At 33.6% G+C, this 72,089-nt stretch overlaps 5 protein-coding genes across 5 annotated transcripts; 2 read left to right on the top strand and 3 right to left on the bottom strand.

The window, feature by feature from the left end:
- Positions 1-14,136: 14,136 nt before the first annotated feature.
- EMB2421 (FAD/NAD(P)-binding oxidoreductase family protein) lies at positions 14,137-19,952 on the bottom strand. The gene is made up of 11 exons (XM_078325625.1): positions 19,603-19,952; positions 19,179-19,261; positions 18,658-18,793; positions 17,615-18,111; positions 17,379-17,426; positions 16,956-17,130; positions 16,451-16,563; positions 16,057-16,153; positions 15,595-15,814; positions 15,293-15,452; positions 14,137-14,726 (listed from the first exon to the last, which is right to left on the bottom strand). The coding sequence occupies exons 1-11, from the start codon at positions 19,808-19,810 to the stop codon at positions 14,334-14,336; spliced, it is 2,130 nt and encodes a 709-aa protein (XP_078181751.1). The 5' UTR covers positions 19,811-19,952; the 3' UTR covers positions 14,137-14,333.
- Positions 19,953-21,955: 2,003 nt separating this feature from the next.
- On the bottom strand, positions 21,956-26,986 carry LOC144575375 (DNA repair protein recA homolog 3, mitochondrial-like). The gene is made up of 8 exons (XM_078325483.1): positions 26,647-26,986; positions 26,346-26,406; positions 25,551-25,768; positions 24,763-24,850; positions 24,299-24,471; positions 23,877-24,023; positions 23,187-23,321; positions 21,956-22,564 (listed from the first exon to the last, which is right to left on the bottom strand). The coding sequence occupies exons 1-8, from the start codon at positions 26,698-26,700 to the stop codon at positions 22,169-22,171; spliced, it is 1,272 nt and encodes a 423-aa protein (XP_078181609.1). The 5' UTR covers positions 26,701-26,986; the 3' UTR covers positions 21,956-22,168.
- A 2,507-nt stretch (positions 26,987-29,493) lies between these two features.
- On the top strand, positions 29,494-30,147 carry LOC144575450 (uncharacterized). Its single transcript, XM_078325598.1, has one exon. It carries the CDS (start codon positions 29,494-29,496, stop codon positions 30,145-30,147), a length of 654 nt encoding a protein of 217 aa, XP_078181724.1.
- Positions 30,148-39,428: 9,281 nt separating this feature from the next.
- Positions 39,429-41,382, bottom strand: LOC144575449 (serine/threonine-protein phosphatase 7 long form homolog). Its single transcript, XM_078325597.1, has 5 exons — positions 41,311-41,382; positions 40,227-40,313; positions 39,875-40,121; positions 39,474-39,789; positions 39,429-39,432 (listed from the first exon to the last, which is right to left on the bottom strand). The coding sequence occupies exons 2-5, from the start codon at positions 40,305-40,307 to the stop codon at positions 39,429-39,431; spliced, it is 648 nt and encodes a 215-aa protein (XP_078181723.1). The 5' UTR covers positions 40,308-40,313; positions 41,311-41,382.
- A 16,491-nt stretch (positions 41,383-57,873) lies between these two features.
- Positions 57,874-59,479, top strand: LOC144575658 (hydroxycinnamoyltransferase 4-like). Its single transcript, XM_078325868.1, has 2 exons — positions 57,874-58,339; positions 58,483-59,479. Exons 1-2 carry the CDS (start codon positions 57,938-57,940, stop codon positions 59,380-59,382), a joined length of 1,302 nt encoding a protein of 433 aa, XP_078181994.1. The 5' UTR covers positions 57,874-57,937; the 3' UTR covers positions 59,383-59,479.
- Positions 59,480-72,089: the final 12,610 nt, after the last annotated feature.

The raw sequence follows: 72,089 nt of genomic DNA, 5'->3' as shown, positions 1-72,089 counted from the left end.
TCAATATTGTCTAATTTTCATTTCCAACTCTAATATCAAAACATTTAAAACTATGTTTATAACATTTTACAATGCTACTCGTAAGCATGTAAACCTTTGTTTGAAAGCATTAAAATTCTAAATCTGCATAGTTTTAACACCTAACTACTTTTGTCTTCAAGTCAAAAACGAAAAAATTTCTTTCACCCACTTTTTTTTATTTTTTCTCTGATCATTATAATTTTTTTTTCCGATGATCCGTGATGAATTTTACGAATCTAAAAATACGAACGTTTTCTATTCGATTTTATCTTTCAAACAATATTAATGAAGAAATACTTTTGAGTAATTTTAAAGTCATTTGTTTTTTTTTAAAGTAAAACTCATGAGCACTTTAAATTTTCAAGTTTTTAAATCTCGGTCTACAATCATTAAAATTTTCAAGACTTTGTACATGAGGTTTATATGTTTTGTAAATGTAGTGTTATTGTTGAGGTTTATATGCTTTGAAATGTTATTGTTGAGATTTTAATTCTTTGTACATGAGGTTTATAGGTTTTGTAAATGAGCTTTGTAAATGCAGTGTTATTTTTGAGGTTAATATGCTTTGAAATGTTATTGTTGAGGTTTTAATTCTTTGTACATGAGGTTTATATATTTTATTCTAGAGATTTAAAGTGTTATTAATGAGGTTTATATGCTTGTGAACAAAGGTTTAAATTATTTTGAAGCAAAATAAAAAAAAATTGAAAGTCACAGAGATTTAAAGTGGTAAAAAAAATGATGATACAAATATAACTCCAAAGTTATTCTTCATGGATCTCATTTGAAAGAGAAAATCGAATAAAAAACGTTTATATTTTTAGATTCGTAAAATTCATCACGAATCGTCGAGAAAATAGATGAGAATGATTAGATAAAAAATTTAAAAAAAAGTGGATGAAAGAAATTTTTTTATTTTTGGCTTGAAAATAAAAGTAGTTAGGAGTTAAAACTATACATATTTAGAATTTTAATGCTTGCAGAGGGAGATTTAAATGCTTGCGAGTAGCATTGTAAAATGTTATAAACATGACTTTAAATATTTAGATATTAGAGCTGAAAATAAAAGTTAGATAACATTCAAAGTTTTTTCTGTTAAACTACTTATAAAACACACTCAGAAATTTTGTTTGAAATACAATTATCATGCTTCTTTGTAGAAAGCTCAGCGAAAAGTTCTATGCCTTTGGTACAAATTGAGTAATTGACGTACTTAGCATTTCCACACCAACTTATAATTGAATAATATTTGTAATAAAAAGAGAAACACATAGTAATATTTTTCATTTTTACAAAAACTTAATAATCAACACCTAACGGCATTCGTGGGATTTAAGAGTCAAGAAATTAGAATCCAGTACTGCCATACTATTGGTACGGAGGACGTACCTTCTTTCTTTTTATAGCCTCAAATTCTCTCTCTCTCTCTCTCTCCTTTAGTTGAAGCCCGTAGGTAGGGATGTAAACGGATCGGATATTATCCGATTTCATCTGAATCCGAATTCGAAAAATTATTTAAATTATCCAATTTGTATTTGTATTCGAAACTATCTGAATATGTATTTGAAAAATCGTAGCATATAAGAATACAATTAGATTTTTAACTATCTGTAAGTATCTGTATCCGATCGTTTACATTTATAAATCACAACAAATGTACTCTATGTTCTTAAATTAATTTATTAAATTACATATTCATATCAACGATTTATTAAACTGCATATACATATATATTTTGATGAATAATATAAAATTATGACATAATTAGCGACTAATGTTTTGATAATATGATATATATTTTGTAATCAACAAACTTATTATGAAAATATTAAATATAATATCCGTATCCGTCCGATATCTGATCTGTATCACATTTAATTTCTAATCCGTATCTGTATATGAAATTATCTGTATCCGTATCCAAAAAATTATAACGAATAAGAATACGGTTTGACCACGATCCGAATCCGACCATTTACACCCCTACACGTAGACATTCAAATTCACTAAAATGCTGACATGACACCTTAAATTAATTTTCAGTTTCAGAAATGTTTTGACCTTTGACTACTCATTTGTTTTAAACATAAAGTAAATTTTCAGTTTCAGAAATGTTTTGACTTTTGACCACTCATTTGTGAGTGACACGTCGTGTTCATCATCCAATCAGACGGTCTAAAAGTTATGGTAAAAGCTGAATAATTTCCAGCGCGAATTGAGGAGAGCAAACAGATCCAAAGTCTGAACTGAAGAAGGACATCCCTGACACGTTGAATTTAAGCCAATATAGATTCCTACTTTTTTCTGAGAAAAATCAGGTACTTTACCTTGTCCAGATGAAATTTCAATATTATGTGATTTCCAAGTTCAAATTTAGACATCAAATTAAATTTAGGATAAATTTAACTGGAGGTCACCAATTTGTCATTCAAGTTTGATTTATTATTTTTTAGTCACTCAACTTTGTTATTTGTTCCAATCAAGTCATTTTATACTTTCATCCAAAATGCTAACGAAATATACTCATTTCGTTAGTATTTTGAACAGAATATACTCATTATGTTCGTATTTTGGACGGAATGAGTATATTCCATTAATATTTTGGACGGAAAAGCATATAGTGACTTAATTGAAATAAATGACAAAGTTAAGTAACTATAAATGGACAAATCAAAATCGAATGACCAATTTGTCACAAATGACAAAGTTTAATGACCTTCAGCGAAATCTATCTTATGTCTAAAATTTTAACAAGTAATTTTTTATAACACTGCATTTTTTTTTGTTGTTGACAAAATATAACATCCTCGTTGTGTGGTTGACATGTCTACAGCTAAAAATAACAATTAATTGCCTGCGGTATTAATTGTCGTAATCACACGTACTAAGAATTATAAATATAATTTAATTTGCATTTTTTTTAAATAAACATATTTGACTAATTGTTTCAAAATGGAGGAACAGACAAACGAAAATATTTATTTAAAAATGTCGTAACAAAAACAATTTTTTCTACACCTCGCCCGTCTCCACCGATTAAAATAGATCCATTCATCCATTTCGGAGAAAGATTCTCTGTTGCAATGTACAAGGGAACACATCCTATCCCATATCACTGACGGATGGGGTCCATGGCTTGATGTCCATTAATTTTTCTGGGGCATAACATAACAATCACATGTAACTAGAGTGGAAAAACGTGCCGTGTCGTGCTGTGATTAACACGTTGTGACAATTTAATCACATAACATGCCGTGACCAAACATGGCTTGCATGACTCGCGTGACAATTTAATCATAATTAAATTTGGTTTATTCAAGATTCACCAGTTAATCAACATCTAATGGTTCTAATTACACGTGACTCGCGTGACTACATGTCATTATTAGATTTTTCATGTGACGTGCCGTACCGTACCAAAGTTTCAAAATATAGTCATGGCACGCAAATGATCACGGTACAAAACATGCAAGTCACAGTACGTAACTGACACACGTGCCGTTCCGTGATGGAGCTGGCTTCGCCATGCCATTTTTTCCTCTCTATATGTAACAACTAACAAAAACAGATAGTTTATAAGATGTTGGAATCCATTGCACTCGACATAATTATTGTTTTATGGCGATAGTTTTACATATAAAAAGTTGAATTAAGCGCGTTGTGTCTTGTGTTAGTTGGAAACTTGGAATCAGGAGTTATGGGACGGCGGATTCGTCTCTACTCTCTACTCTCTACTCCCCATCATTCACAATTAATTTGCAATACAGATTCTCTGAGGGAGGGACAGAGGCGTAATACTATTTTGTGGATCACTGACAGGAAATATCTCCGACTAATGGCATAAAATTATAAGGGCAAATGACTCGCCACATGTTACCGCAGTCTGTTGGTTTTACTTTTAACAAAAATCAGATTTTTTTTTTTGTTTAAATAGACCCAATTTTAATTGTTTTAATAGAACAAGCACCATTGAATGATTTTTATAAAAAAAAAACAATTTCATCAATTTTAGAAATTGATAGAGAGAGGAATAAGTATAAATGACCAATGTAAATTCTTTAGAACAACATTTAAATTTGATGGAGTTTTTTTTTTTATAAAAAAAACAAATTGATGGTGATTGTTTTATTAAAATAATTAAAACTGATTTTTTTTTTAAAGTCCAAAAATCATGTATTGGGTCAATACATATTGGTTTAAGAAATTTTATTAATTTTATATATTTTCAAAGTTTAATCAATATATAAATCATTTGACTTCACAATTGTAATGCAACTTTGCAAGCCTTTCAAATTGGCTAAGATCTCACCGAAAAACCTTGAAATAAAAAAGTTGACTCTATTATTTCCTATATCATTTAAATAATCATATATGTGTACATCTTTTTCTGACTTGATGTTCATGGGACCTATTTAAAACATTAAAAAATTGCACAATGCACCCCCAACTAAAGGAAAATTATTAGTGAGAGGGACCGGACGATTTCCTTTGTAAAAAGAGCACTGGAATTAAGCAAATGCTGTTTCCTTTTCAGAATGACATCACAAGTTGACAAGTGCCACGTGGATTCCTCTTGGCTCCTCTCCTCCACCGACAGTCATTAGTCATTGTCAGCTAGTAACTAGGGAACATAACCCAACTAATTTGTCTCTTGCCCTTCACGGCTTCACCTAAGTTTTGCTTCTTCTTTTCTTTGTTACCTTACCAAAGCATGGTAAGAACTAACAAGTGTGAGTCAGAAAACAGAGGAGGGTTCAAATGTCTTTATTTTTTGTGTCTCCACTATGTCTTCATCTTTTAAAACTTTAATAACTCAAAATTTAAAACTTAAAAGTCAAAATAAAACCGTTAGATGTGATCTATGTTATTTTCTCTATGTGCTCATAAAAAAAAATATCACATTTCAATTTTGTTTTTATGTGAATCATTAAGTTCAAAAATCAACGTCTAGAAATCATCCAAATTAGTGTGTTTTTTACAAGCTCTTGATGGCAATAAAAATAAAATTGAAATGTCATAATTTTTTACACGTGCATAGATAAAATGACGTAGATCATATCCAACGATTTTATTTTGACTTTTAAGTTTTAAATTTTGAATTATTAAAGTTTTTAAAAATGGAGGCACGATGGAGGCACAAAAAATGGAGGCATTTGAACCCTCCTCCAGAAAATATATGATAGATTATAACAAAATTTTTAAGATGGAGTGTAATTATTTTAAACACAAATATATTTATTTTTATAACAAATATGAAAAAAATAAAATTGGAGTATAAGTCGCAAGTGTCTCCTCTCAATCCTAATGGCTTTGCTAGCTCCTCATCGTAAGCATAGTGATAAATGAATTATTTGGGTTCAGTTCGGCGAGATCAAAAATTCGTGATTCGGAAATAATTAAGGAATGATTCGAAATTATCTGAATTAGAGATCTTACTCATGCAAGAGAGCAAAAAAAAATGTTTTGGAAAAAATTCACGAATAATTCGGATTTAATTCGATCAAAGTTTGATCAACCAAATAATTTGACGTTCGGTTCGGTATGACAAAAAAAAAACGAATTATTTGAATTTAATTCACGAATAATTCGTAAATCTTGTAACTACAATGGTAAGTGGTAAGTGGTAATAGATGATCCACACATTATTATCTACGACTATAATAATAAGCTAAAATTTCTTTTTTATTACCGTGAGATAAGAATCAAAATTCTTAAATCATAATTAGTGTTTATATTGAGTTTCGAACATAAACTTTTTCATACGGTGAGGAATATTTTAACCTAATTATATGTAAAAAAAAATAATACAAAATTTTCACATATACATCTATTGATAGGTACGAAGGAGGAACTTTCAATCAGAATATATAGGAAGGTTTTAAATTGATAGCTTAGGTGAAAAAATGACAATAAATATTTCGATCCATCAAAGAGAAAATTATATTCTGTCTTATGATGACAGCATTATCTTTCACAAAATCAATGTGAAAATTAGGCATAGAAACAAGCACCAAAAAAGGGGGCTTAAACAAAACACATCCTTAAATGAAAATAACTACAAGTTAATTGTTTTGATTTTTCATTAGCAAAAGGTGAAACACGGAGCACCACACAAGGCGGCGCCATAGAAGATTTGCACCGAATCCAGTCGGCATAAGATTCTCTCATATAATTCATATTCATTTCATCCTAGTTTGTGTGGTTCAGAATTCAGAAAGTTGTTGGGGGGGTTTAAATATCCCTAATGATTGTGTACCTTTTGCCACTATGAAACAAAGGAAGCTGCTTTGACTTTGAGCAGCTTAATTTTCTCTAAGAACAACTCTGTTAATTATTTTTGTTGCTTATTGACTGATCTACCCTTTTGTAACCTTGTTTTTATGCAATTACAAAATTTGATAAATCATAAAAGAGAACTATTAATTGATCAATGCAATAACTTAATTCAATCAAAAAGTAAAAGTAAACCGACACATGGATAAGACAAGATTAATTGAAAACTATAGCATAAGGGCAAATTAGTCATAAAGAAAAAAAAGGTTAATGCAATCTTTATGCCCATCGCAATATTTTTATGCAATTTGGTACGGAAATGGAATATATATAAGTCCACCATCAAATGCAGACGTGTTGATTCAAATGTGGCAGCTAACTTGCACATATTGACAGAATATGTCATAATTTGGTGGGTCAAATCCAATCCAATCCAATCCAATCCGAATCATATAATTTGAATTTAAGTGCAGTTTTTAAGGGTATTTTCATTGATTAAAATTTGGGAACTTTTGGTTGAATAAATGAATAAAAATGTGCATTCCTGTGTGTGTCCTCATCCTGTGATTAATGTCGGTAAGGTAAACCAACATTTTTTTTTGATTATATGTCAATAGTATCCGGTACTAAATACCAATCATACCTGGCAATAATATATTATGAAAGCACGTGGAGGAGCATGTTGAGAAATTAAATGAATTGCTTACCGATTGTTTCATGTTAGTTGCCTTAAATCAATTCTCCAAAGAAATTAAGTATGATTTGAGCAACATAATGATGTAGTAGTAGTGGGACCAAAGCCATGTGGAAACAAGTCGCATTAGTGTTTCCAAGTCAATGGCTGCTTTGCCTTTGTCTCATGAATTTATCAGACATTTTTTTTTTTAATTTTTTTTCCTTTTTCAACAAAGAAATGACACCATGTATGGGGTAAAGATATTGACGGAGTTGTTTTGGCTTCATGCAGCACAATAATCATATGTATTTTCATTTTGGCTCTATGGTTTGTACACTGTATAAAGTCAAAGCAGCTCTGTCAATATTTTAGAGGCTATTTATTTCATTCAAAATCAGGGGCCTTGTATATAAATTGTGAGCAATATTCTGTTTAAAATTTTCTTATGAAGTATCCATGATACAATTTCCTTTTTGAGTATCAGAATAAACAGGGTAAATAGCAGTAAAATATAACTTAAAAACAAGTTTAGTTTGAATTCATTTTTGGGGCTACAGAAAAGGACAGCAATGACAGAATTGCATTATATATAGTTTTATACGAGTAGAAGAATATATATATACACACACACAAAAATAGAGGGTTGTTTCCTGAAGAGAAATCTTGTCTCTGTTATGTTGGATGGTGTGCTGATATAGTACAGCAAAATGCTATAAAAAATTTGATAGGTTCTACCAATAACATGCTATCAAATTATGAAGATCCCTCTCTGAATTAAAACTGCTTAACTAGAGATCTCTCTGGATTCAATCCGATTAAATAAATGTGGCTGAATGATATTTATTTTTTATCATATAAATCTAATAAACAATTGCTTGCAATAATGTGATTATTTGTTAGAGCTTGTTTGCTGGTACACAACATAACGGTGGTTTAGTTTGAAAGGAAATTCAATGAAGATTCGCAGATGTGTACAAATAATGGTTCAAAGATTGATTGTTGCACTGAATTTCTTTTAAAAAATTATGTAAATTGTTTTATCTACAAATAAAATAAATAAAATCGAACTGCTGCTAATTATTTTCGTTTATTTAGAGCTCTTTAACTCTCAATACTATATATTTTAATGTAATTATTTATGCGTTGTTATGAATGCATTTTCTTTTACTCTCAGCTTATGTCATAGCTTTTGCCATGGTTTCAAGGTTTCTTTTCCTAAACATTATGATATATCATCTATGGTTATGATCAATGTTCTAAATAGCGATTATAGCACTATAGTTTTTAAGGTCCGAAAAAATTATAGTGCAAAGATATTGTTATTCAATATATAGCAAAAATAACAAAATAGGCAAGTGACAGGAAAAACAATTAAAAAAAGGGGCATGATAATTGCCCCCCCACTCTCATCCCCTCATTATCTCTCCAATTTTATTTGTTCAATCTCGTCCACATTTCTCATGATTTATAAGGAATTTTGTAAATCTAAAACCACGAACGTCTTCTACGCAATTTTATCTTTCAAATGAGATCCATAATGACATACTTTCGAGCTCGTCATCACGCAAGTATTTATATCTCGTCATTTAAGTATTTATACATAGTATTTTATACATATGACACTGCTGACATTTAAAAATATTAATATCAAGTATTTATACCTATGCACTGAAGTATTTATACCTATGTGGTCAATTATTTTTGTTAGAGAAAGGTTGACGCAGGGACGATTGGGAAATGTTGATGCGGAGATGCGGGGTCCACGATTAGGGATAAATACTTACAAGTATAGGTATAAATACTTGCACGATGAGATATAAATACTTGTGTGACGATGTGTTACGTTACGAAATCTTTACAATAAAATTTCAAATGATTAAAAGCAAGAATTGAAAATCGTGCTAACAAAATAGAAGTTTAAACCTTAAATTATGCTTCTCTAAATAAGCACGTCAAGTGTGAATCAAAACCGCATTGAAATTTCAAGATTCTGACCCTTTATAGGCTCAGTGCGTCCGCACTGGTGGGGAGTGCGGATGGCTGACCCGCACTGGTTCCTGTTTTCCTTAGATCGTTTTCTGAATTTCTTCTCAGTGCATCCGCACTGGGGGTGAGTGTGGGTGGGTGATCCGCACTGACTCCAGTTTCTTTTTCCAAAATCTAACTAAGTCCTGAATGCGGGTGTCTTGACCCGCACTGAAATTCAATGCGGACGCAGTGCACTCGGACTTTTTCTTGTTCAGTGTCGTTTTCATGAAAATTTGACTAAGTACTGAGTGCGTCCGCACTGAGGTATTCTTTTCTGTGTTTTTCAAGCTGCCGAAATCCGTCAAGTGTTGAGTGCGGGTGGCCGACCCACACCGAAATTGAGTGCGTCCGTACTGAGGGTGATTTTAACCCAAAACCCATATTTTATTTTTCTTCTTTCTCTCTCCCTCCGCCCCTTTCTCTGTTTTCTGTGTGTGCTTCGCCCAAAGAGAGAAGAAAAGAGAGAAATAGCTCTCTCTCCCTCCAAACCGCACCGAACCTCGGGAAATCGAAGGTGGAGTCGAGAAATTGGTCGTAGATCTCTCCTAGCTCTCCTATTCGGTATTTCTTTCTCTCCTTCTCTCTCTCTCAAAACCCGAATTTCTCGATTTCTCAGATTTTCATTTTAAACCCGAGATTTGTGTTCAAATTGCTCGTGGACTAGTTCCTTTACACTTCTTGCTTGTTTATTTGTCAATCTTTTTCCCGATTTCCTTTCGATTTGGGATTTCAATTTTTAGGGTTTCCGTGCCAAAACTGAAATTGGGCATAATCGTAAATTGATTAGTTTAATCCAACCGATTAGACTTGTAATCGGTAGGGTTACCTCTTGATCTTGAATTGCTAGAATGTTTAACAGCTAATTTGAGGTTTTGACCAAATTAGGATTAACCACTCGGTAAATTGAATTGTTGCGGGAACTAAAATAGTGAACCGGTAAAGGAAGTGTTACCAAAGTGAAATTGTATATGGTTTAGAGGACCTAGATGTAAATGTGTGAGATTTTTAGTAAGAAAAGAGGAATCAAAATAATCGATACCAAAGCATAGGAATTGGTTAAGGAATATATAAGCCATAATATAACTCAAATAGACATCTCGACCGCTGAACAACGGTTAAACCAAGTGTATGTGTAATGTAGGCGCAAGCTCGGTCGAGCAAGAGTTCGCGGGACATTTCGAGACGTCTGATCCATAAGTATGCGATACGCTCGTCGTAAACAGGTGCGGGATTCTTGGACTTGTTTGATATTTCATTTTCAAGAATTAAATTGTTTATTCGTTTGTCATGTTGAATGCCTGATTGTTGCATCATTGAATTGCATAATTCATTTGCATAGCCCAATCAAATTAAACTCGAATTATGGTGAATGAAATGATTTGCATGCTTGTATGGTTGTCATTTGTGTCGATCTATTATGATATGATTTTGATTAAAAGTCACCACGGATTATGTATGTGAGCGGATTTACGAAGTTGAGCTGTATAGCTGACTTGGATCCGACGAATTGTGTGTGTGAGCGGATTTACGAAGTTGAGCTGTATAGCTGACTTGGATCCGATGAATTTGCAAAGTTGAGCTGTATAGCTAACTTTGAGCCATGGATCCTTATAGCGCTTTAGGTGAACGACCCTCAGTTTTCCCAGTATCGGTTGGGACGAGGGGTGAGTGATTGTATTGATATGTGGATTGAAATCGTGGGTGACAAGTGTTACGTCTGTGGCTCGGTGGAATTCTCCTATGTGTTAATGCGTTTGGACGGTCAATTGAATATTACGAACATTGGAATGATTCCAAAGAGGATTTTCTTTATATGACTTGAACCAGACCTTAATAAACGGTTAAGCCAAGCGACTACAGATGGGTGTCAGATAAAGGGTCCAGCTCGGTGGAACGTCTGTAGGTGTCAGTAACCCTACAGACGAGGGTCAGATAAAGGGTCCAGCTCGAATGAACATCTGTAGTTGCTACAAGCCCTAATGAGTCGAGTTAAGCCAAATATGTGTTGTGTTTGAAATTCATCTTGGAAATTCCGTTAATTGTGATGCAGCTGGTTGAATTGTTGTCGAGCATATGCATTCTTTTATTTATGAATACGTATATGTTTGAATTGCTATTGTATGGATTTCATTTCTGAATATGGAGTTTGATTGCAAGTCCAATAATCTAACTGTGGCAAATTTCGCACTGAGAATTTATTCTCACCCCCACCCTTCGGGTTATTTTACAGGTTCTGGCGCGTCCGATTCCGGAGAGACACACGAGTAGTAGACCTTTGGTAGTTTACTTTATATGACCCTAGATATGTTTTGTTGTATAGTTCTGGGTTGGGCCTTATGGTTGATATCCGGATGAGATACTTTTGATGTATTATACTTTGACCAGACTGTGTACTCTGATTTATATCTATAAACTTGTTTTATAGTATTTATTGTCTTGACTGTCTGAATAGAAATGTTAATTGCCTTGTAAGCATACACGGGGTCGTATGCTTACGGCGGGGTACTGTCGCAACCCGTGGCCGCAGGGTGTGACACGATGAGCCCGAAAGTATATCATCATGGATCTCATTTGAAAGATAAAATTACGTAGAATACGTTCGTGGTTTTAGATTCGCAAAATTCCTCATAGATCGTGAGAAATGTGGACGACATTGAAAAAAAAAAAACTAAAAACGTGTATGATTATTCTTCCCATGTAGTTTGAGTGGCCCCCCCATATAGTCATATCAAGTTAGACATGAAAGTATTAATATCTTAGTTTGCAAGTATTAATTTATTATCTTCCAAGTATTTATACCTATGAATTTAATGAAACTTGGAAGACCACAGTGTTTTGAATAAATTTAATTAAACTAGTTAGTTAAGTTAGTTTAACGAAGTTAAACACGATTGGGGATAAATACTTATAAGTATAGGTATAAATACTTGCACAATGAGGTATAAATACTTGTGTGACGATGAACCCGAAAGTATGTCATCATGGATCTCATTTGAAAGATAAAATTGCGTAGAATACGTTCGTGATTTTAGATAAGAAAAATTCCACATAAATCGTGAGAAATGTGAACGACATTCGCAAAATTCCACATAAATGGAGGTTTAAAAGATGGGGGATGGGAGTGGGGGGTTCATATAATTATTCTTAAAAAAATTAATGATCGCTCTAATATATACTTAACCCAATTGAAAAAGATCTCCAATTGGCTGATTGAATAATAAATCATTGTAAATTAAACTTGATGAGTTAATTATTTGTTTAAGCTAAAAGATTTAATTAAGTTCGAACTGCTCAAATAGTGGCATGTGTAGCCATGTGGCAATGTTCCCTAGGATATTGAGCATTTTCATATTTAAAGAAGAAAAAAAAATAAAAGGGTTTGCTTCTAGGTACAGTGTATAATGTATTCATGTGAAAAAATGTGGTACCACATCAAGGCATAGTGTGGTGGTGGTGGGAAGCACAGTGCATGCATGCAATCATGTACTAAAAATCTAAAACTGTGTGATCAGAAACAAACTGTTTAATGCAGATACGGGCACTTGTCAGGGTATCTAACTTGTGTTGAAAAGAGTGTGTAATAAAATATGTTGCAACTGTGATTAAGGTTTCCCGCCTCTAGAGGAGACATCAACAGTAGTAGCAAATTAGTGATAATTATATTATACAAAGTTACAAACACTTAAGACTACTTCATGAACACTACAATGGGAGCATAGGGATTCTCTCATACTTACAGCACAAGCGAGCATGAGCTGGTCCCTCGCTTGTTCCAAAAAAAAGGAAGAAAGACATAAAAATAACTTCATCAGAAAGAAATATGGAACTATAATGTTTTTTTTTGGAAAAGAATGTATAATTGCATGAAGACGATACCGAGATAAACCCAGAAATACTAGAGAAATAGAAATTATGTCACTTTTTTATCGTATCAAGTTAAAGAGACTATACTGTGTCCATAAACTTTTTCTATATATTTTTTTTCATCTCATTGAAAATAAAAATAAGGAAACAAATTAACATGGTCATAAGAACAAAGAGAAGCTGATATATTCTATACCTGATAAATACCAATACGCAATGGGAAAATTGCATTATTGGGGGATAAATGGATACTTCATTTTTTTTTAATCCATTTTCTTACTCTATATATAAAAAAGAAACGTCCCAAATATATATATCAAACAGAAGAAATTGATGTATCAAATAGGAAAAAAAAGGAATGAAGAATAAAAAATCATGAACTTTCATGTTTCCTTTTTCAAGTGAAATATATGCAATTTTTGGTTGAAATATTTTAGTATAGGAATACCAAAAGTAAATCCGCTTTCTACACAACCTATCTCAAGTCAGAAAAAACGAAGAGGATTCGTGATAAACTTGCAAGCCAACGGTAAAAAAAATAGCCTCTTTATGGAAATGAAACCCTCACAAGTGACCTCCTGAGAAGTCCCTGTATTGCTGATTCTAGTTGGATTTCATTTCTATTCTACTCCAACTTATTTGAAAACAAAGGCTTTGAAGAAGAAGAAAAAGATAGGAATGCTTTCTGCCACTGGAAGTATATAAATTTCAGTTGGTACCCATTGCATTCTGGTTTAATTCAACCTGTTTATATCGTTGGCCTTTTACTTTTCTGGTTCTATATGGGTTCCTTTTGCCCCCTTGCCCATGAAATTTTGATAAAATTTGGAATCAACCTCAATTCTGAAACAATAAAACAAACAGAATCTAATAAAGTTGATTTGAGCATTCAGAAAAGTATTATTCAAAGCATAGCCTGTACAATATATTCATGCACAAAACTTTGCCAATAGGGGTGCAATACGAATCAGATAGTGGTAAAACTATATCCATAACCGCTTTTATATTTCGGATATAGATACGGATCGGATAATAGATGGATACGGATCGGATATTAAACTGATACGAATACGGATATGGATATCCGCTTTTATAATGGTTAACATAATTTTTTTCATAATATATATTAAATTATATGGTATATATACTATTCGGATACAAAAAACTAATTTAAAACCATATCCATCTGTATCTGTACATATATTCAGATATCAAATGATCTGTATCTAACTTCCTGATACGAACGGATAATATCCGATCCATTTGCACCCCTATGTGCCAATGCCAGCAACCTAAAAATAACCCTAAAGTTTACGCAGTACAGTGGCCAACAGAAAAACAAAAAAAAAAATGTCGGCTCCTTAATTCATGATACTATATATTTTTTTCCTTCTTTTTTCTTTGGGTGGGGGAGCACAATTCATAATTAAATTAATCTCAACCAAAAAAAAAACTAGTTTCAAGCCAAATTTCATAAACCCAAGATCTTAGAAAGAACATTTTCAGCTTCTGAACCTGCATCAGTAACCCTGTCAGACTCTGTTCTCCATGCAATGTGCTCGTCAGGTCTAACCAAGAGTACTCCTTTATTTGTTGAACAACACACGTCCCACCATGAGCAATCCCTTTTGACTTCCTCAACATCTATATAGTTCTCCCAAGGCTCCAACTCAGTTCGGCTGCCGGTTGATCTACTCTGGCACGAATCTTGAGGCCAAATTATACAAACTTTGAGCAATACATGGCGTTCTTTAGCTTTGGTAAGAATGGCACGAGCTATCTTGTATGATGCTTTAAAAGGTGCTATTATGAGAATAAATTCAGGTTTGTCCCCAGAAACAAGATCCAAAGTAGAGAATGTCTCCTGGTTAACACAAAAATGGGGTTTTAGACAGCTTACAATATGTAATTTGACTGCGGGTGGCAGCAATAAACAACTCGACTCACCCCGTCTATCTATAACAAATATGACATTACTTTCAGCCAATAAAACACCAAAAAGAAGGTCACCGGTACATGTTTTGGGTACCAGCACAATCTAGTGTTTAGCATAGAGGTGGTAATGTCAACATGACACGGTTTAGAATGACTTGTCGGGTTAACCTTTTCAAGTATATATGGGCATTTTTGACTCAGCGATGAGCCTGGCTTCGGTTAACTGTTCATGACCACATCTGATCCAGCTTAATTGAATTACAGCCTTGTTAATATGATTGAAAGGCTTTCCAAAGGCTTTCTTGTACAAAATATATTTAAGAAAAGGAATAAAGCCCAAATAATGCTAAATTCAACATTTTATTGTGATATTTTGCAGCTTTGATTCTAACACTGACCAAAGAGGTCCACTACGTTTAGTCAGGATTTCTTTACCCTCCAGTAAAATGCAAATTGTTTAATAAAAAAATAATTTCTCACGAGAAAAAGTCAAACCTCAGTGGATACTGCAGTTAATGGTTTTACATGCATGTGGGGTAGCCGGGAGCCTGGCTTTCCAGTAGGTATATATTCCCTTGAGACCGTACCAGATCCAGCTCTGTCACACTTCTGAGTGCTTTCACTGGTACCAGCAACAAGTGCTCCTTCCTTATAGCTGACAAAATAAAAATAAAAATTATAGGATATCCCAATACTACCCTCAGTTTAATATAAAGCACAAAACAAGCCAACAAAGTCAGAAAAAAGGAAAATAAATTCATAACAGTGCAACCAAGAAATAAATGTCAAAATCTGACCAGAAACCAAGATCGTGAGCAGGGAACTGTAGCTGCAGGCTTTTCCCTTCTTCAAATATTCTCTTGAGCTTCTCTAGCCTCATTGCCCCAACCGGGTTCTTCTCATTTAAAACATAGTCTGAAAGCTGTGCCATCCCGAGGGAAAAAACCCCTTCCAACACAGCCTTCTGAATGCTCTTTGGGATAATGGATCCTAAACCACTATTTATTGCTCGATGTACTGATAAAATAATGAAACATATCACAGAAATGCTTCTTGACTTGATGCTGTACATAATGATACCACATTAAATGGACATGGTAATAATATTGATCATATTTCCATTTCCTTTTGTTTTTAAATTGTCCAGTACAATTAATGTTCAAGCTTCAAATAAGCCATACTCCCAGCATAAGATTTCAATCGAACACAAAAGACCATACTTCCTAGCCAATACCAGCACTGGTACAGTGCACTGATACCTGAATTTGCAATTGTCGGGTCAAGACCAAGTGCAGAAGGGATAGACATCGCTGCCTTGAAATTTTCCATACTCAAATTTGTGTTAGAAATGGCAATCTGCAATTGCAAGTCAACTTGTCATGGCATATCTCTATCTATAGAAAAGGTAAAATCAAACTGTTCATATGTACCTCTGAAAAAATCTCAAAAAGTCCAAATTATCTGGAATATTAGGGCCTGTACAAGCATGAAGTTCTCGTATACACCCTTTTCAAATATACCCAAACAAATCCTCTTTTTTTCATAAAGAGTTCTTCTGTATGTCATTTTAAGGTTTTGTAGAGGCACACATGGAATTATTCTGGTAAAATGGCTGTGCCTAAAAGTTTACGAGTGGATTTATAGGAATCATACAGGCTGGCGCTCAGATTCATAAGTTTGTAGGATTGATGAAGAAGCAAAATCATTGAGAAAATAGAACAGCTTCCATGCTATATTATGCACGTCTTGAATCCCAGTATTCATCCCTGCAATATAAATATATTTATTAACGATTCAAATGCAATATTCCAAAAAGAAATTTGAGTGGTATAGCAGACCCAAGTACCCAACTGTGTACTATAAAAATATTCCCTTAAAAAAATCATTTCTACTATCCAACAGACAGAAGTCTAGTACTGGTTGCGACAAACCAGTACATCCCTGAAAGAACAGACGTAGAAGGTAATAATGCCATATCACTAAGGCCTGGTGTTATTTTTGGACCCATTTTCCTAATTTTTATTGGTCATTTTTGCTTTATTGCTGTGACTTCTCTCAGATTAGTTTTCAGTTCTGTTGGCCTCAAAGTATAAAGTTCTATTTCTTACATTCAATAGTTCAGCAATAACATTAGGTTAGAGTAAAGGTATGCTTTTACCGAAACCCCCAGCAGGAGGGAACCTGTGAGCTGCATCACCAACCAGAATAACTCTATTATTACAAGTTAAATACTTCTCAGCCACCTCAGCATGCATCACCCATGGCTTAATGTCAAGAACTTGCACATCTTGCGGGGTCCAGCCAACCAACTTAGAAATTATTTTCTCACATGCCTACAAACTAGAATAGGTCAATGTCATATAGATTAAGAGATTTCAAACTCGTTGTGAATTTTGTGAGGGTTAGTGATGAGTCTTAATTAACTAGATATATTCCTAACTGCAAAGACTTAATAATTTGAATGGTCTTCTGCAATTGTCAATACCTTGTTACACGAGGCTTAAGAATTGGGAAACTAAAATTTGAATGGTCGCTGTAATTGTACCTAAGTAGATGAGAACATATAGATAACATGGAGTACCTGAGGGCTGAAATCTTGGTAGTTTTGTTGTGGAGGGTAATATGGTATCTGAAATTTCAGAAAGACGTACAGTTAGCTATATAAAGGAAACATTTTTTAACACCAGACACACAAAGTCCTATCTTATGTGCATTTCTACAAATTTGATATGTTTGCAGATAAGACAAAACCTTAGATAAGTCTAGACTTTTGAGTGTCATTTGCATAAAAACTCCAAAATTTATTATCTATATAACCTGAAGGACAAACTCTCCTTGCTCCAAATGATGTGCAACAAGCACACCAATCGCCTCCTTGTTGAAAACAAAAAACAGCATCCCTGGTCTATTCTTTAACAAAAATTTCCCCAGATCCATGCTCATAAAATGCACACTGATAAGTTCTTGCAAATTCCTCTCTCCTTTCATTTTAACACCAACAAGTTGCCTTACGGTGCTTCTGGCACCGTCAGATCCGATAAGAATGCTACAATGAAACCTCCTCTCTTCCAATTTAGAGCCATTGTGAACTTGGGCTGTGACTATAACACCATCTTTTGTGGGTTGAATTGAGGTGCATTCGTGACCCAGCAAAATTTTTTTTTCCAACAGTGAGCCTGGGTCCAACTCGTCAGATAGGCCTGGACGAGATTTAACATGGACGCCAAGTTTCTCCAGTTTTTTAAGGAGTAAGTTTACTAGTTTATACTGTGACAAGTGTGCCACACATACAGGGCTGTTGACCTTCTCAAAATCTGTAGCCAAAAGAAACTTTTCAGATCTACAAGAAAGCTTTAATTAAGACGTATTGCAAAAGACACCTTCTTATCAAAGAATTCCAGAAAACCATTCTTATATTTTTTGCAGAAAGAGCCTGCTCTCTCTGATGCAAAAGAGCAAGAAATCTAATAACTCTCACATCCTAGCAAAACAAAAACAAAAAAAATTCCAATATAACCCTATTAATAACAATGCAGTCGAGAAAGGGGAGGTAGCACAGTTGGCCAGGAAAAAGTCCTAGAACTGTTGGTTACCAAAGGTTGAGAGTTCAATCACCCCTCATGACTTTGCAGCCTCTGCAAAGGTTTTCATAAAAAACAATGCTGTCCTCATACCTTCGGTAAAAAAGCCCCCCCCCCCCCCCCCCCCCCCCCCCCCCCCCCCCACCCCACCCTGTAAGCCCTGTCTTTCCTACTTTCTCACAACATGGCCAAATAAAACTTCCTTCCTTGATGATGGAGTGAGTAATACATAGAACAGAGGCTATTTTTATATTTTTTTTTATGAGAATACAAACATACCTTGGGGTTGCATGTGATCGATTGAACCAAGAATTGAGCCAGAAAGAGAAGTGCAATAAATGAACTTCCTCCATAAGTCAACAGGTGGTTGCAACCTCTCTATTTCCTCCGCTAAGCCATCTAATTTCCTAAAAATCTGTCAATACTTATATTTAGTAGTAGTCATACAAGGAATCCTTTTACAGTACTAAGAAATGATGACCATATCTGATTTGAGTACCAGACTGCTACTGGTTATACAACACAATTGGAGTACTGGACATACAGCAATTAGATACAGATGCTTCCTTCTTTGTAGTTATACTTCAATTTGTTGGATTATTTGCTGGTGCTATGGATCCTGCTTCTACTGGTACCGAGGTGATGGTAGTTTGTTTTGTTCCTTCATTTTTGTAATGAACAATGGGTGAGTGAAAGCATGTCAAGGATTAAAAATTGAGCGACCCTACAAAATGGTTTTAAACATTTAGGTTATATATGTATATGTCTACAATTAGCAAACAAAAAGAGAGACAAGTAACCTCCATTGAACGATTGTTGATGAAGTGAGCTTGAGGATGCTGAGAAAATATCAAGCTTTTCTCCAAAACCGCACATTTGATCCCTTCCAAATAATATATGACTTAATGACTAATACTAAAAGAAGAAAGTAACAATTAAATATATACAGGTTAAAGCCAACTAATGGGTTAAAGGATATAGAACACTGGCTATGAGCTCACCCGATTACTTCTTATTCCATTTTCCTTATTGTTAAACTAAAAAGGCTATATAAGTTCCCATTATACCCATTTTTTTTTCACTATTATGCATGAAACTCGAATCCAAAATCAACTAAATTTGACAATATTTCAATCAGTCGGGTACCGGTATGTCTTTTTGGAACAGTGGTAAGTAACTATTGCAGCAGAGATGCAAGCAGTTGGAATTGTGGAAACGATGTACCAAATTTAGTGAGGAGCATGGAGAGGACGAGGCCGACGGGCCCAGCGCCGACGATCAGCACTGGCAAGTGGGGCCCGGTTATGTTAGTGCTGCCGTCATCAACGGCTCTAGAGGAGAAGGGGTAGACGGCCACGGCCAGTTGTCTCCGTAAGCGTGAGAAGAAGAGATCGCCTCTTTTTAGGCGGGACGCGATCGCCATAGACCGCATTGTTTGTTTGAGGGTTTTGCCACGCAGCTGTTTAGTTTAAGTGGGCATTGAATAGAAGAGTGTGGGGTTGTCGGGGGAGGAGGTGGCGATGCCAGCGCCCACAGAAAAGGGAGATAAAATAACACGTCTATGCGTGAAAAACACTAACGGAATAATTATTTGTCTCAAAATAATTATTTTATAATTTTTCTGTCCAAAACAATAACTAAATATTTTCATTCCGTCAAAAATACTAACCGAATATGCTCATTCCGTCCAAAATTATAACAGAATGAATATATTTTCTCCATAATACTAACGGAATAAGAATATTCTATTAACATTTTAGATGAAAAAAGTCATAGAGTGATTAATTTAGAACAAATAAAAAATTAAGTGACTTAATTGAGACAAATCAAAATTGAGTAACTAATTCTAACAAGGTACAAAGTTTAGTAACCTCTGAGAAAGTTTACCCTTTTACAAGACAGATTTAAACATAATTTATATCTATTAAATATAATTGTGTACAATTAATATTTAAAAAAAAATATTATGTACAATTAATTTGTTAAGAATAAATTACATCTAAATTTGATTTGTAACTTCGAACATTTTTATGCATCAGTAAGCTCATCATGACTCATCTGATTGATCAGTTCAGACGCAATCCATTTTTTTTTTTTTGTATGTGAGCTTTCTCTTTTCCTTTTTTTTTTTGTATGATAAGCTCATTTTCATTTTTTTTTTTTTTTGTGTGTACTTAACCAGATCTTACACGTATTCTCTAAATTAACTCAAAAATAAATCTTTTGAGTCAATGCATCTCAGCTGTCTTATTTTAAACGAAACTAATCTAGCTATCTAATTTTAACACATGATTCTTTAATATTAGTGCAGATCTGATTCGCACAGATTTTAAAGTGAATCAGATGGTGCAGATGCATTAACTCAAAAGATTCCCTTTTGAGTTATTGCTGAGGATACGAATTCTGGAAGAAGCATGCTGTATGTTTAATGCAAGGAGAGGGGTTCCATATCCGGCTATAGCCTTACGAATTGCATCAAGATTCGTGCGAAATTGATTCGCCTAGCATTTTGACGCAGATCGGACATCCGGCCCGAATTTGGTCCCATGTCTTTTGACCTTCTGAACTCTTGCCGTTGGCTCAACCTAGTGTACTTTTTATTACTAAAATTTAATAATACAACACCCATTTCGCATTATCGTGCCACTATGGTGGCAATTTAGTGCGTAGTAAATAGAAATGACACCGCAATCCGCAGAGGCGGAAGTATTGAGAAAATGGGCTAAACCCCTTGAAGTTTTTCATTTTATAACTTTGACTTTATTTAACGCACATCTAGGGTGCACAAAAAGCTCACGATTCAAAACTCGAAACTCAGTTTGGACTTAATTTGGATTCAACTCACTAATAACTCGAGTTGAAATTGACTCGAGTCAAAACTAACTCAAGTCTGCTGACTTAGTTGATTTATGAGTCGAATCCAAGTTAGCTCCAACTCGGTTCGGAATCAACTCAGTTGGATTCACACCAAATTCTAATCCATATATTCCTAATTTTTGCGTCTCCAAATCTTATACATATTTCTCACAATTTACTGTATTGCTACTTGAAACTAAAAAAAAAAATCGTCAATTCTCAAACAATCAAATCTTATGTTTGGTAATTTTTAATTATGTACTATTTTGATATTTACGTAATTTTTAATTATTTATTGGCTATTGTCTCATTATGTACTGTTTTTAATTATGTAAAATATGTAATATTTCTTTTGTTAGAATTAAATTAGATTGTCTTATTATGTACTACATTATGAGTCACGAGTTGATTGGCCTCGACTCGAGTTGCTTGCGAATTGATTCCAAATTAGAGTTTCTGACTCATAACTAAATTAGCAACTCGAACTTAACTCAGCTCATGAGTTCACGAGTTAAATCCAAATTGTCCTCAACTCGGCTCATGAGCAGTCCACAAACCGTATATTTCAAGTCAGTGATCTTCAGGTACAATATAACATCTTGGATTAATGCCTAAAGAAAATCGTAATGTAAACCCTGGTTAGGCCTAGCCGATACAAAGTACCATACAAATTTCATCACAAATTGGCCATACAGAGCTTCAATTTTCAGCATATATATAAAAAATAACCTAATTGCCATTTAAATCATTTTACAAGTTACCTCAACATTCACCAACATGGATTGTATGCATTGTGTGGCGAAACACAGCATAAATTAACACTTGCAATATTGCCACTTCCAACCCTCCCTTCAAAACCTCCCCAAACTCAACATCCCCTACACTAGAAAATTAAACAAAGATAAAAAAAAAATAGACCAGCAGTGATGATTAATCAGGCCTCAGCGGCAGCAACTATCTCCTCGTCAGTAGAATCAATCGATGTTACCACAGCCTCCTCAAGATCATCATCATGGTCATCATCATCATCATCAGATTTTCTCTCGGGTGCAGTTTGCAACAGCTTTTCTCTAAGTTTTCCAATGAGTTCGTCCATCACGGGTTTGTTCTCTGCAAAATACCGTTTTAGGGAATCCTTCCCTCTAAAGCTCTGTTCATCCATGTAGTAATAGGCGCCAGCTTTTTTTAAGTACTTGTGCTTCAACCCCAGTTCAATCACCTCTGACTCCCGGCATATTCCTTTGCCAAACTCCAGCTCGAAGAGAGCTGTTTTGAATGGAGGAGCGAGCTTGTTCTTCACCACCTTTACTTGAACTTGGTTTCCTATTGGCTGAATAGCAGAAGATAAAACCCCAATTGTTATTATCAGAAATAAAGCAGTGAGAAAAAAAAAGGATTTCATTATTTATTGTTCTACATGACACTGAGGATCTCAAAACTGTACCCAATGGATCTTTGTACTTTAACTATTCCTTTTCATAATATTGTACAATATTTAAATTGCAAATTTCATCAGTTTGTTTCCAAATTTATTTGTCTAATATTATTCTCCTTTAATATTCCACACTTTAAAGTTAGAAAACTTAATGCCAATATTTTTATTTGACAGAATTTTTATTATTTAGAAACACAATAAAATAATAATTTACATAGGCATATCTTATCAAAGGTTAATAGGAAATTATCGTATCAAATACGATACTTGTATACATATCTGTGTAATCTAAAATTATAACAAAATATAGCAGGACCCCATTTTTAGGCCCTAGTAGAAACAGATAGGGGCCCCACAGCAAGTCAAGCTACAAGGATTCCTGTCCCTTTGTCATGGTGCTTAGCTGACCAGAAGGATAAATCATGATTGTGGCTTAAAACAAACATACTGCACATTTAGATACAGTTCCCTAATGGAATGGGAGTATAACAAGTATAAATGGACCGATTGCATATACCTCTTCGTTTTTTTTAACAAAGCCAATTCTTTTGATATTCAGGCGTACAGAGGCATAGAATTTCAATGCATTGCCTCCTGATGTGACTTCCGTTGGCCCACCAAAACCTCCAAAAGTGCTTAGCTTTGACCTGACCTGAAATTGCACAACAAACCAAAGTAATTTGTATTACCATTGCTTTTCAATACCAAAGTAAGAACAATCAGTTGGAAACATTGCAGAACCACAAATTGAACATGAGAACTTATGTATTAAAAGTTCAAATGAATAGAACTTCAGTATAATTTAATAGGGAGCAATCACTAGATAACGATTTATCTTGACAATCTTGACAACAATTTTCAAATTGATTCAAATAATGTAGCAAGTTAAAAAAAATAAGTTATAGGTATATTGTTGAACATACAAATAACCTACCAACATAATTTCATACAGTTTTTGAGTATCATTTGATGATACATTTCCAACTGTTAGAAATTCAAACCGCTTGATGTGCAGTAATTATAAAACATGCACCAAATTTCATCATTTTTATAGGGGCGTAGTATGTGCACCATATATATCATGCATATATAATTGAATTCACATTTCAAATTAATTTTTAGGATTGTAAAGATTTTCAAAATAAACTATTGTCCAGTGAAACCTCCCCTTATTAAATTCCATTCATTGCAAAGTAACTTCTATTACCTGATTAATGAATAGTAAGAGAGTCTGTGACATAGAGAGTGAGTGGCTCAATTTGCGAAGGGCTTGGCTCATCAGCCTTGCTTGAAGAGCCATATGTGCATCCCCCATCTCACCATCAAGCTCAGCTTTAGGCACAAGTGCTGCAACCTGTCACAAAAATTCAAATATTAACACACAAACTTAAATGTGAGTGAATAGAGTGACATCTAATTTGAATCATACAATGGTCTTTTAGCCCAGAAATGTTCTTTCCAATTTAACCAAATAGATATCAAATTCGAGAAACGTGATCATCAAAACAAGTATCATTATAAAGATCTGGTATGTTAATATCAATGCTGTGTGTATGAGACAATGACAACATTTCAGATGATAGATTCCATAATTTGAATAGAGTTAATAATTAAACAATATGGGCTTACACTATCTACCACCACTACATCAACAGAACCACTTCGAATAAGAGTGTCAACAAGACTAAGAGCCTGCTCTCCAGTGTCAGGTTGAGATAGTAGCAAATTCTCAGTTTTAACCCCAATAATCTCTGCCAGAGAAGGATCTAAAGCATGCTCTGCGTCAATAAAGGCACAGTACCCTACAGAGAGAAACAAACTAGTAAAAGACCCAAAAAAAAGGCATCAAGCACCCAGAGAAGAGGCACTTCAAGTGACAAAACAAAAGGCCCTTGATTAGACACCAATGTTTTGCAATTAAAAAAATGCAAATGAAAACCACTACATTAAAAAGAAATTTGATATAAAATGGTTGCACTGAACAAATTTGCAGCACAGAAGCAAAACTGGTGCTGGAAATAAGTTTTGCTTTCCATGGGAATAACATCAGAATCATGCTGCCAACATTTGAAAGACATCAAACAAAAGATTACCTCCAGTTTTTTGTGACTCAGCGATAACATGAAGTGCAAGAGTTGTCTTGCCTGATGCCTCAGGTCCATAAATCTCCACAACACGTCCCTGCGAAAGCATTACACAAAAGAGTTTGTGACAACCGGAAATGAATGGGGCCAAGAAACAAAACTGGTTACATTTTTAATTATTCCAATCACTATATGACGCAATAAAGAAGATGCATGTAGCAGCCATGGTTTTCTGACACCAAACTTGAATTGCTCGCTGAAATAAATCCCCAACAGTCATGGTACTGACATATATCCAGAGGTACACACTGGAGCAAACCCTATTTCAGTAAATATAGACTTATTTTGTATTTGAAAATTAGACCCATTTTATCATATTTCAATGAACACTAGTAACTAAAAGCAACATTTAGTTATTATAAAAATAAATAACTTGCAGCTGATTTCTTCTTATATTAAATGGCTTAGTACCAGTTAAATCAAGTTAATTATCCAACAATAAAGTCCGTTAGACTTAATTTCAGTTCATGTTGGACTTGTGACAAAGTTGCCAACATTACAGTCTGGCAGGCTCCCTACTGGTGGGGGCAAAATTGTCAACATCTAAGGAATTATGTCATGTGCAAAATTCTCTCATCTATTTGTTGGCTGTTTTTTTTGTTTCTCATCAATTGAATAACAGAACCTACAGTGTTTCCATCAGCAGCAATCTAGTCATTTCCATATTACAACAAGAGAAAAAATAGCATGCTTAATTAGAAAAAACCAACACATGCTATTACTTAGCTTAGTATTACCTTTGGAAGACCACCTACGCCAAGAGCCATATCCAAAGAAAAAGAACCAGTAGAGATGACAGGTACTTCTCTGGGACCTTGAGAACGGCCAAGCCACATGATTGCGCCTTTACCGAATGAGGCTTGGATCTGATCAATGGCTTCGTGAAGTGCTGAGTCTTTCCTAGAAAGAGTCTCATCCCCAGATTCAACTCCATCAGACTTTGCCTTCTTCTTTCCTGTGGATAACCAATTTCTTTTTTATTATTTCGGACAGTATAAACAAGCAATTATGAGAGGGGGGAAAACCGGCTAACATTAAACAGGATATACATACTGAGGTTGCATGTATACTCCTTTAAAACCTCACATTCTTGTTTAAGCATGAAACAAAAGAATAATCAGTGTAAACGAACACTAAAATATTAGTACTTTGCACATACTTTATGAAACAAAGGAGCAGAAATAAGAAATGTCCTTGAGACTGAGAAGAGTATGCATTATGCATTGTGTCGCTGCGGGATTATACATGATATTTGATGAAAATGCATCGAAATGTAATGACAAACCCAGTAATGCATGAGATTGGATCACCAACATGTCTCATTTTTGCCGGCATTTGCCTATTATTGGGGAACTTATATTTGCACCCGGTCTGTTAAAAGATCGATGCTCCCCTAGTTGTTCACTTCTCATTTGACCAAGTTAAGTGCTCAGCATTCATAAATGCTATTGGCCAAGTTTTTTTCATCACAGACTTCGATGGGAGGCAATAGCTCTCTAAGGGAATAGACAATATAAGTAAAAAATAATTACCTCCTTTAGCAGCAAAATTGCGCGTGAAGAAAGATGAACAATTCATTCCTTGCTGATACCCCTGGTAAATCAGAACAAATTAATTTATTTTAATTCATTGAAGTGCTAGTGATGGGACCGTTTATTAGAGGCATGTCAGATAAATTTTTTTTAGTTTTTTTTTTTTTTTTTTTTTTTTTTTTTTGTGGCAATCCAATTACTCGTTTCTTACCTTCAATAGATTGCAAAATGACTTAAAAAACATACCCAATATAGGAAAAAAGAAAGGAAAAAAAGCTGGGAAAATAAGGTGAAATATAACCTCTATAGAGAAGAGAGCTCTATTCAGTAGGCCGCTTCTGAGAAACCTCGCCATGATTTATTTCTAAGACTATAAGAATAAAATAAAATGAAAAAAGATCGCCTCGAAAGAGGAAAAGAGAACCAAAAGACGGGCGATTTTTAAGGAATCAAGGTCGAGGCTCGCTTAATCACCTTCACTCGCTCTCTAGTTTGGCTGTGGGTAGCCGCGCAGAGAGAGAGAGAGAGAGAGAAGCGAGGGAGTGGAAGAGAGACTAGGGTTTAAGCGGGGGTTTACTATTTTCCTTTTTTGAGTGAGAGTGTGACACTGTAGAAAAACAAATCAATCTGAGGCGTACAGTGCGGTGGATCCGTATCCTCCCAGGTACCTGACTCAACACAATTTAAATGGACGGTTCAGATTTAATTTCAGCCGGTGGATGCTCGGGATGGCAGTGGGGGCCGAATTATTTTTGCATTGAGATTCGTACCAAGTTAAAAATTTCAATTTCAGACCGTTAGATTCAATTCTACTCAGTCAGGTAACCTGAGGGGATGTGAATTCCAATGGGGTCAACAGTGTGAGTGTCCGACATCCCGACCCAAAGTTGTCATCTCTTAGACTTACTATTGGGGTCCACCTGTCAGTAATTTTGGACAGGATGCATACCCCAGCAAATCCTGGTTATAAAGTAAAGAGAACTGGACTCGAACTCTTGCGCAGTTGCGCGGGAAACCCGAGGGGGCACGGTCCCGACTCACGACCGCGAGCCGAGGCCGTAGCGCTTTGAATTCGGAATTTCGGATACTTATAGACTGAGTTAACTCAAATTTTATTTTCAGATGTGGACCGTACATTTAAATCTGCACGAATATTGAAGAGACACTTGCATCATAGTCGTGGGTCAGATTTGTCCGGATTCTGATTGGACGGTTTGAAGATAGACTCAAACTGTCCGTTACTGCAGAGGATGTTACTCGTAGGAGAGCGTTCATCTCAGGTTCAGTCCTCTCCTACGATTGGATTTTATCGGGGAGTTTTTAGTGAGATCTGGCTGTCTATTCAAAAATGGATGAACAGAGATGAAAATCGGACACACGCAGATAAGAACATTTTTATCTCAATATAAGCAGAAATTGTAAATATTGATGTGATAACTAAAATTAATTATGAGAATAAAATGTGATGTAAATTTAATAATTATGTTAAAATAACAAACTCGAGACCGTTAAGGAGCAAATTTCTCTGCCCTTGAAACAAAAATATTTAAAGGTGAAGATATTAAATGTACGGGCAGGAGCGGATTTAGAATTTTAGTCAAGAGTAGGCACAAAATACTAATAAGAATATAATTTTTTTTTCTCTTAACGAATTAGAGCAAGAAAACAAATAAGAATTTAAAAAATTTATGATGTGACTAGATATGTCATGACACGACACGGTTCAGTAACAACACAATACGGTTCCATCACGGCATAACATGGCACGCGTGCCGGTCATGTGTTATAAATTGTGTGTCATGTGCCGTGACCATTCATGCGACGTGAACATCTTTCGAAAATTTGACAAGACACGGCACATCACGCGAAAGATTTGGTCACGACACAGCACATGGACACGTGTAATTAGAACCGTTAGATTTTAATCGAATGGTAAATCTTGAATAAACTAACCTAAATTATGAAAACAAATTAGTTAAACATGCCCAAAATGTATTTGTCTTTTCTATATTTTTATTTTTTTTAAGTACATATGTTCCGTTGAGATATATCATATATGTAGTATTTGTTTATATCAAAACGTGGTACAATTTTTGTAAAATAGATCTGATATTTTATTTGATTTTCTCTAATATTTTGTTCGTAAGAATATACAAAACTTTTACTCATTTTATATTTATTATATTAACATATTGTTATGAAATAATAAACAGTAGACATTTCACCTTCTCCACCTCATCCACTTTCTATTAGATTTAATTTTTATATTAACTCTCATGTTAATTGTATGGCTTTTCATTTGCATTATCTAGCCTATAAATAGAGATTTTGTAAGTGGTTCAAGTGAACGTTGTGATTGAGATATAATATAGAAATAAGATTTAGCCTCTCCCCAATATTGTTTTGTTTTTGTTTTATAATACGTTATCAGCACGAGTTTGCTCTAGTCAAGTTGCAATGTGATTTTCTCAAGAAGAAGGTACTATTTAGATTACATTTCATAACTTTACTATTAGTAATAATTTTTATTTCTAGAATGAAAATTTCTTATTTTATATTGCTTACTGTTAATAATAATTTTTATTTGTTGGATGAAATTTTCTTATTTGAATAAGAGTAATATTTTCATTCCCTGAAGAGAATGATAAAGCAAGTACATGATAATAGCCAGAAGCTTTTGTACATACTATAGCTAGAAGCTTTTTCTAAAAAATCTGAAGTTCTTAATCATAATTTTTTTTATACAAGAGAACATAAAGTTCTTAGCCAAAAGTTTTTATATATTAAAAAAAAAAGAACCAGAAGTTCTTATATGAACCAGAAGTTCTTATATGAACCAGAAGTTCTTATATGAACCAGAAATTCTCATATAAAATATAATAACCAGAAGTTATTGTATGCCACTGAATGTTTTTATTTTACCTAACAACTAGAAGTTATTGATATTTATGATAACCGGAAGTTATCAAATAAATAAAATGTCTCCAATACTTAATTTTCTTAGTAACCTGAAGTTATTAATTCTCTTAATAACCTGAAGTTATTAAGATTCTTTTTCTTCAATCATTTTTTTTATTTATCAAGCACAAATGCATATTTAATTAAATTAGTTAATAATAGTAGCATTTTTTTATATTTTGTAGTCCTTATGGCAAACCTTACAAAACTTGACTTCACTGCCCTTGATATATCGGGCAAGAATTATCTCCCGTGGACTCTCGATGCTGAGATCCACCTTACCGCAAATAATCTTGGAGAAACAATAAAAGCTGAAAATAATACCTCCCAGCAGGAGAAAGCCAAAGCAATGATATTTCTCCGTCATCATCTTCATGAGGATTTAAAAGCTGAATACTTAACGGTGAAAGATCCGTCAGAACTGTGGAGAAATTTAAAAGAAAGTTATGACCATCAAAAACAAGTACTCCTTCCAAAAGCTCGTTATGAATGGATTCATTTAAGGTTACAAGATTTTAAATCTGTGAGTGAGTATAATTCCGCAATGTTTCGCATAACTTCTGAATTAAAATTATGCGAAGAAAAGATTACTGATGAAGACATGCTAGAGAAAACATTCTCTACATTTCATGCTTCGAATTTGCTTTTGCAGCAGCAATATCGAGAGAGTGGCTTTAAAAAATATTCAGAATTGATATCATGTCTTTTTGTTGCGGAACAAAATAACGAGCTTCTGATGAAAAATCATCAATCACGACCCACTGGTTCTATTCCATTCCCTGAAGTGAATGTGACATCATTTAAAGGAGGTCGTGGAAGAGGACGTGGTCGCAGCCCCAGATGAGGTCGTGGACATGGTCGCAATAATGTTTGGCGACGTGATGGTCATAATCCTAAACCAAATGAAAATAATGCGGGGAGATATGAAAAGGGAAATAACTCACCATCCTCTAAGAAATCTGAAAATAGTTGCTATAGATGTGGTATGGCAAACCATTGGTCACGCACATGTCGTACTCCTAAACATTTAGTCGAACTCTACCAAGCATCCATCAAGAAAAAGGGAAAAGAAGTAGAAACAAATTTCATTGAAAATAACCCAAATGATTTGCATATGGATACACACCTAGATGTTTCTGACTTCTTTGAAAATGTTGATGAAGAAATTAATCTTATGAAATAGTTTTTGTTTTTAGTCTTTATAATAAGTTTAGTTTTTATTTATATGTTGTAAGTCAATGTTTATCATGAAATAAAATTAGTTTTCTTTTTATTTATATGTTGTAAGTCGATGTTTATGAAATAAAATTAGTTTCCTTTTATTTAATCTTATACATTTTCTTTTATGTTCAAAGGAAAAAGAATATGATTAGAGATTCCAAAAGAGCTATGGTAAATATTAGAGATGAATGTCTGCTAGACAGTGGAGCAACAAACACAATACTAAAAAGCAAGAAATATTTTTCTCTATTGTCTCCTTCAAATACACATGTTAATACAATTTCTGGCATTAGTAATTTAATTGAGGTCTCCGGAAGAGCTTGTATCTTGTTACCTAAAGGAACAAAATTAATTATAAATGATGCATTATACTCTAGTAAATCCAGAAGAAATTTACTAAGCTTTAAAGATATTCGACGTAATGGTTATCATCTTGAAACCATGACTGAAAATAATATTGAGTATCTCCAAATTACATCTATTGAATATGGCCAGAAGATCATATTAGAAAAGCTGAAAGCTTTATCCTCTGGTACGAACATAAACCCAATAGATTCAAATATGGCAAGTAAACAGAAGTTACTTGACACAAAGATGTTTACTCTGTGGCATGACATATTAGGTCATCCAGGTAACATTATGATGAGAAAAATAATTGAAAGTGCAAATGAGCATCCCCTAAAAGACCTAAAAATAATATTATCAAAAGATTTATCATGTGCAGCATGTTCTCTTGGAAAACTGATAATTAGGCCATCTAAAAATAAAATTGAAAATGAATCTCCTACATTTTTAGAAAGAATTCAAGGAGATATTTGTGGGCCTATTTCTCCTCCATGTGGACCATTTAGATATTTTATGGTTTTAATTGATGCATCAACTCAATGGTCACATGTTTGCCTATTAGCCACAAGAAATGTTGCATTTGCTAGGCTATTAGCACAGATAATCCAATTGAGAGCAAATTTTCCGAATTATCAAATTAAGAGATTCCGGCTTGATAATGCAGGAGAATTTACATCCCAATCATTTAATAATTATTGTATGTCAATTGGGATTAAGGTAGAACATCCAGTGGTTCATGTACATACACAAAATGGTTTAGCTGAATCATTAATTAAAAGATTGCAACTGATTGCTAGACCATTACTTATGAAATGTAATCTACCATCTTCTGTATGAGGACATGCCATTTTACATGCTGCTACACTTATTAGATTAAGACCAACTGCATATCATAAATTTTCTCCATTACAATTGGTCTCTGGAAGAGAACCAAACTTGTCCCATCTTAAAATTTTTGGTTGTGTTGTGTATGTTCCAATTTCTCTACCACAACGTACAAAAATGAGACCACAAAGAAGATTGAGAATTTATGTTGGTTTTAACTCTCCATCAATTATCAAATATTTAGAATCATTAACTGGAGATGTTTTTACAACACGTTTTTCTGACTGTCAATTTGATGAGACAATATTTCCAATCTTAGGAGGAGAAAAAAAAAGCTGGTAAAACAAGAAATAACTTGGAATGCATCATCAATATCTTATCTTGATCCCCGAAGTGGTCAATGTGAATCGGAAGTTCAAAAGATTATACATTTGCAAAGCATAGCAAATGAGTTACCAGATGCATTTACAGATACAAAAAGAGTGACTAAATCACATGTACCAGCTTTAAATGCAACTGCTCGAATTGATGTAATCCCAGCAGAGGTTACTACACAGAGAAAACGTGGAAGACCAACTGGTTCCAAAGATAAAAATCCACGAAAAAAGAAAGAGCAAAATAAAGCAGTTGGTGTACCTCCAAAAGAGGTTACTGATAAAATCCCAGAAGAGATTAATAAAATCCCAGAAGAGATTGATAAAACCCCAGAAGAGGTGGATGAAGTTCCAGAAAAAACTCAGGAACCTAGTGATTATGAGATCTCAATAAACTATGTACAGAATGGTACAATATGGAACCGAAATGAAACATGTGTTGATAAATTTTTTTGCATATTCTCTAGCAATTGATGTGCTAAATGAGGAAGATTATGTGCCAAAAACTCCTGAAGAGTGTATACACAGAAATGATTGGCCAAAATGGAAAGATGCCCTGAAGGCTGAATTAGATTCGCTTGAAAAGCGCAATGTTTTTGGACCTGTAGTCTTAACCCCCAAAGATGTAAACCTTGTAGGTTACAAGTGGGTATTTGCAATAAAAATGAACGAGAAAAATAAAATTGTGAGATATAAAGCAAGACTTGTGGCACGAGGTTTTACACAAATACCAGGGGTTGATTATGAAGAAACATATTCACCTGTAGTGGATGCAATAACTCTTAGATTTTTAATCGGTCTCACAATCACTGAAAACCTTCAATGCGCCTCATGGATGTAGTCACAACTTATTTGTATGGATTACTTGATAATGATATCTATATGAAAATCTCTGAAGGATTAAAAATGTATGAAGCATTATAATCAAAACCTCGAGAAATGTATTCTATAAAGTTAAAAAGATCTTTATATGGACTAAAATAGTCGGGTCAAATGTGGTATAATCGACTCAGTGAATATCTCTTAAAAGAATGATATAAATCTGATGTAATTAGTTCATGTATTTTTATTAAAAGATCAAACTCAAATTTTACGATTACTGGAGTATATGTTGATGATTTAAATATCATTGGGTCTCCTGAAGAGATCGAAAAGACTGCAAAATTATTAAAGAAAGAATTTGAAATGAAAGATCTTGGTATAACAAAATTATGTCTCGGCCTACAGATTGAGCATTTGTATAATGGTATTTTTGTCCATCAATCAAATTATATCCATAAGATGTTGAAACGTTTTAATATGGACAAAGCTCATCCTCTGAGTACACCAATGGTTGTTCGATCACTTGATATAAAAAAGATCCTTACCGTCCCCGAGAAAAGAATGAAAAAGTTCTTGGTCCAGAAGTACCATACTTAAGTGCAATTGGGGCTTTGATGTATCTTGCTAATAATACGAGACCTGATATTGCTTTTTTTGTAAATGTACTCGCAAGATATAGTTCTGATCCAACACGCCGACATTGGAACGAAATTAAACATGTATTTCGTTACCTTTGCGGGACACGTGATATGAGACTATTTTATCAAAAAGAAACAAAGTCCAAATTAGTTGGGTATGCAGATGCATGATATTTATCAGATCCGCATAAAGCCCGATCACAATCCGGATATGTGTTTACATATGGCGGTACTGCAATTTCATGGCGATCGACAAAACAGACACTGATGGCAACATCATCAAATCATGCCGAATTAATTGCTCTATACGATGCTGGTCGAGAATGTGTCTGGTTAAGATCAATGATCCAACACATCCAGGAGGAATGGAGGCTCGAGTCAATCAAAGGAAGCCCGACAGTACTATATGAAGATAATGCAGCATGCATTGCTCAAATTAAAGAAGGATATATTAAAGGTGACAGAACCAAGCACATCTTGCCAAAATTCTTCTCAACTCATGATCTACAAAAGGATGGCTTGATAGATGTTTGTCAAATCAGATCAAGCGACAATTTGGCAGACCTATTCACAAAATCATTGCCAAGAAATTTTTTTGAGCAACTTTCACAGAAGATCAGCATCCGTCGCTTAAAAGATATACATTAAAATGAGGGGGAGTATTATACACGCTGCACTTTTTTTCCCTTCACTAAGTTTTGTCCCACTGGGTTTTCTTAGTAAGGTTTTTAATGAGGTAGCAAAAATGATTCAAAAATATCAGTTAATTCAAATTGGTCCTGAAGTACCAAATTAATATTTGTCATGTAGTACAATATTAATAGTGTATAATATAAGGTGAAATATCTGGGGGGGGTTATGAAATAATAAATAGTAGACATTTCACTTTCTCCACCTCATCCACTTTCTATTAGATTTAATTTTTGTATTAACTCTCATGTTAATCATGTATGGCTTTTCATTTGCATTCTCTAGCCTATAAATAGAGATTTTGCAAGTGGTTCAAGTGAACGTTGTGATTGAGATATAATATAGAAATAAGATTTAGCATCTCCCCAATATTGTTTTGTTTTTGTTTTATAATACATATAAGTTTATTATATATAATTATTTATCTATTTAATGTAAAAGGTGTCACGCGACTTTTGTGCGTTGAGTTCCCCATCAAATTTTAATGCTCATCTGCTTGACATTACTTACCAAAGAATGAAGATGTCAAGAGAGCAATACATAATAGATTTCAAACCATTTTTACATACATTATTTCAATTCCTGACAAGTTGCAGCTTTTTTAGATGAATATTTTAGTCTTTTTTTTTCTTCTTTCTCTGTAATAATTAATTTATTTTGTTTAAACTTTATAAATAAGAGAGAGAAAAAATTTCTAACAAAATACATTTTGTAAAATTACAAACTGGAGGTGTTGCTACGTATCAACAAGAAAAAAAAACAATTTTATTCTATAACTCCAAAACGTAGCAAGACCAATATGTAGTAATTTGAAACCCCAACTACCAAGTATTTTTTTTTTATTTTTAAATTTGTTTAATCTCAATTTTAGACAAATTTAGACTTGCCAATTCTTAATTTTGACATATTTTGCATTGCACGTCCAGAAACCTAGACGTGGCACTCATCTACTTTATCTAAAATACGATATAACTTTGGATCAAATATTTATTACATTAGAATCGGGATAGAGCTCGAATCCTCTCGACACTTGCGAGTTTCTGATAATCAATTTGGAAAGTTAATATCAGACGGTTCTTTCAGTTATCTTATCCGAGAGGTATTTATCTCTTCTATATTTTTAATTTTTTTAAGTACATATGTTCTGTTGAGATATATGTAGTATTTCTCTCTATCAAAATGTGATACAATTTTTGTAAAATAGATCTGATATTATATTTGATTTTCTCTAATATTTTGTTGTAGAAATATACAAAACTTCTACTCATTCTCATTTTATGTTTATTATATTAACATATAAGTTTATTATATATAATTATTTATCTATTTAATGTAAAAGGGGTCACACGACTTTTATTTTTTTTCATATGTAAGTTGTGCATTTTAGATTAATCATGCTAAAGGCATTCAATTGATTGTAAATAGTATGAATAAGAAGCAATTTAATGCAACAATTTATAAATAAACCATAAATAATAAATTGTTGTTCAATAATAGTTCAACGTAACTTGCACTTTAAGTAAGAAAATATTTTTTACTCGAAAGTAGTTCTAAATAGCGCGCTATAGCGTTTTCAGATCATAAAAGCTATGGCGCTATTAGCGTTATAGCGCGCTATAGCGGCACTATTTGGGGATATCGCTGTTTTTTTAACCAGTCCGCTATGACGTGATAAACGCTATTTAAACCTTTGATAGTTAGTCATATATTTCAGACTGAAGTTATAAAATTCGTAACTCATAATTGGATATGCATTACGATGGTAGATTTAACAACAATAGATTAAAAAAAAATGTAAATAAACCCTTTTTCCTTAACTTTTCTTTTCCTCCCATATATAATTAACTATTTATGATAACCAAACTAAAGGATACAATCATACGATACTAATTTCTCTCTTTTATGTAACCTCTAGTTGGACTTGTAAATCTCATCTACATTGTAAAGAGTAAAATTCAATCAGGAAAGCATTTAAAATTTTAATCTTTTCTAAAAATGCTAAGTCTTTAATTAGAACGCCAACACCTAGAATAATTAAGTAGGATAAAACACTCTTAGCCTCTTCTTCTTTTGTTTCAGGAGAAAGCCGTAGGTATAACACTTTTTTAGTTTTTAGTCTCTATATGCATTACGGCATAACATGTTTGAATAAAAGAGTGAAATCATTACAAATTCATGGCCTTTTTTTATTTAATTCACTGTTTCTAAATCTCGGAATGTTTGAGATTCTCAATATACAAACGTTTCGGTATATAATTAATGGCAGGGACTTACATATATATATATACTGAAAGACTAAAAGTCTCCACAATCAATATAAATTCTCACACGGGAATGAATTTGGCTTGAGAAAGATATTGAAAAATAAAATATATAATATTAAGGTTGACACCGTGACGGACTCGAAGTCATATGACATTTTCATCAAATTTTTTATGAAAAAAATTCTAGTGTGCTCATGTAAACTTCTAAAATATCCTATATTTTCATTAAAATATCATAATATCCTATATCTCCATGAAAACTTGATTTATTTCCTTGCATCTCCTTTATTCATTCAACATTTTATTTAATTATTTTAAAATTCCAATTGACAAATATTAATATACTCTTAAAATATCCCATATCATTCTGATCCTAACCTTAAAGTTTGATTTTGCTGAAAAACTTTTTGTTTCATCCAAATATTTAAATAACGTTTATCGCATCATAGAGGAACCGATAAAAAAAAAAGCGTTATGTCCATATAGTGCTGCTATAGTGCGCCATAACACAATAACGCTATAGCTTTTATAGTCCGAAAATACTATAGTGACGCTATAGCTAGCACTGCACTATAACACCGCTATAGCGCACTATTTAGAACCTTGGTTTCATCCGATTCCAAGGAGCTGGCCTAAAATATCTAAATGAAAGTGTCCAGTAATAGACTTCGATTAATTTTTATTTGGCCTAAATTACCTAAATGGAACTTTTTATTGTTCGATTCCGGACAACATATGCTTGTCGGAGAGCAGCTCTCTTTCTTCTGTGAAGCAAAGCGGTACCTAACTGGAAACAATACTTTGCACACATTAAACACTCAGAGAAAAAGAATGTCCACTACAAATTAAAGGATGTCGGAATGGGAACTAAATCTTCTGCGTGTGGGTCCGAGGTGGGCCCCCAGTTCAAAAATTAAAAGTGACTGGTCCCTTTTAACAGTGACCGGTCCCACACGCAATGATTGAGGGGGCGGAAAATTCCTGCATCCAGGAGGGCAGAGGATTCGGAGTCGTCGAGAATGTACTATTATATATGTATGGGATGTGCTATAGTAAGCGCACCAATTGAGTTTTTGAGCGTTGAGATTTGTAGTTCCAATTTTGCCCTTACTCATTCTTCCGACTTAATTAAGAATGAAGTGGGCCCTAGCTATTTCCACATACACCTCCGAATTTTTTTTATAAACCATAAATAATTAAAAAAATTTAACGATAACAATAAGATTACTTTTTTTTTAAAAAGCATAAGGACCGGACGGTCCGTCCGGTCTCACAAATCGGTTTTCTCCAGACCGGACGGACCGTTCGGTCTGGAATTTTTTTTTTGTGCATTTTTTTTAGTTTTTCATTTCTTTTTTTATTATCCGCCACAGAAGATCGGGATTTTTTTTCACTTTTCTCCGGACCGAACGGGTGGTCCGGTCTTAATTTTTTTTTTCTTTTTTTTCGTGCCTTTTTCTCCGGACCGAATGATCTGTCCGGTCTGTTTTTATTTCTCCAGACCGAATGGTTGGTTCGGTCTTAATTTTTTTTTATTTTTCTTCAGATAATGCTGTTTTGGTCATTTTTTCTTCTAATAATCTATTTTCATCATTTTTTTTGTTTGCCGTGATTGTTGCAAATAATTTTAAAGTAAAGATAAAGTTAACTTTTTAGATTTTTTAAAGAAATAATTATTACTAGTTTGACTGAAAAAATGTTATTAATATTACTGTTTTCATCAGCAGTTCACCGATTTTTGTTTGTTTGTGTGACTTTTTGTAAATAATTTTAAAGTAAAGATAAAGTAAACCTTTTAATTTTTCTAAAGAAATAATTATTATTAGTTTGACTGAGCAAGCTCGAGAATTTAAATTGGAGACCGAATTAGGGATTCGGTCTCCATGTAATTTTTTTCACTATAAATATCCATCTTCTGTCTTCCTCAAACAGACAATTGATTTCTTCTTCTCTACCATTTTCACCAGACAATTGATTTCTTCTTCTTCGCCATTTTCACTATTTTCAGCTAAAAACCAAGCTCTACCAAAATATTGTGTTTTTACAGGTCGGCCTATGCATTGTATTGGTAGCTTTCATCTAAAGATTGTAGTAAGTTAATTTTTTTCAATTACGATAACATTTTAGGTTGTAAAATTGAAAATGATATCGACGATTGATTGTGATTTTTTTTTCAGATAATGTCTCAAGTAATAATAAATGTTTATTATGGATGCGAAATTTCAGACGCACCGACCTGCACATTTCCTGTTACTAATTTAACGAGTCTTGATGAGCTAAGAAAAAAATATATATGTTAGCATTCATTTGCTACCTAACCAGTTCGATCTGACAATCAAGGCTCGTTTGAACACGGCACCACCTGGCTCAGCAGAAAAATACCAATTATTTAGCGTAGACGAGGAAATGATATGGCACATGATGCTTGAATATGCCACTCCGATACTGAATTTTAAACTTCTTGATTTAGTGGTTGAGTCAATACCAGTTATTAGTCAGACCAATTATGACCCATATCCGGGTAGTGTACCTAGAAGTAGCAGAGACCCAACGGTGTCTGATTCACCCATATATTGTGATGATCCACCCGAAATACCAATAGTGAATGATTTGGCAACTCGTTTTGACGAGCTGAATAATAATACTAGCTCAGACACAAACTCTAGCTCAGATACAAACTCTGACCTTGGTGGCTCAGCTGTCGGGGACGATGATATGGCTGAAATGGAGGATCAAATTAGAATACAAGATGTAATGAAGGAGTGGGTAAATTCTATTCCCTTTATTAATCGAGGATTGCAGCATCCTTTTCCGGCATTTAATGACGATGTGCCGATGCCGTACAAGGATGAAGCATTTTTTGGTTATCCACCTAGAATTGACGGTCAATTTTCAGCGGGACAGATGTTTGAATCCAATACAGCACCTCCCCAGTTATAATAGTTCTCACCTTTTGGTCCCAAATCCTCCAGAAATTGTAAATACATTAACCGAACGGAGCTTGAATTCGCATCAGGAAACATTGTAGTCCCGAACAACTCCATTGCATATGCTCGTGTGTGCCGATTGATTATATCCTGATCAATGACTCCATCTAATTCCGTATTTGCAAAATTTGTTCTCAACCATACAAGACGCATATAGTTTTGTAAGATTGATATTTTCTCATTGGGTTGACCCGAATTCTCCACCTTTTTATAATAAAAATCATTCTCATCCCATTCATAACCGTCATGCACTTCATGTCCTAGGCAATCTTCGATCAATTGTGACCAATTATCATCGGTACATCCAGAGGTAGCCTTCCCTGAAAATATAGATGTTAAACAAAATTATACAACTACAAAATTTCAATTAATAAAAGTATAAATTAGCAGCAAAAATTATTTTACCGGTAACAGATAAGCCCCACAAACAGCTAACATCTTCCAATGTCACCGTGCATTCCTCCACCGAAAGATGAAAACTATTCGTCTCGGGCCTCCATCTCTCGACGAGAGCAGTGATCAACCCTTTGTCAATTTGACATCGATGGACTTTGACCATCTGATACAATCCTAAATTCTTCAAACCTTCTTTCATGCAATTGTGGTACTCAATGTGCATTTGGCAAGCTCCAGGACGCAACCAATGATTAGGCTTGAATGATAATTGTCATGCAAAAAAATTTTAACCAAAAAAAAAAAATTTGAATTCATGAATTTAATAAATTAATTTAATTCCAAATCGATATTAAACAAATACCGTTACAGTCGCCGCATGTGATTGATGTTGTGCATGAGGCAACTGCAATAAAGTTTCTTCACCTTGTATTTCATGTGCCATTTTTCACTATAATATAAATAAATAGATACAAAAAAAATTAATATGCAAATCCAAATCATTATTGACATGCATGACATGCAAACCCAATCAAATATTAACATTCATTCTACACTAAAAAAAAAACATTGAACAATTACTACATGCATCTACACTAAAAAAAACTACATGCAAATAAACCTTGCATCTATATAATTATGAAATAAATAATCCCAAAAATACTACATGCATCATCTACACTAAAAAAATTTACATGCACAAAAACCATGCATCTACATAAACCATGCAAATAAAAAAAACATTGAACAATTACTACATGCATCTACACTAAAAAAAAACTACATGCAAATAAACCTTGCATCTATATAATTATGAAATAAATAATCCCAAAAATACTACATGCATCATCTACACTAAAAAAATTTACATGCACAAAAACCATGCATCTACATAAACCATGCAAATAAAAAATTCATTCAACAATTACTACATGCATCTACACTAAAAAAAAACTACATGCAAATAAACCTTGCATCATACACTAAAAAAAACTACATCCATGCAAATAAAAAAAATCATTGAACAATTATTACATGCATCTACACTAATAAAAAACTACATGCAAATAAACCTTGCATCTATATAATTATGAAATAAATAATTCAAAAAATACTACATCCATCATCTACACTAAAAAAGAAATTACATGCACATAAACCATGTATCTACATAAACCATGCAAATAAATAAATCATTCAATAATTACTACATGCATCTACACTAAAAAAAACTACATGCAAATAAATTCCAACATAAACTATTTTTTTTTATACTACAATTCCAACATAAACTATTTTATACTACAATTCCAACATAAACTACTTTTTTTATACTACAATTCCAACATAAACTATTTTATACTACAATTACTACATAAATTATTTATTCTAATTATTTATTCATAATTATGGATTATTTAACAAAAATAAAAGAATTAAATACATACCTAACGAAATTTGTAGATCTGAAGCTTTTATTGTTCTTCTCTCAAAATTAAACAAACTTATGTGATTAGAATCAAAATCACACTAACTATGAGAGTTTTAAAAAAAAACATTAGGTGAGGGAAGAAAGAGAGAATGAAGAAGATGGAGGACCACGCAGAGAAGGAAGAATGAGGGAGAGAAAGAAGAAAAGGGAATGCCACGGGTATCACAGAAAAAAACAGAAGAAAAAAAAAATTTAAGACCGGACCGTCCGTTTGGTCCGGAAAAAAGTGAAAAAAATACCGATCTTCTGTGGCGGATAATAAAAAAAGAAATGAAAAACTAAAAAAAACACAAAAAAAAAATTTCCAGACTGAACGGTCCGTCCAGTCTGGAGAAAAACGATTTGTGAGACCGGACGGACCGTCCGGTCCTTATGCTTTTTAAAAAAAAAAAGTAATCATATTGTTATCGTTAAATTTTTTTTAATTATTTATGGTTTATAAAAAAAATTCTACACCTCCTATTCTCCTAATTGCCCCGAACAAAAAATAGTGAAATACGTATCCTCAGTTGGAAATTTTAACTTGTACTCTTAAGTAAAGAAATTAAATTATATTATATACTTCTCTCTTATTCCACAATTCAAGTCAATTTCTAACATCTCCCTCCACAAATAAACAATATTTGCACCTTTGCCTTCTCTCAGCCTAAGTCTCTGACGCTAGTATTTGCATCATTTTGGAGTTCGAAAATATTCTTCGATTATGTTCTCACCATAGTGCTCGCATACAGACAACCCATGCAGTATCCCATATATAATGTTGAGTTGTGTCGTGCATGCGACACGTCATTACTACACCACAACTCGATATGTGACACTACTACAGAATAAGTGATTATACACGGACATAAACAAGCGAGCTACACGGATTTCCCGCCGCGTAGGCTGTCACGGTTTAGAAATCCTTGTATATATACACACGGATATTTACCGCGTACAATTACTGAATAGCTACACGGATTATTACATACACAGCCGTTTACAAATACTTGACACTGGCGCTCTCCATAACCGAGCTTCACGGATTATTGCATAAAAAACCGTGTACAATTAGATTTCTACACGGTTATTTATCTAAATATCCGTGTAGCTCTCTTATTTTTTAATTTTGTTTAATATTGAAATATCTTTCTATACGGATGTATAAATAAATATCCGTGTAGCTCTCTTATTTTTTAATATTTTTTTAATATATAATTTTATGTATTAATTTTCTTCTTTATTTTTTTAATGTGGAAACACCTTTCTACACGGATGTATAAATAAATATCCGTGTAGCTCTCTTATTTTTTAATATTTTTTTAATATATAATTTTATGTATTAATTTTCTTCTTTATTTTTTTAATGTGGAAACACCTTTCTACACGGATGTATAATTAAATATCCGTGTACCTCTCTTATTTTTTAATATTTTTTAATATTGAATGACCTTTCTACACGGATGTATAATTAAATATCCGTGTACCTCTCTTATTTTTTAATATTTTTTTAATATATAATTTTATGTATTAATTTTCTTCTTTATTTTTTTAATGTGGAACACCTTTCTACACGGATGTATAATTAAATATCCGTGTACCTCTCTTATTTTTTAATATTTTTTAATATTGAATGACCTTTCTACATGGATGTATAATTAAATATCCGTGTAGCTCTCTTATTTTTTAATATTTGTTTAATATATTATTTTATGTATTAATTTTCTTCTTTATTTTTTTAATGTGGAAACACCTTTCTACACGGATGTATAATTAAATATCCGTGTACCTCTCTTATTTTTTAATATTTTTTTAATATTGAATGATCTTTCTACACGGATGTATAATGAAATATCCATATAGCTCTCTTATTTTTTAATATTTTTTTAATATATAATTTTATGTATTAATATTCTTCTTTATTTTTTTAATTTGGAAAAACCTTTCTACACGGATAAATTTTAAAATGTCCGTGTTTAATTGAACTATTTTTTTTTTTAAATTTTTTGCTTTTTTTTGGCTAGCCTCCAGTTTTGCCAGCCATTTAAAATCAGATCAATTCCAGAACAGAGAATTTCCAAAATAAGAATACCAAAACCCCTAAATTTTCAAAATTTCCAAATTATATCAAAAATTAATACAAAATTCATGTACACTGAATTATACAAAGATCATACAAATCCATATTCTGGTTTACAAAATTGTTTTATAAAAAAAATCTGCCCACATACATCTAAACTGATCTAACTGCTCCTTGGAGTAACTCTTTGAATCTGGTGAATACTACAAAAAATTCGAAACATGCAAGTTACAAAAATATGGCAACTACATCTCTGTTTTGCTTTATAGAAATAAATTATTGCAATTATAACAATGCAACTAATAAAACAAGTTTAGAGGAAATCAATATTAATTGTATGGACAAGTCAAGGCAAAACATATGAATTACATACCGGATATGCTGGCCATTTGAATTGTATGCTCTCAACAAAGTGAAACATAAAAATCATCGTGTAATAACCGCATTCCCAACCGCCAATCTGTTGCGGGCACTGATATTTACATTCAGCAGCCTATGTCAGAATGACAATAAATTTTTGAACCCAAAAATATGAAATTATAAAATTATAGTGTGCTCACCTCCTTCCAGAGCCCATTCATTTTATTTCTGCTCTTACCCGTGCTCTGCACTCCACCCTCTTTAAGATATTGCCGAAAAGCCCTTACAAAATTGAGTGACTGTAATTAGCAATTCCACAATTATAAAAAAAAAATCAAACCAAGTGATATTTAGATAACTTACTTAATTATAACAGTCATGACTCTTTTGGACTGCTGAGTGGTGATGGATTTGTCGGGCCGCCTTGAATCCATGACATAAATCGTATTTTCAAGTGGCACAATCACCAACAAACACCAGTGGGAGCTGTAGGGGGAGAAGAATTGTAGTACTTTAGCATAAAATTAGTGACATATATATTTCAGCATGTAATGGTGACACAAGTGTTTGCTATGGTTCATTGTGTAATTGTTTAACTGAAAATATAAACAATTAAGGGTTACAAGTAACCTACCTTTGGTGGTATGGCAGGAGAAGGAATTTCTTTTGATCCCCACGAGCATGATGCATCGCTTTACGCAAGTAGTCGACACAATCATCCTCATACCAGTCCAACATGTTTCCATTAATTTTGCCGGGGTCCAAAAGTGCACACAAGTTCACCTTACCTTTCGATGCGGTCTCACGGCATTTCTGGACTAGGAACCTGAAAAATCATCATTTTACATTAGAGTATATATTTGAGTGCTATACACATGATATAAATAATTGATTGGTCACTAACATGAGGAAAACGGTGATGACTCCCACATCGAGCCATTTATCGCTTGACGAGGCGCCCTGTAGAAAGTCGTTGAATTCTGTGAAAGGCAGCACGACCTCCCTGCCATCGTGTAGAAACATACCGGGGGGGACACTGAAGGTAACAGCCGTCATGTCCTTGGGTGCCTTGATCAAGTGGGCGTGCAGAGTCTGCAACTGATCAGGCAAACGGCTAACCTCTTCTGCTGTGAGCCCCGTACGGTCTAGTGGCGCATCCACTGGCGCATCAGGCACTTCTGGCGCAACAGACACCAAGGCTAATTCCATGTCCCGTACCGGTGACAACGCTTCATCCTCATTGATTGTTTCACCTCTTCGTGCCTGTATCAAATTTTGTATATGTCTTTTTCAAGTATAAAAAAGAATGATTTGAATAAGATAGCAAAACAAACAATTTCCAAAAAAGAGGAAGACATTTAAAATCCAGAATTCCAAAACATATATAGCAATTTGAACAAAAAATTCATGTACATTAATTTATACAAAAATTACAAATTCTTATTGAGCATTAATTACAAAAGTTAAATCCATATAAACTAAAAAATTCTATCAAGGACTGGAAGAGGTGGATATATGAAGGACCCTCAGAATCGGATGGAGAGTCAGATGAAGACGATCTCGTCCGACTCCCCACCCGGCTCTGGTCCTTCATCCGACTATCCGGCTCTGAAATTATCCTCCAAAAAAACTTTAGCGCACAAATCAGACCAATTAATTGGGGAAATGAAGCAATTCGCATGGGAATTCGAGATGTAGGTTATCAATTATATCGGACTGGTCATCTTATGAGCTCCAAAAACAGTAGCTCATCTTTATAGATTTGCGATCCGAAATAATTGATAAACCTAAATTTCCGCCCAATTGTTAACTGCGAGAGGGAGAGTACAGATTGATCAATATGTTCTAATAAAGAAAGAGTTCAATAAAGATTCATATGTAAACTAAAATTTCCATTAAGGACTGGAAGAGGGGATCCCCTCTTCCAGTCGTTAATGGATATTTTTAGTTTACAAGTGGGTGATTCTTTCCTTTTGGTGCCAGTAGGGTTTAGAGAGGGTAATATGAAGATACATATTTTAATAAAGAAAGAGCTAGCTGAAAATAAAAAGTTGGATGAAGGACCTTCAAAAAAAAGAGAAGAGGTGGATGAACAACCTTCAGAGTCGGATGAAGAGTCGAATGAAGAGTCGTCCGACTCTTCATTTGACTCTTCATCTGACACTTCGTCTGGCTCTGAAGGTCATTCATCCCTCCTCTTTCATTTTTTTTGAAGGTCTTCATCCCAACTCTTTATTCGATCAGCTCTTTCTTTATTAAAACATGATCTTCATATTACCCCCTCTGTAAATAATCAGATTACAGAGAGAGAGAGAATTGATCAAAACGGCGCTGGAAGGAGAAGGCCTTTTATATAACCAACTTGGTGCTCGAAAAGGCGCGCCCTTACCAAAACCCTAAAATAACCTTTCTACACGGCTTTTTATTAAACGTCCGTGCAGCTCTCTCAAGCTTTCTACACTGTTATTTAAACAAACATCCGTGTACAAGTTGGACATTTCTTCACGGTTCTTTAATTAAATATCCGTGTAGCTCTCTCAAGCTTTGTACACTGTTATTTAAACAGACATCCGTGTACAAGTTGGACATTTCTTCACGGTTCTTTAATTAAATATCCGTGTAGCTCTCTTAAGGCTTTCTACACTGTTATTTAGACAATAAGCCGTGTACATTCCCTAATAAACGTCCGTGTAGCTCTCTCAAGGCTTTCTACACCGATTCTTTAATAAAAAACCGTGTAGAGATTTCACAGATATTCCAGGCACCCAAAAAATTACAATTTCTCCACGGTTTTTACGTAAAATTGTCAAATCCGTGTACAATGACCATTTTTGTAGTAGTGTGAGGTCACATTGCACGTCACGTCATTCTTAATAAAATATTTTTTATTAACTCCTTCAAATCTCATTTTGATCCCAAATTGCTCTTCTGTACATAAAAATAAAAATGGATAGATTACAAACACAAGAGTAGTGATACCGTGTAATGTTAGTGTTTTGGAGAACAAAAGAGAACGTTATTTATAAGTTAACGATCAATGAATTTTGAATATGATATTAAGTAGACTTTGACATACTTCTGATTTGTTCAGGACTTAAAAAGTCACAGTAAGTGGTTTAATTACTTGGTAGAAGATCTTTAATCACTATTTTTAGCTCCGCAGATACTAACTAACTGCATGCATGGAGTTCTATCACATTGTTGTGAACTTATGAGTGCTGCCGGAGGAGAAAGACCACCAGGTATATAGTGCACGGCGTGTCCGGGACACATGCTAATATGCACGGCTAAGAACACGGCACGTGTTCTGGACACGCTGGAACACGGGACATCACAGTTTCAAGTCACTATTGTCACTGGCATAGCCTTCTTCTCACCCGAATTCAAATCTGGAGCCAACAAGTGATGGATCATGCAGGAAGAAAATTAAAGACTGAGTCACTACACCATTTAGTGAGAAACAACTCTACTGTTAGTATCAACCTCATACCTCTTAGATATGCCTACCTTAGCGCTCTTCCTCCCATAATTCAAAAACAGCAAATGAATTAAAGTTTTTTTTTTAGTGCTGAGAATTGGGTAAAATTTAAATTTAGTTCTAATTTTTTTGTGAAAAAAAATCAATTTCTCTTGAATCTTTGGTTTTCAACGGTAGAGATAGAGAAATGAGACTTAGAGGTGAAGAGAGATGGGAATTATCAGATCAAAACACAGAATATGATGAGGCTGTGGCAAGTCTTGTGTCATTCCGGCTTTTGAGACTTGTAGATATATCTACAGTATTTGTTGTCAATTTCTATACAAAAATATGAAAGTAAATATTACTTAATTAATACGAAAGCAAGATTTTTTCTTACCCATTATTTTTGTTAACTTTTATTCTTAATTAATTCAGATTTTATTTCTTAATTAAGAGAGTAAAGGCCCATTTTATTTCTTAATTTAGTCTTTCTTGATTAAGCTAGGGGTAAAATTGGAATTAATGGATAATGTTTTCTGGGTGCTGAAATTAGCACAATAATATTTTATATTAACACAACAACTTCAAATTTTTTAATTTTATAGACAATTTTGCCCTCTATATATATTTCTTTCAAATGCTATTTTCGATACAGGTGATTATGTAATCTTCTAGCATGAGGACCATTTATAAATTACTATATATTTTTCATTGTTAGATCTTCATTTGATATGAAATAACAACAGAAAAGAAATATTAACCCATACATATCTGGTTGTACTGAAAATCAATGATTTTAACTTCCGTTAAACATGTATTTTGGTCCTTTTTGTTTCAATATATTTAATTGGTATGAGAAATATAAAAAAAATTACTACATGATATATCATCTTTTTGTTTAACAAATACAAATTGCTTTATTTATTTTTAATAACTGCATGTAAAAATTCAAAATAACACACCACTTAAAAAAGAATGGAATAAAAGCATAAAATTATTACCGCTAAGCAAATATTATGCTTTAATAACATAGCAAGAATTTTTTTTTATAATTTATCATTTTCTCAACTCAACAATGAAGCTAATTATATTCAAGATAATGTTAGGAGTAGTAGGATGGACTCTTTAATTCCATAATTTATGTTGAGGTAAAAAAATAATTATTTGTCATATTAACACAATTTAATTAATTTGAAGTATTCATTTATATCACCGTGTGCTTTTTTTTAATATGGTAATATATTCTCCTGTTATCATGTATTTAACAATAGATTTTAATTTTGTCTCTAACAATCAAGACAAATAATAAATTAATATCAGACACGAAAATATTTAAATTAATTTCAATCCAAATAAAAAATCATATAAAATAAAAATTTATTTTAATAAACTAAGCATGCAGGAAATAAAGATACACAATTATTAATGAAAGAAATTGTGGAAGTATATAGTAAAGAAGGACCAAATTATATATAATAGTCAACCAAAAAAATACATGTTTATTTCTTCATATTAATGGTTGTTTGTTATTTGTTTTATTTTCATAACTGAAACTTACTCCTAAAACATTTCAATTTCAAAAAATTAAAAATAATAAATTAAAATGCTCATTCTTTACAAATGGAAAAATCATTCCATCAAATAACTTTCTTAGATAATACTTTGTGTTAGTGTAAGGTGTATGTTCAATTAATAGAGTTTATAGTATCTTTTTATTGATCATGATAATTGTAGGGCGCAGAAAGTTGCACGGCGTCAGGTTAGCTAACGGTGCGGGATTTTTTACTTGTGGGTGAGTGGAAATGCTCCCGGCTGGGTTCAGTGCTCTGTTTCTTTGAATGTGAACAGGTCACCGAACTCGGGGGAGAGGCATCCACTGGGTATTTCTTCCTGCATTCCTCCTGGTTCACCCCTTGTGACGACCTACGTTCATGATCAGTTGTCGGAGGTTTTATTATTTTCGATTGTGGGGACGTTTTACTCCCGACGGGCGCAAGCCCCCGCCGTTAATTATATCAGAAAGACCTTTCTGGTCAGACTGAAGACCTCATGCATTCCGGGATTTTGTGCCTATTTGGGTTGAACTGAATAATGGGGCTAAAAGGGGCTCATGTATGATTTACTTTGGTCATGCGGTTGGTTCGAGCATTTAAATATCATTTTTATATCTTTATTTATAAAAATATGTCAAGAGAGGGGCATTTTGGTCATTTTAGATTATGGTTGGGACTTGGATGTGTTCAAGTATTATTTGGATTTATAGAGAATTAAATTTGGGTTCATTTGGGACTGATTTGAGTTGATTTGGACTTAGTATGAAAAAGTTATGGCCGAAAAGGACTTGAAAGGACTTGTTTGTGAAGATTTTATACTTCCAGGGACTTGTTTGTAAATTTCCAGGGACCTGAGACTGTAATTTGGGCTTTTAACAGGGGTTGGAATGAAATTTGGGCCTTCAAGGGCTTATTTGAGAAGCTTTTATTATGACAGGGGCCTCTTTGTAAATTTATAGGGGCTTCTCTGTATATTTTGAATAAACAGAGGGGTTTATGTGCAAAAGGGCTTCATTTGGTCACATGTTGACTTTAAGATTGGTACTGGGCTTTGAGATTTGGGCTTTTGGGCCTTTGAGATGTGCATTGGTCTATTAACCAATGTGCAGGGCTTTGGATCAATCCATTTGGGCTTTGAGATTGGTGCCATGTCATTTTAATTCGTTTGAATCACTGACAGAGGGGTCCCATGCTGTCAGGAGCCATTTGATTCATAGATTTGAATATGGGCCGTTAATCACAGGGATTGCTTCAGGATTCGTGTAGAAGGGTTTCTCGGCTAGGGTTCTTCCCCGATGAACTCCTTCCGGCCAATCCAGGCCACGGTGACGTCGGCCAAGGGCATGGTTATGATCGTGAGACTGTCAGGAGTCGATTGGTACCATTGTCGGCCGTCGGCGATCATCGGAGGCGACGGGATAGGCATCTACAGTACCAGTCGGTACCGATTGAGTCTCAGATCGATTCTGATCAATTCCTTCATGATTTCTTTCAATTGATTGGTTATTTAGAGTCATGTGAGGCTACAGAGGACACTAGGAATGTCAATTTGAGGTTTGAATGTGATTTGAGCATGTTTTGAGTTCTTTGGCTTCGGCTTCAGTACCAAATTGGTACCAATAGGTGGTACAAGGGATTTTGAGTAGAATTAGACATTCAATGAGGTCATGTATGTCATCTGAAAGGATTTAAACCATCTTGGGAGCATTGATTTGCACTGGATTGAGTTCTGGATCAGACTAGCATGATGAACATGCAATTTTCAACATTTTCAGATTAATTTCTCTTGAATTTTATATAAGATGTATGATTTTTATTTCATGAATTCAAAGATGGACATGTCAAGGATTTTTGTTCCAAATTTGGGAATTTTCTGAGCTCATTTACTCAGTCAAATGGCCTGATCAAGTGACAGGGGCAGTGAAGGTAATTTTGTCAATTTAATTACAGAATTTCCATTTTTAAAAGATGAACTTTGGAGATCCATAACTTTCTGTAGGAAAGTCCAAATGATGCAAACTTTTTATCAATTTCATGTGTTTTGATGTGTTCTATCTGACTGTGAAGTCCATTTTTCACTTTGACTTTTGTGCTAATCTGAGCTGTCAGATTTACCAGCAGAGGTCATTTATATGCATTTCAATGAATTCCATTGTACCAGTTGAGCTTTCTATGCAATCAAATGCTGAGTCCATGCTTGGTATGGTACCAGGGACTGGTACAAGTCCTTTCAAGGCCTGGTTTGATTCAGAACAGGTTTTCAAGGGCTTTGAAGCCACTGTTTTGCTACCAGTAAACATAAAGAAGAGATCAAAGAGTTCAAAGTTCATGAAATCACTATTTTTATACATGTTTAACATGTCAGAACTTAGAAATATGCAGGGAGGTCCCTGATTGTTTTAAAAATCATGTTTTGAGCACATCCACTTGATTTTAAAGAGCAATATCATCAAAACTTCATTAGACAAAGAATGTAAATGGCATATGGCAGTATAACTGCTGCATATCTACATCTTAGTCCTCAGTTTCTCACTTTTTGCACTTAGGTCCTCCAAAATAGTGAAATTGGCCATTTGAAGGGCATAATCTCACCATTTCTTTGGATCTAGTTGCAAATAGGCTCTCTCAAGGGGACTTAGGGTTGAGAACTGCAAAGGATGCTCACTTGCTCACTTTAAACAGCCCTTGTGTGTTTATCTTTTGTTTAAGTCACTTTTTCCTCTTTTTAATCACTTTTAATCAAAGAAATTAAGGGGTTAGATGAGCAAGGATGCCCACTTGCTCACTACACTCATCCTAGCCCTTAATCAATTTGCAAAAATGATCAGAGGAGACAGAAAAGAAGAGAATGAAAGAAAATGGAGAAAATGTGCTAAAAATGTAATTTTTATAAAAGCTTTATGTCAAAACAGTAGATCTTTGCATTTTAAATGTTTATATACATTGTTTAGGTGTTTTTTAAGAGAGATTATCAGATCAAAACAGAAAAGAAACAAAGATGTAACAAAAGAAGATCAAAGAACAAGAAACAAGCTTTATTAATGAAAATTGATACATGAGGTGGCCCCCTAGGGGCCTTACATTGAATTCAAGCTCTAATTACCTATGAATTAGACTTGCTTATCACAGAGGGAGCTTATGGTGTGTGTGTGCACCAATGTATATATGTAGATGTGTGTGTATGTGTGTGTAATGTGTGGCTGTGTGTTTCTAGCTTGTTGTCTATGCTTTCTGTCTAGCTGTCTGTTTGATGTACCTCTGTGTGTATCTTCCTCTCCTCCTTGATGTGTTTGTGCCTGTATTTATAGGCTGTGGGCTTAGGGTTAGCTTAGCATATGTGGCATGCATCTCTACCCTTGAATTTTATCCATTTGATTTGAATGCTTGGGATTGGAGCTCCAACCTTTATGGTGTCATTTGCAGAGCTGTAAACCAATCAATTTAAGCCATGTTGGCAATCTATGGGATGTTTAATCATGACCCTTGATTCAATTTCGTTTTAGGGCCGAGATTTGGATATAGGGAGTCATGCACCTCCTCAGGTGCTGAAGGAAGATTCCATTGTTTTGTCATGTTGTAAAGGTGTCAAAACAGGTGTGCAAGGGGTCAATTTAGTGTCAGAGCCACCTTAACAGCTAATTTTGCATTTCGGATTTACTGTGAACTGGTTTCATGCATACCAGTGGTGCCAGTAGGCAATTCGGGCATGTGTGATACTTTTCCACTTAATTAAAGCATTGAAACCTGTTTTAGAGACCTCCACGATCGTGTTAGAACATTCAGAAAGCCTTGAGCCTCCTTCTTCTCTTTTGATTTCACAAAACCCATAACTCGGGTGTTCTGAGTTTAGGTCATCCGAGACCGTTTCTCATCAAATTGACTGTTCAAAGGTCATCACCTTGAGGTAAGAAGCCCTTATGTGCTTTCAATTTCATGTTTTAAGCTTTGCTCCGACTGAATCGAAGTTCTCCATCGTCGGAGAAGAGAAGAAAGGAAGAGAGAAGGAGAAGAGAGGCTGATCGGTGGGGCCTGCTGCTCAGTTCCCTCTCTCTAAATCTTTCTTTGTTCTGTGTGGGCTTGGCATAGCATGAGCCGTGTACAGACTTGTGCGCGGTGCACAGAACGCCGAGTGTATAGATCTTGAAGGGATCAAAATGCGCTGCGGCGCCGGGTTTTAATTAGGCTCAAATTTGGTTGAGCTTGGAATATAGTGAGCCGAGGCACTGTCATATCGGTGCATGAAGCTCATTCTCTCTGCTCTGAGTCCATCCATCTCTAGGAATCCGCGAAATTCCTTCAAAGGGCTGACAATGGGCCCGGTTTGTCAGGTTTACGCTTAGGTGCTCCATATTGCACCCGGAGAGCTTAGGGTATTTGCTAAAGGTACCCAGGCTGAGGTGGCACCAATCAGAGGTTCCCAAATCAGCATATTTCTTTGAAAATTCATAACTCCTTAACCATTTGGAGTTAGAATCTGTATTTCATATCAAAATTCATGGTTTCAAACGTAGAATATTACCATGAATTTAGATATGTCTTTTCCCTTCATCTCGGGAAGATTTTAAACTATTTGGCGTCTTTCCAAGTATTTAAATTATTACCAATTTCTATTTATTTAATTGACAATATTTTAGGGTACAACAATAATATATCATTTTGTACCATTTTTTTTTTTCTAAACTCAACAATGAAAATTTGTACATACCACCTAATACATAATCAATAAAAATGAGAAAAATAAAACAACATGTGATGCAAGAAATGAAGTATATATTTAATGTTACAAATTCGACTAAGTTCAGTAAAGTCACTAAAAAGAACACTTATTTTTATCTTTACTTTTTACGACAAGAAATGATTTCTTAAATATTTGTTGCTATACTTCTTAAATTTGAAAAATAAACCCTTCCCTTAAAGATTTTACTATATATAGTACAAGACGTTTAGTTATTGGAAATAAAATGTATAATCAATGATCTTTAATATAGAGAAAGTTAATCTTAAAAAAGATATAGTATCTAGAGAGAATTAAAGTAAGGACATATTTGTCCATACAAGTAAAAAAATTGAATTTGTTGTGTTAATAAAAAAAAATTATTGTGTCAATATCATTACCCATGTTTTTTCTCAGCACTTAAAAACTCAATTGATGCTCTTAGAATACCACTCTCCATTGTATATATGTTATGCGTAATAAAAATATTAGGCCCGTGCATTACTGATAAGCCAAAATTATATCTGTTGAAACCTAGGGTTGGGTATGAAAATTAAGCCGAGTTTTGATTAAATTAGGTTTAATTAGGTTAGAAATGTCCAAAAGTTCAAGTTACTGCCCTAGTTATGTTTGTTTTACAGGTAATCAAGTGTTTGGAGCTTAACGAAGCACAACGGGTGAGTTAGCACGAAGATTGGAGCAACTGCCAACATCCATTGCGGCCCGCAACCAAACAAGTCAGAGCTTTCATTTCTGCACAGTCATTGCGGCCCGCAATGACCTTTATTACGGCCCGCAATGACCTTTATTACGGCCCGCAATGACCTCTCTAGATTTTTCTGCGCAGTTTGTTAACTGCCTCCATTCATTGCGACCCACAATGAATGTATTGCGACCCGCAATAAGGCGGTTCAGAGCCCGAATTTGCTATTTTTAGTTAGTTATTTCTAGGTTTTAGAGAGGGGTATAAAAGGGGACCTGTAGAACAGATTAAGGACAGTTTTTTAGAGAGAATTTTTGATTTTGAACAAGGAAAAGCAAGAAGAGAAAAGAAGGGAGAAGAGATCATCATTGATCAATCGGTTTTATTAATTTCTTTCCTTTGGAACTCTTTTACTCTTTTGATTTCATTTGTGCTTTAGCCATGACTGGCTAAAGGCTTTTCTAGGGTTGATTAGGGCTGTACTTGAAACTTTTGTTATGATTTAGTTGGTTTTATTTTATATGTTCTTGTTCTTTGTTATGATCTATTCTTTATTTTTATTGATTGTGAAGACTTAATCGAAATCACATGAAACCCTAGGATTTGGTATTTGCAATTGAGAAATTGAATATTAGGTCCAGACCATAAGGAATAGGGTATTTGATAGGCTAAGTACCGAGAGGTGATGCTTGTCTTATACGGGCTTTACCCAATAGGTTAGAAAATTGTACCAAGTACCGAGAGGTGAAGTTTAGTTTTCTAGATCAATTGGGACAGTAAGAACTTAATGACTTTAGATTAGTGTAGCCAAGTACCGAGAGGTGACGTTTATTCTAATTTAAAGATGGTATTAATATAGAGATATCACTTTGTACCTATAACATCCAACTGTGCCTTCATAATTATAAGAACAAATTGAATAAACCAATTAGTCATGACATTAGTGGAGAGGAACCCTAAGGAACCCTAATTTCTCTTTCTTGTTAAAAAAACCGAATTTTCCCTTAAGACTTTAGTTTAATCCAGTTTGATCACTATCAAACAAACCACTTGAACAAACACAAAACCTTTTTATTTCACTTTTACTAAATTAAATTGTTAGGTTAGAGTTAATATTCTAACTTGTCCATGTGGAGACGATCCCTAAGTACTACTTGACAAGGTTGTACACTTGCAACCGAATTGAGCGTGAATTAGGATTTATTACTTGTACTGCAAACACCACATCAATTACAACAGTGACATATTATAAGATTGTATAGAATAGAAAGAGACTTTTTTGTTTGACATTCACACAAAATTACGAAAAAATATATTTATATGAAAATAAAAGACACAAATGAAAAAAAAAGAATTTCAAATAATAAATAACAATAAAAGAAACAACAATAAATGAAAAAAAATCAAATATAACATGAAATTTTTTCTTGAAGTATCATTGCAATTGTCTAATTTTCTCCACAAGCGAGACATATCATTAAAGGATTTAAAGGAAAAATAATATGTAAAAAAACAAAATTGGAAAAGGTACATATATTTTCTTGATGGAAATTATTTTAACAATGAAAATTTTTCTACATATCTTTTCTCTACACGAAAATTTTAGATATTCTTCATTTTCTCTCTAGATCAGAAATATATGATTGTTTCCATTTTCATTATGGAAACTATATAAGAAGATGAGAAATGAAAAGGAAACGAAGAAATAAGAAAATAATTTAATTGCAAGAATCAAAGATAGCTGTAAAGAGAAATAAGGAAACAGGTCGCTAGAGATTCATTCAATTTTAATTGTGACAAACCATGTAGCAGTCTGTGTGACGAGTATGTTTTAACAAAATTTAGACGTCTATACATAAAATAGATATATTTAATCAAAAGAAGATATATTATGGGATTAGAGGGCTGATATTCAATTCAAAAATTTATCTTTCAATCTCAGCCGTTGACGAATCAGGACAACTACGTGCATAATATAAGAATGGAGATATATGGTAGTTGCAAGGAGCAAGAAGCTGCTGAGCTTTGAAAGCCTTAAAGTAATACAGAGTTCTCTTCGTTCTTTCATCGAATTAGAACTCAAGTCTCATTGGTCAATGCTTCGATTTAGATAATTTTTACTCTAACAAGGTTCAAGCACCTTCTCAAGACCTCTAAAATTGGACTAATAAAACTTTCTTCCGCAAAATCAGAATTTGAGGATATTAGAATGACACAGGCTATTTGGGAGAGATGAGAGTTAAATGAAAAGAATACCTATTTTATTTAATGTAAATGGCAGAGTTACAGCCTCTGCCATGCTATTTCAAAAAAATAAAATGAAAGGGTATATTTGTTAATTGAGTTTCTAAAATAACTAAATAAAAAGTTAATGGAATAAATGGGGATGGAAGAAGATAAATCAAGTTTTTATGGACATATTAGATATTATGAGGTTTTGATGGAGATATTGGTTATTTTAGAAGTGCATATGAGCACACCAGAAACATCCTATAAGTCCGTTGATCAAGCGAATAATCTTAATCTAATATTCACTAACAAAGTAAAACGGTTGTTCGAATTGAACATACATAATTCTACTATATAAAAATAAATGCAAATAAAACGATAAATAATAATTTATATAAAGTCCAGAAAACCTGCACCTATTATAATTGTAGGGTGATTAACGATTACTTCTTCGTATTCTACTTCCTCGCCATGTGAATCTAAACCATATACACATGGTTTTCAAATTAATACTCTTTTATAAACTGTGGTAACAATTACTCATTTTATTTTCGCCTGTTATACTAATGTTGGATATGAGAATCCAATTAATTATATTAAAACTTACGAAGTCATTGCTAACAAAGAATAATTTAAATATCATCATATAGATATACATCAAAATAATTTATCTGTCTCTTTCCAATAAACAAAACGGATCTGGAGTTAATAATAATCATAATAATTACTGAGTTTAGACAAATTTTTAATTTAGAGTTATCAAATACAAAATTAAGTATTACAATTAGTTATTAGTGGTTCTACAGTTATATTAAAATAATTTTCTAAAGGAAGAACTACCTAAAAACAGATCTAACTTTCTCCAAAACCATTGTTTTCAATTATTCATTTCTAAAAGTATGATTAGTTTAAAATAGATGCTATTATTCCAAAGGGATCACAGGAATCTGTTATTCCGATCCCAGCCGTTGACCTTTATCAAGATTCGGACACAATTTTTTTTTTTGTCTTGAGATTCGCACATAAAAAAATGTGAACGGTTGTGATAAGAATAACAGGTCCTGTGATCCCTTTGGAATAACAGCAGATTTATATCCTTCATTTAATACCAACCATTTTTGGGATGCGAGTTTAATATACATATATCCAAATTGGAAATAAATCTGCCGTGATTCTAAAAGAATCGCAGGACCCTGTGATTCCAAATCCACCCCTTCATTTTGTGAAATGCACGAATTTAAAAATCACATATTTTTAATTCACGAATCTCTAACCAGATGAATGAATAGATATGGAATAGCATGTCCTGTGATTCCAAAGAATCACAGCAGATTTGTATTCATCCAAATGGAAATAAAGGTCAAAGGGATTAGAAACCAACCAATGAAAACAAACCAATCTCATTATATACACCAACCAACCAAAGGGATTAGAAACTGAGGGAATCTAATAATACCATCCAAAGATCAAAGGGAGTAAGGAGAGGAAGTTGTCCAAGGTAATTAATGATGGTGGAAATATTAGAGTCGACCTTTGTGGTTCCATCCGAAGAGACCCCAAGAGAGACGCTCATTCTGTCGAATCTCGACCTCGTTTCGGTCCGCAAGTCGAACTGCAGCATATATCTGTACAAAAACATGGAAGGTGCGAAAGATTTCATGTGTGCTGAGGTCTTGAAGTCTGCTCTGGCCAAAGCACTGGTGCTACTCTACCCTCTTGCTGGCCAGCACGTGGTCGGGCAAGATGGTTGCAACCGAATAGATTGCAACGCTAAGGGAATTTTCTTCAAGGTGGCCCGGTTGGACCGCACCGCAGATAGCATCGAATTCGAGCCGATGTCGCCTGAGCTGAGCGAGCTTTTTATTCCTAAAGAGGAGTCATCGTCGTCCCTCATACAAATGTTGCAGGTTGATAGTCATTTGATATGATATGCCTTTTTCTTTCCTGTTGTTATAACCAGACATTCACATATGAGTTGTTATCTTTTTCCAATAATTTTGACAAGCATGAATGTTCTTATATATCTAACCACACGCTTCTTGATCGGCAGGTAACATACCTAAAATGTGGTAGTGTCGTTCTAGGTAGCTCCAATAATCACATTATAATCGATGGTCGGAGTGCTTCTCATATGTACCAAACTTGGAGTGGAATTGCACGAGAAGACCTAAAGAGCATTGTGCCGCCCTCCTTTGACAACACTCCGATTCGAGCTCGGTCTCCACCAAAAATCAACTTTGATTACCCGGAGTACACAACTGATCCACAAATTGAAAGAGATGATCCGAATTCCATTGTTTTAAGTTTGTTGAGGGTCTCAAAGGAACATATTAGGTATCTCAAAAATCAATGTAGCAAGGACGGAAATGGCACCAGTGTTTCAACCTTCTCTGCGGTTTCTGCACTTGTCTGGAAATGCTATTGCATTGCCAAAGGACTCGCTCCAGACAGTAAATCACATTTCTATTTTACTGCTGATGTACGCAACCGCCTTAATCCCCCGCTCAAAGCATATTTTGGTAATGCAGTTGTACGGATCTCTGCAGAATCCGAAGTGTCAAAGATTACGTCGAATCCAATTGGCAATGTGGCAGCCACTGTGAAAGCTGCTGTTGATGGACTCACTGATGAGTACATCAGATCTTTTATTGATTACGTGGAGGTGAATTGCAACAAGAAAATCAGAGTGAAAGAAATTCCAGAATCGGATCTTCGTATTCGAACCATTCTTGGTATGCAACTAAGTGATGTAGATTTCGGATGGGGTGCACCACAACTGTTGTCATGGGAACGATATACAGAAAATAGAGTTATCTACATAATGAATGATACAACAAAGGATGGCGGTATAAAAGCTGTTCCTGCGCTTGATTCCACAACCATGCAAAAATTCAAGAAGGTGTTCTTCGAAGAGCTGTTGTTTTGCCAACACGCAACACAATTATTTTGAATTTACCTTTTTGTGATAAGTGGTACGTGAAAATCAGAAAACTCGAGCAGATGAAAGTAAGTGTCAATTTATAACAAATGTTACTTTACTTGCTATATACTGGTTGAATTTTTCGTTTTCGTTTTCGTTTTTTGTTTTATGTTTTGTTTTTATCTTTTATCTGTATCGTCTCGGGTTGGTACTTTGTTTAATGCAATTAATGTTTTTGATATACTTTTTGTTTTATAATTTGTTTTTGTTAAATGAAGAAAGATATTAGTTAATTTGTATATGTATTGGGGGTCTAAGATAGAGAATATTAAAGCTCAAACATAATTTTTGTCGTAGGTCCAACAAAATAGGTTGGCATACAATAAAAATAAAAAAGTAGACAATTTTCGTGAGAGAAAAAACATATTTATGACGGTATTTTATCGCGAAAAATATCATTGTGAAAAAGAAAAAACTTTTTCACATGCTCTATTGCGAAAAGTCACTTTTTTATCTTCGCGAAAAGTGTCTCATTCTTGTTGTCGTGCAATTTATATACATAGTAAACCATGTAATATATAATATTTGGTGCTGAATACATAAATAAATTAGAGCGTCTTTGGAGACTTTCAGCAGTCAATTATCTTAACTATTCTTCTATTTATTCCAATTAAATCCTATATTATCAATTGAATTCTAAGATTGAACAACCTTAGATAATGAACATTATATTTTTAGCTTGCAAGCTCCAAAAGACGCTCTAATTTATTTATGTATTCAGCACCAAATATTATATATTACATGGTTTACTATGTATATAAAAAATAATGTTAAACTAATGCCTACAACATGTACAGCATCAAGCCTAGGAAGATCTAAGATTGAACAACCATGGAAAATAAACTTAAATAATGTTAAATAATGAAGAAATAACATGAAGAAAAAAAATGTAGGGTCATTTCTTCCTTAATTAAAAAATTAAAGAATAACAAGTTTAGATCTGATAATTGAACATAAAATAACCCACCGTCTCTCTCCTCACTTAAAAAAAAATCTACATGTTATGTTTCTTCTCCTTGATGTCAAAGGAAGGAAATAATAAGATCAACAACCATTAATGCATACAAGCAAAAGAGTAGTTCGACATAGATGCGAGCAAGATGACAAAGTTGTAGTGCCTGTATAATGGTCGATGTTGCGATTTCCGAAGTTCTGCACAAAGCCACTGATGAACAATTCTCATGGATGCTTGTTTGACAACCAAATGCAGTTGTGTGATGCATTTGTCGTAGAAGTAAAATAATTATTAGGATGGCAGTAATATAAAAGAAAGAAAAATGAATAATTATAAGGAACCCCCCACTCCCATCCCTCCATTTTTCCCGCACTCTCTCTCTTCCTTAACTGCCATATATCCCCCACTAATTTTACTAAAAGTTTTCTTTTATTCCCGCATTAAATTAGACTGTCATTTAATACCAATCCCTGCATTAATTATGCCTTCCTCTAATATCAATTCCCGCATTAATTATTCCTTTAAAAACAATCTCCGCATTAATTATACTGTTATCTAATAACATTCCCCGTTAATAAATGCTTATCTGTTAATTGATGTTCAAAAAAATATTTATCATTATTTCTGAGAAGTATTTACCCTTGGTACATAGAGTATTTATTCATGTAACATAGAGTATTTATCATTATGTCTGAGAGTATTTATCATTGATGTTTTACTGTAAGTTGCAATTATGTTTGAGAAATATTTATCTATGTAATACAAAATATTTATCCATATAACATAAAGTATTTATCATTGATGTTTTACTGAAAGTTGCAAGTATGCATGAGAAGTATTTATCCATGTAACATAAAGTATTTATCCATATAATGTAAAGTATTTACCCATGTAACATAAAATATTTATCATTATGTTTTAGAGTATTTATCATCGGGTGAGGGGATTGTTTATTTAATGGTCTCCAGTTGTGCGGGGACGATTAAAAAAAAAAGAAATTTTGTGCGGGGACAATTAAATGATTGATTTATTCTTTTATAAATAGAGATCATTGCATAGGGTTTAATACCTGACAAATTCAAGTTAAATATTTTGATGCTTGAAGTTAAATACTAACAGTTTTTTAAATGCTCATTAATGATTGAGCGGTCCCCCCATGTTTAATGGTCCCCAGTTGTGCGGGGACGATTCAAAAAAAAGGAAATTTTGTGCAGGGACAATTAATGGATTGATTTATTCTTTCATAAATAGATATTATTGCAGAGGGTTTAATACCTGACAAATTAAAGGTAAATACTTTGATGCTTCAAGTTAAATACCCGCAATTTTTTAAACGCTCATTAATGATTGAAAAAAAAGGTAAATACTTTCATGTTTTTTTTGGCAGTATCTGCGGGGATTGTTATCATGATCCAAGAAAAATAAGGGCTGTGAAAAAAAAGGACAAGAAGGAGGTTCGGAAAAATAAGAAAGAAAAGGATATTTTAGGGAGATCTCAGATCTTCCATGTATAGAACGGGGCCAATGAAAATTTATCAAAAAGAAGGTTAAATCAATGGGAAGTGGAATCCAAAAAACATAAGAAGAAAAAGAGAGAGGAACGGATAAGGAATGGAGAAAACTGTGGGCTTGAGAAGGTGGTTGTCAATTGTCAGTTGCAATATACAATGCGTTTTGTAAAGGAAAAAAAAAAAAGGTATAGCCCAATTTGATCAACAATATATAATCCTTAAACATGATGGTTATGTTTGGTTGTGTAATGAGAATTAAATTGCTTACTCTATTTTAATCTTTATATTTTACATTTTGTTTGATAGTATAAATCATTACTTAAATTAATTCATCTACGTTGGAAAATAAATTTTTGTCTATGAAATTAACATAACCGATCGAGCCGAAAGAAAATAAAGTAACACAAAAGAAATGGAGAACAAATTAAATCAGCCTAATAATAATAATAATAAAAAAAAGTAAGTTTGTTCAATTTGCCATTGCACATTTTGACAAGTAGTCCTTACTGATATATATATATATATATATATATATATATATATAGACTGTGGCTAATTTGCTGCTGGCAGCATTTCTGCCGGCGGTGCTGCTGCCCATTTTTCTGTTTTGTGATGTCCAAACAACAAATCCGAACCGTTAGATGTTTAATCTATGTTATAATCTACTTGGAGACCAAATTTTACATTTTTTGGAATTTTTTTACTATATATTAAGCTGGTTTGAAAACCGCTGATTTCAATGCTGCAGAAATTTACTGAAATCAGCGGTTTTCAAACCAGCTTAATATATAGTAAAAAAATTCCAAAAAATGTAAAATTTGGTCTCCAAGTAGATTATAATATAGATTAAACATCTAACGGTTTGGATTTATTGTTTGGACATCAAACAACTAAATATAGCCCCGGCAGCACCTCTGCTGAAATGCTGCCAGCAGCAATTTAGACAGACCCTATATATATATATATATATATATATATAGAGTATGGCTAAATTGCTACTAGTAGCACTTCGACCTAAGTGCTTACGGGGTCATATCTTCGTATTTGATGTTTAAACAACAAATCAAAACCGTTAGATGTTCAACCTATATTAAAATGTGTTTGGAGACCAAATTTTCTATTTTTTGAAATTTTTTTACTATTTATTAAGATGGTTTGAAATCGCTGTTTTTTAATGGTGCAGAATTTTAATAAAAACAGCAATTTTCAAACCATCTTAATAAATAGTAAAAAAATTTCAAAAAAATGTAAAATTTGGTCTCCAAGCAAATTTTAATATAGATTGAACATCTAATAATTTGGATTTATTGTTTGAACATCAAATACTAAGATATGACCCCGTAAGCACTTAGGTCGAAGTGCTACCGGTAGCAATTTAGCCATACTATATATATATATATATATGAGGAGGGTTCAAATGCACCCAAATGCACCATATCTTTCAAATTCTTTTTCTCTGTTTTCAAAGTTCGAATAGTCAATCCGAACCGTTAGATGCGATCTATATATTAAGATGTGCTTGGAGACCAAATTTTACATTTTTTGGATTTTTTTTTACTATTTATTAAGTCACTTTGAAAATCGCTGATTTTACATTTTCTGGACCATTGGATCAGTGATTTTCAAAGTGGCTTAATAAATAGTAAAAAAATTCAAAAAAAATATAAAATTTGGTCTCCAAGCACATCTTAATATGTAGATCGCATCTAACGGTTCGGATTTACTATTCGGACTTTGAAAACGAAGAAAAAGGATAGGGTGCATTTGGGTGCATTTGAACCCTCCTCTTTATATATATATATATATAGAGAGAGAGAGAGAGAGAGAGAGGTTGGCTACTCTACTTCCATAAGCATATGAGGATATATGCTTATAAGTCATTTTTTCGTTTTCAAAATCCAAAAAGTCAATCTGAATCGTTAAGATGTGACCTCTATATTGAAATGTGCTCAGAGACCAATTTTTACATTTTTCTGAATTTTTTTACTATTTATTAATCCACTTTGAAAATCGCTGATCCAACGGTGGCTTAACAAAACAGTAAAATCAAAAGTCACCGTTGGATCAATGATTTTCAAATTGGCTTAATAAATAGTAAAAAAAAATCAGAAAAATGTAAAATTTGCTCTCCAAACACATTTCAATATAGAGATCACATCTAACTGTTCAGATCGACTTTTTGGATTTTGAAAACAAAAAAATGACTTATAAGCATATACCCTCATATGCTTATGTAAGTAGAGTAGCCAACCTCTATATACATACATACATATATATACATATATATATATATATATATATATATATATATATAGAGGTGGACTACGGTGAGTTGCGAAGTAAAACGCGTTTCTACTTCACGCCGTATTTTTATTTTGAAAGTTCAAATAACCAATCCGAACCGTTAGATGTTTAATCCATATTGAAATGTGCATGGAGACCAAATTTTACATTTTTTGGAATTTTTTTACTATTTATTAAGCATTTTTGAAAATTGTTGTTTTGCTGTGAACAGTAAAAAACAGTAAAATTTTCTGGACCATCAGATCAGCGGCTTTCAAAATTGCTTAATAAATAGTAAAAAAATTCCAAAAAATGTAAAATTTGGTCTCCAAGCACATTTCAATATGGAGAACAAGATGAACGGTTTGGATCGACGTTTTGAACTTAAAAATCGCAAAATATGAGCGTGAAGTAAAATAGTCGCTTTACTTCGCAACTCACCGTAGCCCATCTCATATATATATATATATATATAGAGTTAGGCTGAGGTGCTATGGATAGCATAGTGGCCTCTATGCTACGGCTCAATATTCGAGTTTCCAAAATCCAAACGGTCGATCCGAACCATTCATCTTATTCTCCATATTAATATCTGCTTGGAGACCAAATTTTATAATTTTTTGAATTTTTTTACTATTTATTAAGCCACTTTGAAAATCGCTAATCCAACGGTTTTACTGTTTTGTGCAGCCACCGTTGGATCAACAATTTTGTAAAATACTTAATAAATAGTAAAAAAATTCAGAAAAATGTAAAATTTGGTCTCCAAGTAGATATTAATATGGAAAATAAGATGAACGGTTCGGATCGACCGTTTGGATTTTGGAAACTCGAATATTGAGCCGTAGCATAGAGGCCACTATGCTATCCATAGCACCCCAGCCTAACTCTATATATATATATATATATATATATATATAGAGGTTGGCTAAGATCAAAGTGGTAGTTCTTGAGCTTTGGTGCTACCAATTCGTTTTTTAATTTTCAAAGTTCAAAACGTTGATCCGAACCGTTCAAGTTGTTCTCCATATTAAATTGTGCTTGGAGACCAAATTTTACATTTTTCTGAATTTTTTTACTATTTATTAAGCCACTTTGAAAATCGCTGATCCAACGGTGGCTTAACAAAATAGTAAAATCAGAAGTCACCGTTGGATCAGCTGTTTTCAAAGTGGCTTAATAAATAGTAAACAAATTCAGAAAAATGTAAAATTTGGTTTCCAAGCACAATTTAATATGGAGAACAACTTGAACGGTTCGGATCGTCGTTTTGAACTTTGAAAATTAAAAAACGAATTGGTAGCACCAAAGCTCAGGAACTACCACTTTGATCTTAGCCAACCTCTATATATATACTAGTATTGTGCCCGTGCGTTGCAACGGAGACATATTATAAGATTGAATAGAATATGAAGAGACTTTTTTATTTGACATTCACACAAAATTAAAAAATTAAAATAAAAGACAAATTAAAAAAAACAAAAATCCAAATAATAAATATCCATTCTTATATTATGCATGTAGTTGTCCTGATACAACAAATGAAAAAAAGGATAAAATATAACATGATCTTTTTTTGAAATATCACTGCGATTTAAGATCTAATTTTCTCCATAAGCGAGACATGTCATTAAACGATTTAGAGCAGATCATATGTAAAGAAACAAATTTGAAAAATATATAATTAAATGATTCAAATAATGATTTTCTCTACATATATATTCTTCATGAAAATTATCTTAACAATAGAAATTTCTCTACATATCATTTCTATACATGAAAGTTTTAGATTTTATTCATTTTCTCTTCAGATCAAAAAGATTAATTGATAGAGGAAGAGGAGAAATGAAGGAACCAAATTCTTTGCCCACCGGTGGACAAATTTTTTTTCTACCATCTATGAAAACTAACCAATCCTGGTTTGCCACGTTTTGGACCTCTCAATGATGGTTCTCATAATTATTAAATACTTGGTCCATCATTAATATTTCTAAGCATAGAAAAATTGACTCACGTGGTCAACAAAAATAGAAAAAAAAATCCAATTTGTCTTCATGAAATCTCTATTTTTATATTATGAAACCACAAATAAAATAAATTTATAACAAATTACCATAATATATTTTTTTATGAAAAAAAGTAAGTTATATAGAAGAGAGTTCCAATACAATAATTTTTATGTGCAATTTGAGTTATAAATTTTCAAATATGAATGAAAAACTAAACTTTGAACATTTTATAGCACAAAAATTTTGCCAGAGAATTTTGAATTTTTTTATTAAATGATATAGGAAAATTAATTGAGTACGTCAAATTTTCAAAGGTCTAGAAGGCTCTGAGTTAGTGGTTTGAATTAAAACTTTTGAACCAGGTTAGTGGTTCAGATTCAAACTTTGAAGCCGAATTAGTGGTTTTGACGTAAACTTTGGACTCAAACTACTAACTCAATTCCAAAATTTAAATCTAAGTTACCCACTCAGTGCCTGCTAAGCCATAAAAAAATTCACGTACTAAATCTATATTCTTATATTATTTAATAATAATTTCTAAAAATAAAAAAAATTTATAATGCTACGACATTTTGTAACAAAATTTATTTTTTTGTTTATATTTGAAATTTTTTAACCCATTTTACACATTAAATTAGTTATATTGAAACTCTCATCTGCATAAGTTCACATAAAGAATACCTTGTGATATTCTTATTATTAATTTTTTATATTAATTTATATTCATTATAATGATTATTCTCTAGATAAATTGTGGTATTATTAATTATTTTATAAAAGACATTGGATTGTATTTTTCTATCTTTGTTCATTATGTGAGTTAATTTTTTGACATTTAAAAAACTTTTCTATATAAGTTAGTCTACACATATTAATGACAATTGATTATTGTAAAACCTTCATTGAGAGTTAACAAAACGTGGCATACACAAATTAATTAGTTTTTATAGATGGTAGGGAAATGAAATGGAGAAAATGGGAAAATAAGAAAATAATTTAATTGGAAAAATAGAAGATAGCAAAGGATTTATTCAATTTTAATGTGATAAATCATGTAGCAGTCTGTGTGGCGAGCATGCTTTTAACTAAATTTAAACTTCTACACATAAGATAGATGTATATAATCAAAAGAAAACAAATTATGTGATTCGAGGGTTGATATTCAATTTGAAAATTCATCTTTCAATCTCAGCCGTTGGAGGATCAGGACAACTACGTGCATAATATAAGAATGGAGATACATAGAGAGAGAGAGAGAGAGAGAGAGAGAGAGAGAGGAGGGATCCAATTACACCCTTTTTTGGTGACACCGAATTACACTCTATATATTCAAAGTCCAAACGGTCGATCCAAACCGTTCAACATGAAAGATATGTTAAAATGTGCTTGCAGATCAAATTTTACATTTTATTGAATTTTTTTACTATTTATAAAGATGGGTACAAAAATTCAATGGTCTAAATATAGCGATTTTGTTAAATATTTAATAAATAGTAAAAAAGTTCAAAAACTGTTAAATTTGATCTGCAAGCACATTTTAAAATATATCCATTATATTGAAAGGTTTGGATTGACTATTTGAACTTTGAAAACTTTGAAAATTGAAAGTGTAATTTGCTGAAACTTTTAAAAATACCATACCCCCAAAATTAATAAACCAAAATGCCACAATTTTCTGGATTTTCAAAAAATATCATGGCCGCATCTAGGGGAAGCAGCCACATTTAGGCGGGCCACATCTAGGGGAAGCGACCCAAGCTACCATTCTCTATAAAAACCATTTCTGGAGAGAGGGATTCATTTCACACTGAGTTTTCACCGAGCTTTTTCTTCTCATCCGAACTGTAATTTTTTATCTCTCTTTTTTAATTTTTAATTTTTTAGGTTTTCTTATATACTCAGACCAAATGGCTGTTATGGTATCTGTTTGCACTAGTGGTGAGGTTCTAATAGGCCCTAATGGGGTTTATTACAGTATCAGGCCTATTTCTGTGATACAGGTAATGTCGGGTACTGATTTGTTGTTCTGAAATCGATTATTTCTTAGAACATGGGATTAAATCAGAATCGATATGACCTTGATATTCATTCCAAAATTAGCATGCCCACTGGTTCAAGATAAACCTGGTTCCAACTATTTTCTGTTCAGAATGATGGAGTCTGGCAGGTACTGTACAACCAGACCATGAGTTTTTATGGGAGTGGATACAAGGTAATTGAACTCTTTGTGGAGATTAACCAAGTCTAGCGTCCCAACCCCCTTGCGAGGTTAATCCAAAGTGCTACTTGGGGTAATGCGTCAACCTCCTCAAGTCCAATGTTCTAATCCCTTTTCCAGATTGACATGCCTGAGAGTAGTCATACCCTAGTTCAATAGGGCCGATGGTCTAATAGTCGGCCCTCCCTTCGGTGCAGATTGACATGCCTAAGAGTAGTCAAGCCCCAGTTCAGAGGGACCGACCGTCTAGTAGTCAGCCCTTTCGTCGGTCCCGACCCTAGCCTGACCAAATTGCTAGTAGTAGTCGGATCATTCATTGGGGTCAGCCTTCTGATCCGAATGAAACCGAGGAGACGGTGGATATGAAAATACAAGAGGCATAGGAAAATTGGGGGGATGTTGATCCTGATTGCATGAGCGATGAAAGTGACCAGGAAGATACCTGGCCTGTGCTCGGGCAAAGAAAAAAATTCAAGGTTGATAAAGGATTTCAGATAATGGGTCGCGGGATTGAGTACCCGATTGTAGCTTTCAATGACCTATCAAGATTTCAGGAAGCAAATGTGGGGTTGTTTAGTAGATATGCAGATTTTGAGAATGAATTGTCAGAGGGACAAGCCTATGATTCAAAGGAGCAAATGAAAGCTGCAATTTACATGTTTTCACATTCTTTGTAATAAAAAGATTACAAATATGCACAACGACAAACAATAGATTAGGTTCAAGTGCAGGGACCCCAGATGTGCTTGGTACATATTAGCAAGGGCCACTAGTTTTGGTACACAATGGAAAGTAACCAGGTTCCCAACAAAATATGTTTGTCATGCAGATGCCACAAGAATAGATCATGCACAGTTGATGGCTGCTTTGGTTGCCGATTGCATCGCCGCGCACATGAGAAATGATGTGAATTTGACTATCAATGCTGTCAGAATTACGGTTGCACAAACGTACAACGGTCAGGTACCGGCGTACAACAAATTGTGGCGTGGAAGGGAGTTGATAATTACCCGCCAATTTGGTAGTTGGGAGGCGTCATACATGCTTATAGTCCCCTTGTTGGAGGCAATTAAGCAAAAAAACTGAAGTATTATATTATTTATTTTATTTCAACAACATTGACAAACAAAAAATGTGAAACTAAATAATTTGTTTTTATTGACATGTACATTGTTTGATGTAATCTCATATCCAACTGGTGAGCCTGGACCTTACAGGTACTTTTATAGGGCGGCTTGGGCATTTGGACTGTGCATAGAGGCTTTCCAACACTTGAGACCTGCCATCATTGTTGATGCATGTTTTTTATCAGGCCGGTACAAAGGTAATAAAAATCAAAATTGATATGTCATTTTATTTATTCACATGTAGTCGATAAATTGATGAATGTTTGCTCTTTTTTAATTCACTGTTGATGGTTTAATACAGGTAAAATGTTGATTGCAACCGAGTACAATGCAGAAAATCAGCTCCTCTCATTGACTTTTTCTTTAGTAGATACAAAGAATTTTGAACATTGTGCATGGTTCATGCAATGGTTGAGGCGCAATGTAATTCGCTCCAAGTTTGTGTGTGTCATCACTGATAGGGGCAAGGGCATAAAAAAGGTATTTAGACAGGATGATATGGGATGGAATGAGGAAGATGAGGATGACTGCGTTCACCATCTTTGTGCTACCCACATAGCAGAAAACATGAAGAAGAACCATTACAATGAACATGCAATCAAGTACTTCAGGATATGTGTGGCGAAGAGGAAGATGAGGAGATATGAGAAAGGAATGCAAGTAATGGGGGATGTATGTGACCGTGCTCTAAATTGGTTGGACAGTGTGGGTAAATATCTGGATCAATATGAGAACGAGTGTTCAAAACCATGGAAGATATTCCAAGCGCTGGATAGGAGTTTCCGTTGGAGAATTATGACGACAAACGGGTCCAAGTCGCTCAATAATGTCTTCAAGTCATCTCGTAAGTTGTCGGTATCAGCAATAATTGAGGACACATTTTACAAATGTCAGCAATGGTTTGCTCAAAAGAGGACAAAAACGCAATTTGAAGCAAGTCAGGGTCAACAGTTCTCATGTCGTGTGCACCGGGTATTTTATTTTCATTAAATTTCATTAAAATTTTTTTTTATTAATTTATTCTATTTTCGTTAAATTATTTTAAAACACTAATATCAATAATTTTTCCTAGTTGGTTAACAAACGGTGTGGGGGGTCACAATCTATGACAACGCTTGGTGGATTTGACAACTGGAATGAGTTTGAAGTAACATCCACACAAGAGAAAGTTAATGCATATATGTCTGACACTTCTGGCCGATTTACTAAGGCGAATTACAAATACACGGTGGTAATTACGAATGAGAATACGGTTACATGCACATGCCAGAAGTTGCAATTAAACAAAATACCGTATTCTCATGTTCTGGAAGTGTGCCATCTCCGAGGCATCGACCCTGGCAGGTTTGTACATTACTACTACCACATTCCGACGCTGATCAACACATGGATGGGTGAATGACATGTGTATGACAATCAGTCTGATTGGCCAAAAAAGGAAGGCCCAACCCTTGTTCTAAATGACAAAAATATTACTTTGGGTTGAAGGCGAGTCAATAGGATTCCGATGTGGCTTGTTTTACAGCATAATAGAAGGAGAGGACATTAGGATGGCCGAGATACACAGGAACAACAAAACAGAGCTGCTTGAGATGCACGAGGTAGTTAACTCATATTTTTAAATTAAATTCCAACTTTAAATTTTTTTTTATTGAGGCTTAATAATAATAAGACCTTTTTGTTTGTCAATTTTCAGGTTGAGAGAGAGGCAAGCAATGTATTTTTATCTAGTAGTCAATTTACGTTGTGATTGCATTGCTTGTTTGTTGTAGTATTTTGATGAATATTATTTAGGAGTACTTTTATTGTATTGAATATTTATTTGATGTTTGTTAGGAGTATCTTAAGTTAATATTTCTAAATCAAAACAAAATGAAATTACTTCGTACATATGCAGTTCAGGAACGACATTTCCAACATAATATTTCGTCTGACAAACTTAAAATATTTTCAAATTAAATGTCATACACAACGACAAATATTTTCAAAACAAAAAATCAAAACAACAAAACAACAAAATCTACTAATTATGGAAAAAAATAAAGTGGGTGGCCGCATCACCTAGAAGAAGACCCCAAATACGGGCCGCTTTGCCTAGATGCGGCCACCATAATAGTGGTCACTTCACCTAGATGCAGCCATGCTATTTTTCGAAATTCCCGTACAACTAAGTCATTTTTCAATTTTCAAAGTCCAAAACGTCGATTCAAACCATTATATGTGATCTCTATATTAAAATGTGCTTGTAGATCAAATTTTATATTTTTTTGAATTTTTTTATTATTTATTAAGCCACTTTGAAAATTGCTAATCCAACGGTGGCATCTGTTTTTACTATTTTGTTAAGTCACCATTGGATCATCGATTTTCAAAGTGGCTTAATAAATAGTAAAAAAATTTAGAAAAATGTAAAATTTTGTCTCCAAACACATTTTAATATAGAGATCACATCTAACGGTTTGGATCGATGTTTTGGATTTTGAAAAATTGAAAAATGACTTAGTTGCACGAGACCTTAGGAATAATCGATTTGATATTAGCCAACCCCTCTCTCTCTCTCTCTCTTTCTATATA

Source organism: Carex rostrata, chromosome 24 (assembly GCF_964058835.1).
Source record: "Carex rostrata chromosome 24, lpCarRost1.2, whole genome shotgun sequence".
Lineage (NCBI taxonomy): Eukaryota > Viridiplantae > Streptophyta > Magnoliopsida > Poales > Cyperaceae > Carex > Carex rostrata.
The sequence above is the reverse complement of the archived record's forward strand: the minus strand, read 5'-3'. Positions and strand labels throughout refer to the sequence as shown.

Bases quoted from the DNA above. Each gene is read 5' to 3' on its own strand.
- LOC144575450 (XM_078325598.1), top strand. From the start codon at position 29,494: ATGGCAAACCTTACAAAACTTGACTTCACTGCCCTTGATATATCGGGC.
- LOC144575658 (XM_078325868.1), top strand. From the start codon at position 57,938: ATGATGGTGGAAATATTAGAGTCGACCTTTGTGGTTCCATCCGAAGAG. The intron at 58,340-58,482 runs GTTGATAGTCAT...CTTGATCGGCAG, and splicing joins CCCTCATACAAATGTTGCAG to GTAACATACCTAAAATGTGG.
- LOC144575375 (XM_078325483.1), bottom strand. From the start codon at position 26,700: ATGGCGAGGTTTCTCAGAAGCGGCCTACTGAATAGAGCTCTCTTCTCT. The intron at 26,407-26,646 runs GTTATATTTCAC...CTGATTTACCAG, and splicing joins GAGCTCTCTTCTCTATAGAG to GGGTATCAGCAAGGAATGAA. The intron at 24,851-25,550 runs GTAATACTAAGC...ATGCTTTCGCAG, and splicing joins GCGTAGGTGGTCTTCCAAAG to GGACGTGTTGTGGAGATTTA.
- LOC144575449 (XM_078325597.1), bottom strand. From the start codon at position 40,307: ATGGCACATGAAATACAAGGTGAAGAAACTTTATTGCAGTTGCCTCAT. The intron at 40,122-40,226 runs GTATTTGTTTAA...TTATCATTCAAG, and splicing joins CACATGCGGCGACTGTAACG to CCTAATCATTGGTTGCGTCC. The intron at 39,790-39,874 runs GTAAAATAATTT...CTATATTTTCAG, and splicing joins GTGGGGCTTATCTGTTACCG to GGAAGGCTACCTCTGGATGT.
- EMB2421 (XM_078325625.1), bottom strand. From the start codon at position 19,810: ATGCGGTCTATGGCGATCGCGTCCCGCCTAAAAAGAGGCGATCTCTTC. The intron at 17,427-17,614 runs GTTATATAGATA...CTGAAATTTCAG, and splicing joins AAGGAGAGTTTGTCCTTCAG to ATACCATATTACCCTCCACA. The intron at 16,564-16,955 runs GTAAAAGCATAC...TTTATATTGCAG, and splicing joins CCCTCCTGCTGGGGGTTTCG to GGATGAATACTGGGATTCAA.